General features: G+C 40.4%; 4 protein-coding genes across 4 annotated transcripts; 2 read left to right on the forward strand and 2 right to left on the reverse strand.

Moving 5' to 3' along the window:
* Positions 1-5,590: 5,590 nt before the first annotated feature.
* On the forward strand, positions 5,591-9,671 carry LOC127547724 (haptoglobin-like). The gene is made up of 5 exons (XM_051974698.1): positions 5,591-5,689; positions 6,852-6,937; positions 7,349-7,450; positions 8,151-8,216; positions 8,722-9,671. The coding sequence occupies exons 1-5, from the start codon at positions 5,685-5,687 to the stop codon at positions 9,495-9,497; spliced, it is 1,035 nt and encodes a 344-aa protein (XP_051830658.1). The 5' UTR covers positions 5,591-5,684; the 3' UTR covers positions 9,498-9,671.
* Positions 9,672-9,899: 228 nt separating this feature from the next.
* On the reverse strand, positions 9,900-15,948 carry TXNL4B (thioredoxin like 4B). Its single transcript, XM_051974699.1, has 4 exons — positions 15,649-15,948; positions 14,612-14,780; positions 14,258-14,409; positions 9,900-13,153 (listed from the first exon to the last, which is right to left on the reverse strand). The coding sequence occupies exons 2-4, from the start codon at positions 14,741-14,743 to the stop codon at positions 12,988-12,990; spliced, it is 450 nt and encodes a 149-aa protein (XP_051830659.1). The 5' UTR covers positions 14,744-14,780; positions 15,649-15,948; the 3' UTR covers positions 9,900-12,987.
* A 232-nt stretch (positions 15,949-16,180) lies between these two features.
* DHX38 (DEAH-box helicase 38) lies at positions 16,181-38,529 on the forward strand. Its single transcript, XM_051974693.1, is given in 28 exon segments — positions 16,181-16,365; positions 17,715-18,062; positions 18,461-18,648; positions 18,868-18,972; positions 19,193-19,343; positions 19,771-19,889; positions 20,255-20,331; positions 21,496-21,651; positions 22,881-23,042; positions 23,296-23,403; positions 23,742-23,854; positions 25,518-25,655; positions 26,522-26,708; positions 26,895-27,080; positions 27,515-27,655; positions 28,186-28,296; positions 28,390-28,506; positions 28,707-28,814; positions 29,185-29,297; positions 30,532-30,575; positions 30,578-30,739; positions 30,842-30,996; positions 31,280-31,435; positions 32,958-33,092; positions 33,303-33,428; positions 33,933-34,028; positions 34,902-35,023; positions 38,033-38,529. Coding segments are annotated over 27 exon segments (3,690 nt in total). The 5' UTR covers positions 16,181-16,365; positions 17,715-17,733; the 3' UTR covers positions 38,118-38,529.
* A 288-nt stretch (positions 38,530-38,817) lies between these two features.
* Positions 38,818-60,727, reverse strand: PMFBP1 (polyamine modulated factor 1 binding protein 1). The gene is made up of 16 exons (XM_051974697.1): positions 60,594-60,727; positions 52,270-52,404; positions 51,643-51,774; positions 50,712-50,840; positions 49,800-49,934; positions 49,369-49,428; positions 48,649-48,756; positions 47,771-47,908; positions 46,399-46,557; positions 45,296-45,463; positions 44,734-44,901; positions 44,524-44,586; positions 43,902-44,011; positions 43,417-43,491; positions 42,880-42,973; positions 38,818-42,267 (listed from the first exon to the last, which is right to left on the reverse strand). The coding sequence occupies exons 2-16, from the start codon at positions 52,366-52,368 to the stop codon at positions 42,196-42,198; spliced, it is 1,710 nt and encodes a 569-aa protein (XP_051830657.1). The 5' UTR covers positions 52,369-52,404; positions 60,594-60,727; the 3' UTR covers positions 38,818-42,195.
* Positions 60,728-61,035: the final 308 nt, after the last annotated feature.

A 61,035-nucleotide genomic window follows, 5' to 3' on the forward strand; every position in this document is an offset into this window, starting at 1 on the left:
ATATCTCCATTTCTTATCCCTTCACAAACATGCAAGATTTCAGAAAATGTGAAAATAAGAGAAAATACAATTTGCAAATACTGGCTCCAACATTCCCAGAATAATGGAATCTTAAAATTCTTGATCTCCAGTGATCGTAGAAGAGTGAGAAGATAATTAACTGGAAATCTATTTAATTTCCTCATTGGGACATATTGAAATTTTGACTATATAAATAGTTTGAATTCAGTTCTCTGCTTCATTTCTCCTGCCAAAATTGCCAAAAGCAATCTTGTGACATCCAAAGATCTCTTTTTCATTCTTATACTTCCAAGAAGTATTAATGTGGGGTTCTTGAACTTAAAAAAAAAAATGGATAATTTTATTTTAATGCAATTGGTTTCTTTTATATTTTATTTTATGCAAAATACATTTTTCTGAGAGAGGTTCCAAAGGCTTCCCCAGATTGTGACCTAAGGGGAACATGACATTAAAAATGGCCAAGAACCCTTAAAGCCTATAGCTACATTCAATTCTATTTCATATATTATTTTATTTTCCATACAGTCATAGATTTAGAGCCAGAAGGGACCTCTAAGACCACTGATTTCAATCCTCCATTTTACAGAGGGGAAAACTGAAGCCCAAGGAGATTAAATAAATGACTTGCCTGAGGTAATAGTGAATGGTGGGGTCAGATTTGAATTGAGTTCCTGAGGCTTAGTGCTCTGTACCATTCCCATTGCTTGGCTGCCTTTTGGGAGTTCATGAAAGGATGCTCTTCCCATGGATAACACTAACTCACATTACATCCTGATGAGCTAGGTTGTTATGTGCTTTGGTGGGGATCAGAGAGTTTCAGTCCCCTGCCCTCAGTCACACAGCTTGGACGCTTTGGAGCTGGGTCATATCCTGGGACTTCTTGGACTCAGCCTGGCCTTTGCTCTGTAAGCTTTGCTGCCTCTAAATAATGGGATAATGGAAAAAAATCAAATAGATCTGGAGATCAATCTTATCTCTGACACTCAGGACTCCAAGCAAGTCACTTGGCCTTCTCTGAACCTGTAAAATGGGCAATAATCGTTTCATTATCCATCTGAGGGGGCTCTTTGGGGAGCTCGCCTCCTACGTCTGAAGCACTGCAGAAACAATGTTCAGGTCACTCTTGGAGAGCTTTGTCAGGTGTCTTTGATAATTCCTCTTCTCAACCTTATTTAACCAAAGCCTTCTCTCTGCTTTTTTCTCTTTAGACTCTCTTGATTTTAGTCTCCTACTCTCTTTTCATTCCTGGATTTTTAGCTGCCCTGATACCTTGAATGTTCCTTGGATACTTAAAATTTAACATGGCAGCTTGGCTGTACCGTGGAGACAGTGCTGAACATGGGGTCAGGAAGGTGTGAGTTCAAATCCTGTCTAGAATACTTATTAGCTAGTTTCTGGACAAGAAAGAGAAAGTTTCTCTTTCTGCCTCAGTGTCCTCATCAATAAATAAGAAAGATAATATCTCTCAGGATTGTTGTGAGAATCAAATAAGCTTATTTGCTATAATAATGGATAGCTAACATTTATACAGCAGCTACTCTGTGTCAGGCACTGTACTAAGTGCTTCACAATTATTATCTCATTTGATCCTCAGAACAATCTTATTTTACAGATGAGGAAACAGAGACAAACAGAAGTTAAACTTGCTCAGGGTCACATAGCTAGGAAGTGTCTGAGGCTGGATTTGAACTCAGGTTTTCCTGACTCCAGACCTGGAACTCTATCCACTGCACCACCCAGCTGTCTCAGGATGTCTTAAAATTCTTAATGTAGTTTTAATCTTTGATTACTTCAGAAGTACAAGGGTTTCAAACTTAACCACACTCCCTACTAAACTGTCAATTATTTAAAAATAGCAATGTTATATTAAAATGTTATACATTACTCAAGCTGATTAAAAAAAAAAAACTTTCATCAGCTGCCACTTGATGACTGAAAGGATTGCATTTGTAATCCTAGGTTTAAGATTATCCAAAGAACAAGATTTTGATGTATACATCTTGGTTTTGACATGACTCCACAAGAAAATGTCTGCAAAAGACACTCCGAGAATGTTATCTACAAACTATGGAACATGAAATATCCTGTATTGTTAAAATTAAAATTAAAACTTTAACTCAAAGTTAATAAAACTGAATAAGTATAAAAGGAATTTAAATAAATTTTAAAGTGATGGTTCTGTCTATAGCATCTATACTTTTGAAATTATTAAAGCTTAAAATGACACTAAAACTTTTGGGACACCACATATCTATGAATGTATATATGTGTATATGAAATATATTAGGGCTTTGCAAACTTTGCATTGCTAGATAAATGGCTTTTATTGAGCTTCATCATTTTCCACATACATTTATTTACCCATTATTTATTTCCCTAAACCAGTCAATAGTTATGTCCTTTTTTTTTTTTTTTTTTTTTTTTTTTGATATTCCAGATTTATAATCTTGGGCTCATTTTAATTCTTGTCATCAATTTAATTTTTAAAACATAACTTTTTAGTGTTGTCTACAATTTTTTTAAACATCATCCAAATTTTCCTCTTTTTTGTTCCAAGAGTCATTAACAAATAATATTTTTAAAGATATAAAAAAAGATGGTAAAACTGATTAATATTTAAAAAAACATCTGAAATACGTATGATGTGTCATATTCATGGACCTACTCACTTTAGAAAGTTGTGGAGTGGAGTGTCTCATGGTATCTTTTCTTTGGAGCCATGCTTATTCTCTATTATTTTGCAACATTCACTTTTGCGGCTGCTTTTTCATTTATATTTGTTATAGTGATGTCCTTATCATCTATTTTCCAGGTAACGTGTCCTTGATCTATTCTTCTTTCCTTTTCCAAAGCCATCAATTTCATATGCCTAGATTACTGTACCAATCTTTGTAAGTACATTTGACTTCCGTCTCCCCATTTTGCTCCATTTTGTAAAAAAACAAAAACAAAAAAACAAAACTCCTAGAATAATCTTCCTCAAATTTTTTTTGTCTTTTCAATTATCTAATAGATAAAACCCATACTTGAATAAAATTCAAAATACTTCACCAGTTACTCTTCCACAGTAATGTAATTAGAATACTTGTTTATATCCCCATCCTCATGCCTTAATCTCCATGTTAAGTTTTCTTAGTTGTACTTACTCTTACTTTGATCCAAATCAATCATCCATCTATAAATTTATGACTTTCCTTTCAAAATCCAATTTCCTGAACTCAATTCTTTTTGGAAGTCCTCCTAATCATTGTCTTTGAAATGTCACAGCATAGATACTAGATGTAGAGTTATGTTAAGGGGCAGGTCAATTCTCAGAGAGCCTCCCCAGCTGTGGATCATAGCATCTGAAGGAGCTGCGGGGCAGCCTTTGCTGACACAGGTGTTGCGGACTGGGAATGAGATAAATTGGAGGCAGAGGGAAGAGGAGAGAGGTCAGACAATGCAATGGCTTCTCAGTCTCCTTGTATCATCCTCTCACAAGAGGAGATCTATTCTGTAGGTCTGGGGCCTCCAGCAGCCACTGTCAGGTGGCTCCTGTGTATTCCAACAGCTCTCCCATGTATTCCAGCAGAGTTAGGTTGGGGTTTAAATCCTGACTTTGATGTTTAGCTGTGTATAGTCTTGGGTAAGGCATTTAACCTCTCTCTCCACCTCAATTTCCTAATCTTTAAAATAGGTTAATTATTCCACTAACATATCTTAGCATAACTTTTCATGATTTTCAGTCAAGAGCAGTGATTTTTTTAGATTTTCTCTCCTTGACCTGTTTTCTAGGTCATGGTTTTTGATAATATACGTTTCCTTCTCTCTTTTTTTTTTTTTTAAAGTAGTTTAATAATTCTTGAGTAGTTTACCACTCTCTGTTCTGAAGCCTTCATTCTCCTTGAGTTTCTTTGCTTCCTAGGTATTCCTTCATTTCTCCCAGGGCAAGACAATTGCTCTTGTGGCTAGGACATTTCTTTTCTTTGAGGCTCCAGTCAGATTCGTTGCAGAGAGTTACTCTGTTCTTCTGATTTATACCTTAGATTTTTTTTTTTCTGCCTGAGGCATTTCTTTCTTATTTTATTCTTTGAATTCATAGCATGGCCTCCATTTCTGGATTAAAATGCTACTCCCATACAGCTGGAGGTTTGGGGGAGGCTCTGCTTGATTTGGCATTAGATGGTTAAGATTAAGCCTTGCCTTCTGCCAGATTGATCTGTCCTCTTGTCTCTTTCTATAGTTTGGGCCCAGGTTGCCTGGAGGCTGGGTTGGGTGCAGGCTAGCCCTTTCTCCTGCCGTGGATGGGGTCCTTGGGTTGCTGGTCTAACCAACTTCCCCTAATGGCTGAGGCCCTGGGTCCCTGCACCACTGTTCCTTCTCTCAGGGGGTCCTTAGGTCACCCTGTTTTCTACCAACACGAAGCACTAGGGTTGCTTATACTGGACATTGGTTGAGCCCTGTCTCCTGGGGTGGGGCCAAGCTGCTCACTTTGTACCTGTTTGTTTTATAGTTGTGTACTTTGCTTTCTATCTACCCTAGCATGTGTCTGCTCAGAACTTCTTGCAGAAAGATGGCAGTCCTTTTGTGTAGTCTTTGAAATCTCTTTGGTTTTATCTCTGTTCTGTTTGATGTACTTTTAGAGCTTGACTGGTGTTGCAGGGGATTGATGCTCTAGGTTGTATTTCTATGTTCAAATTTTGTAATCTATAAAATATTATCATGTGATACTACTACTACCATGTTTTCATATACCATTTCTAATATTTTAGTTTGCACTTGTGTTAAGTGTTCTGAAGATATGCAGATTTAGCCTCCCCAATTAGAGCATAATCCTGTCCTATGAATAGAAAATGTCTTTTTATTTTGAATTTTCACAATCCTTTATTGTGTATTGTTTAGCACAGAGGTTTTTGTTGTACTTTAAAAAAAATCGAATTTGTTAAAATGGAGAGTTGGACTGAAATTATTCTTTGGGAGTCCTAATCATAATACTAAAGGAGGAGAAAGTTCTTACTTCGATAAATTGAAGATTCAATCATCCCCTAGACCAGCATAGGATTTTTTTCACTGTTGCATTTGAATAAGATTGGGTCTAGCATTGTGCCTAGCCCAAACTTTCTCCTACAGAGCAATCCATAAAGTGACACTGAATAACTTCTTTCATTGCTTGCTGGGTCAATTGGTTTTAAGCAACAGAGATATCTATAAGAAGCAAATGAAATACATTTGACAGAAGTACTTTCTATAAGGCCTTACCTAAGGAAGAATGCAGGAGGTTACAAAGGATCAGTAATGATTGAGAAATCTCTAGTTTTAGAAATTACAGAAACAGATTGTATCTCAGAAAAGCTCTTCCTAATCTTTTCAAGAGCTGATTCCAAGAAAAATTCTGGCAGAGTCCTAGGGACATGAAGTTGCCAAGTCTATGAACTACCAGGAAAAATAAAAGGGGAAACTGAAATATGATGCAATTCCTTAGCTCCCCCTCAGGCTCTCCCCCTACTTCCCCCCACCGTGTTTGTGGTTTTGCTATTGGACAATGCCAATAGCCTCAATAAGGCCAAGGCCGTGTGGTCAGTGGAATTGCAAAACTGAAAAGGGGCTGGATGCACCAAGAGAGGGATAAAAGGATCACAGCCACCCCTTTCACATCACTCTTCTAGACACAACACAGCCCCAAGATGAGGTAAGTGTTTTTGTTCCCTTCTTTATTTCCCCCTTTTTTTCCCCTCATACTTTTTCCTGCTGAGGCACTAAGTATGGAAGGAGGAGAATTCAAATACGTTCTCCTCACCCCAGTGCAAACAGGGCAAATGAAGTATGTACTGAGTGAAGGGTTTGGTACTCCTCATCCAGTTCTTTCCTAGCAAATGTTTTCTGAGGCCATTGATGTCTTTCCCAAGTGAACAGTACAAGGAGAGGGTTCATTTGCCTGAGATCATTGGGTTTCCAGGAAATTTGTACTGATATATCTCCTTAAATTTGATTTAGATTCAGTTGGAACGTCTCTGTATGTTGGACTGTTAGGATGGGTATCTGAGGAATAGACAAGATAAGAGACATGGTTAAGTATCTCTCCTCAGTGACTGGAAAAGGAAATGACCCCTGCTTTGGGGATTTCTCTTCCATTTTCTCATCTATAAAATGTTGCATTAGATAAAGGTCTGGCTTCAGAGACAGGAAGATTTGGTTTCAGGTCCTTTCTTTGCTACATATTGGCTGTGTGATCACACTGGTTATGAAACTCTGAGCAAGTACTTCTCAGTGCTCTAGGGGACTCTGAGACTCAAGTTGTGGAGATTGCACCAATCTGTATTGGTGGAGCAGTTTCTTGTAACAATAAAATCATAGATTTGATTTTGGTGGTGTGTTGTGAAACTCAAGTGAGATGATATATGAAGTGACTTGTAAACTTAATTGGCAAATGCTGGTGATTTTTAAAAAATTATTCAGATGACTCATGTAGCCTTTAAAATTTTGTTTCCTGAATGCTGTCAGAAATTAGGACCTACCAACAGCAGTTATCGCTATTAGTAAGCCCTTTCTGTGGTAAGCTGGTTTGTAGCAAGTGGCAACGTGGGATCCAGGGAATCTTTTTTTCAAGAGGATCAGCTTCTCACCCAGTAGAATAGATGCTCCTTGAGGGTAGGATTGAAATAAAAAAACACATTTGTATCAGCAGTACCTAGCACATCTACAGCAGACAATTAATTGTTGAACTGAATTGGTCTTGAAAGCCTTGTTTTTCCTCTGTTTTGTGCTACGGGCCCATGTCTGTGTTTGGGAGTCAGCCTATCCCTTGGGGAAAGGAAGGACGTCATTGTCACTTTGCCTACTTTCTTCCACAGGATTCTGTATACTGTAGTTGCCCTCCTTCTCTGCGGACTGCTGTCTGTAGATGCCCAAAATGAAAACGATGTCATGGATATGGAAGGTAGGTGCACTTTGTGAGGGCTGGAGGGTCGTGAAGCACAGAAGCAAGATAGACGGCCACTGACCTGTGCCCCCTCCTTCATGGCACTTAACAGTGTGGCCTTGATAGAGCCGATGCTATTACAATTTCAGTGAATCTGCGGCCTTAGAACACTAATCTTCCTTTCAATGTCAAATCCCTTGCATTCTGGGGCAGGTCTGTCTCATCAATATCTTAATTTATACTTTCATGTAAAGTATTGGGGACCCTAGTATTTAATGGCTGCTTATTTTATACTTTTAGTTGGCAATGGGGCCTTTTCCCCATTTCTTCTTCTTTTCTGCTTTTGACTGAACAATGGGGACCTTTTTTTCTTCTGAGCTCTGGTGGGGATCCGATTTGGTGTCTTAACCTGATTCTCTTTTCTCACAGATGAGCTTTGTCCAAGACCTCCTTCTATTGAAAATGGCTATGCTGAGCAGGCTGTCCGCTACAAGTGTAATAAGTACTATACGCTGAAAAGTGATGGAGATGGTAAGCTTTGAATGCTCATTACTAGAAACACTCCTCCTTTAGAAGTGGGATTAAACTAGTGATCCACAGTTATATTCAAGTCCATGACTTCCATGAGGAATTATTTCTCCCATTGTAATCTTGAGGAAGTTAAATCTTCTATTTCTTCAAATAGGGATATTACCACCCATTCTGTCCCAAGGCTGTTGTGAGGATCTAATGAGGTCATGTATACAAAGTATCTTTGGGATAAAAGAAGAAATGTTTTAAATTTCTGTCCTAGATGAATGTATTTGGTTTTCTTTAGCAGAGATTCTTAATTTGGAGTCTGAGATTTTGATAACTACATTACAGTAGAATTTGTTTCCTTTTTAATCTCTATTTTTGAACAATGAATTTAAAAATGTTCTGAGAAAGAGCTCATACCTTCAGTAGATCACCTCGAAAGCAGGTCATGAGACAAACAGATGAAGAACCCTTGCTCTCTTATTAGACTGCAAAGTCTTTGAGGAATTATTTCATTTTGTATTCTCAGAACCTTTCACATAATAGGCATTAAGAAAGTTTGTTAAATGAATACATTCATCAGTGACTGAATCCTACCACAATTTTTTTTTCCAAATCTGAAGCTTTTCTATGCCCATTCCAGTTCTAGTAGCTGTTTCAGAATTTAATTGCTTGATTTCAATCTTTTTAAACACTTTTTGTTATCTTTCCTTAGGAATCTATATCTTAAATAAGGACAAACAGTGGGATATTGGTGAAAAACTACCTACATGTGAAGCAGGTAGGCACCAGAAATTATGGGGATAAAGCCAAAAATGTGGGAAGCAAATTGGGTGGAATGGATGAAAGACTAGGCCACACATTTGTTCCAATGCTGTATTTCATCTGCGATCTACTCAAGAGAAAGGGGAATTGAAGCTCTCAGAGAAACAAGGTCTATGTAGCCAAACTAAATACATAATTGAATAGTTTTCTGCTGATAAAAGTTGGGAAGCCCTTCTGGTTCTTCCACAAATTCTCCATCCTTTAGGTGGGAAGAGTGTGCCCTTAAGCTCAATTCTGACCAAGGTTACTATGAATTCTCTCTTCTACCCCAGGCAGAACTCTTTCAGATGAACCCCAAGGGACTATCCAAATGGATGATGAGTGCTATTTAAATAAGACAGTTGTTGGCTAGGGCTTGAACATCTTTCTTGTGCATATATTTTCATTATAATAGCATTTTAACCACAAATCGGGAATCTTTTTTATCTTTCTGCCTTTATTTTTCTCTTCTTTTCTATCAGTATGTGGAAAACCTGAGACACCAGCCAAGCCAGTACAGCGGATCATTGGGGGCTCACTAGATGCAAAGGGCAGCTTTCCCTGGCAAGGTCTCTTGGTTTCCCACAAAAATCTCAGCAGTGGAGCTACTTTGATTAGTGACCAGTGGCTGCTAACGACAGCGAAAAACATCTTTCTGAGTCACAACCAAACTACCAGTCTGGAAGACATCACCCCCACGTTGAAGCTCTTCCTGGGGAAGAAGCGTGTGGACATTGACCACGTGATTCTACATCCCGATTCCTCTATGGTGGACATTGCACTCATCAAACTTAAAAGTAAAGTACTTGTTAATGAGAAGGTGATGCCCATTTGCTTGCCTCAGAAAGACTATGTAGAAGTGGGGCGTGTAGGTTATGTGTCTGGTTGGGGGAGAAATAGCAATTTTGCTTTTACTGAACGTTTAAAGTACGTCATGTTGCCTGTGGCTGACAATGACAAATGCATAGAACACTATGAAGGCAGCACAGATCCAGAAAAGAAGAAACAAACGAGTCCTGTGGGAGTTCAGCCCATATTGAACCAACATACTTTCTGTGCCGGTATGACCCGATTTAGAGAGGATACGTGCTACGGTGATGCTGGCAGTGCCTTTGCCGTTCATGATGAGGCTGATGACACGTGGTACGCAGCAGGTATTCTGTCCTTTGACAAGAGCTGTGCAGTGGCTGAATATGGCGTTTACGTGAAAGTGCCCTCCATCCTGGACTGGATCCGAGAGACAATAGCCACCAACTAAACGGAAGGCAGGCTGAAATTCTGGTTTTGTCTGTTTGTACCAGCTGAAGGCATGGAATGAATTGTACAAGATAAGATTTCATGTAGGGCTAAGTAAGTTGGATGTCGCACAAAATATCTGTAAATTAGTGGGAGCTACTCTAAGTACAAATAATAAAGTGTTCTCTTGAATATACTCAGATGTGCTCTTCTTAAATCTTGGTCAATTAGGAATCTTTACATGTACAATTTGGGCAGCCTTTTAGGCTAGAATCCATTGGGGAAGCAAACAAAAAGTGAAAAATTATCCAACTGGCAGCACCACTGGCAAACAAGGATTCCCCTCATGACAAAACAGACTTTGGGTCAAAGCTCCACCATTACTGATAAAATGAATTTAACATAGACGGGGAAAAGGTTTCCATTTAGATTTGAGTTTTCAGCACTTTAATGAATACAAGGCAGCATGGTCTAATGGCAAAAAATATTAAAGGTTTAGCTTCCATTCCCAGACATCCGAGGAGCTAGCTATATAGCCTCAGATATGTTTATAAGTTTTTCTGTTCCTTAGTTTCTACATCTATAACTAAATTAAATAAGCATTTATCAAGTGCCTACTATGTATATATCAAGCCCTGGAAATATGAAGAGAAAAACGAAATAGTGCCCACTCTTCAAAGGACTTACATTCTACTTGGGGGAAATGACATATTCACAGATCACTTATTAATTGGAGGAATTGGGAAAGAAATCATATGGGAAATCTTGCATGGAAGATCATTGCAGGCATGGGAAATAGCTTGTTCAGAGGCACATAGATGATGGTGAATAGCCCTGTTTATCTGGAACAGAGATAAAAGTTGAATCATAGGAAGATGGCCTGGAAAGGTGGAGAGGAGTCAGCATTTTAAATGCCCAAGAGGAGTTTGTTTTCTACACTAGAAATAATATGGAATTACCAAATCATCTTCAACAGGGACCTATGCTTTAGAGGGGCTGGATGGGAAAAGGCAAAGACAAGAGGAGATACATAGGTGGCTATTAAAACAATCCACTTCAGAGGTGATGAAGATCTGTTCTCTGGCAGTATCTGAGTAGAGATAAGGGGATGGGTTAGAGAGATGTTTTAGAGTTAGTGATTTAGCAATTGATTGGATTGGGATTAGGAGGGAGGCATTATTGTCAGAGAGGGAATGGTTAAAGGTGATGTTCTAGCAAACAACTTATCAGATAGGTGGGAAGAGAATCAGGAAGTGAGCAATGTCACAAAACTCCAAGGAAGAGAGAAAGATGGAGATGGTAGAAAATATTAAATGTTCCAGTCAAGCAGGATAAGGATTAAGAGAAAGCCACTGGATGTAGCAATTAAAGAGATCACCAGCATGGAATAAATGCTTAACAAATGTTTGCTGACCCACTGGCAACCCTGAGATAATAGTTTCAGTCAAATGATGGATTAGAAAGCTCCATTACACAGGCTTGAGAAGTGAATAAAATGTGAGGAAGAATAGATGATGAATGTAGACAACTTCTTCTACGAGTTTGGTAATGTAGGGGAAAGAGCTATGACAATTTTAAAAATAATTTTATTAATATTTTATTTATTTACATATAAGTACAAATAAATATATTTATAAATAAAAATATTATAAATATATATTTTTAAAGTTTCATTTTATAACCTAACAATTTGATACTGATCCAAGTTCTCTTACACTCCAAATAGGTTGGAAGAAGAGAAAAAAATCTCATAACTTTCTTTCAGAAAGTTCTTATTTCTCTCTCTCTCTTAGTATTTAGGTAATGGACAGCACAACAGCACTACCTGTTCAATCCTACTGCCTCCTTCAAATTATACCCTTCTTTTTCAAATATAATTTCCTACCATAAATCATTATTTAGTCTCTACCAAGGCCCATTTTGTTTCCTTATTAAATTCCCTTTGTGTGTGTGTATATATATACATATATACACACACACACATACATACACTTATATATAAACGTATATGTACATATGTACACATATATGTATATGTACACACACATATATGTAGATATATGTATGTATGTTTATCTGATATTTTCACATCAGTTAATAAGTTTCAAGAACTTAGGGAATAATATAGCCAGCAAAAAATAATTACTTTATTTTATTGGCTAGCATCCATTCAGTATACAGAAAGATAATATTACAGATTTACTCTATTTAGACAGGAGGCACAATAGAAGTGGTCTTGGAACAAGGAAGATCAGAATTTGAAAATCAACTCTTATGCACACTGGTTGTGTGGCTCTGAGTCATTTAAATTTTCAATCTTCCAGGCAACACTTGAAGAACATGAGGGCAGAGAAAGTGACACCTGCACTGGGAGAGGGAATTTCCTTATTTTGGAGTTTCATTAACCAGTGAAATCACAGGTCCAGTCCCTTTTCCCCTAAGAAGCACACAATTAAGAAAGAACGATTTGTGGAAATTAGTACTCCAAAGATGCATTCCCAAAAATCCTCAAGAAAAATGTGACTAGAGTAATGAACCTTGTATAAATAAATGGGGGGATGGTTTTTCTTTAGATGGTATTATTACTGAAGCCTTGGAAGAATAGGAAATTCCAGAAGACTAGAAGTCAATAGAGTGAATTATCCAATGCTATTACTAATCTAATTCAGCTTCTTAGGTTTCCTTCTTTGGGCTACTTGGGGAGACACATTCTATGAAAGTTTCAAGCTTGGGCTTGAATCAGATGAGGTACAGAACAGTGGGAGTCTGAGCTATCCTAAGAACCACTTTTCATCCAGACAAGTACAAATAATAATTGCTACTTTATGCTTGAAACAAGAGCACTATTGCATAAATTCATAATGTTTTCAAGCTATTAAAATACTCAAAAGGTTCTAGAACAAAACTTGCCTATCACTGAACCTCATCTTCTCTTTTTTCCCCTTATCCTCCCAGGTAAGACTAGAAGATAGGATGAGATGGAAGCAACTATAGGAGTCTAGTTTCATTAGCTACTTAAAAAAAAGGGGGGGAGGCCAAGAACTACAGAGGAGGAGAAAGCCATTTACTGTTTTCATCCTTGATATAATAAGCATAATAATAAGCATAATTCAATCTGGTATTAATTAGCTCCATGTTAAAGAATAACCTACATTCATTTGGGGAAAAAGATAAATGGGGTCTACTGAGAGAGAAAGAGCAAGTTGGTAGAAGAGGGGTGGGATTAGAAATTAAGCCTGATTCCAAGACTGAAAGTATTTAGCACAATTTGCCAAATGTGTATAGATAGTAGAAAATTAGGGTCCAAGATATCCTCAAATATCAACAAATTTCAATATATCTCATAATCAATTGTCTGACACCATTTTAGAATTTGATGTAAAATTCAAACCTCTTCTCTCTGGTGTATGATCTCTTCAGTAAAACAGGATGATCATGTAACAATAGCTTATTTGGCTATATATATAGTTTCAACTGCATTTCTCTTTTCAATTTCAGTTCAAGTTGATGTTTTAAATGCCTTGATAAAGAAGGTCATATTTAGGAATGTTCTTGGGATCAATTGGACTTTGCACAATAAGTTTTCCCCGCATTGCTCCTCGATAGATTACTTCAACTAAATCTATGAAATCCTGTTTAGTTTTGAAACTTCCCACAAACTTTGTGTGATCTGGAGACCTACAGGAAAAAAGGTAAAAAAAGAAAGAACCCCATTTAGAAGTGCTTCAAACCATCTTATTGAAAACTTTCTGAAAATCTGAAATGACAAACTACTATCAGAGAGATTTTGTACATAGGAGGCTATCATATGGCTTTGAATATAATTTTTAGGGAGTTATCTTAACATAGCAGTTTTATATTTGAAAGATTTAACTCAAAGTCAAATGTAAAAAGGAATTAAAAAATTTTCTCAGTTACATTTCATTGTCAAAAGCACTATATCTAGAGCATGGGTAAGCAGACATGATCCATAATGACTTGGACCTATGCTTTTAAAATGCACAATAGCAACACAGAAAGACAAATAACTCAATTGTATCAACAGGCTATGATATTGACTATAAAAATCATTAACTGGAAATAAATGAAAAGATTTTGCATTTTGTACAAGAAGCTTTGGTATTAGTTTTGTGTTGAGGAAAGATATTTAAGTTATAAAATGAGGTATACTATACTCTTTTGCAAAACATAAGTTATTGATCCTAGAAGTTTAAAAATGTTTAACCAAATGTTTACCAAATATTTAAACATTTTAGGTTAAAGAATTCCTCAGTGGGAACTTTGAGGAGCTCACTAGCATCTGTTAGATTAAAACATTTAATAGTATTTTACAAATCGTTCTGTTACATTACTGAAATGTAGGAAATAGGTATTTACCAATAATATTTAAGAAAACTGCTGTTTCTCAGGAAAGTTTTTTCAAATTGTACCTTTTGATATTTTTAAGATACTGGGTTTTTTCCACTTTCCAGGGAAAATATATACTTTAACATATACTTTAATAAATATATAATAACTAAGTACACTTTTCATTATTATTATATTATTTCTCCGTGAAATGCTTAGCAAACAGCTAAGGCTTTCAGAAAAAAATTAATTTTTTAAAGAAATGAGCTAATTTAAAGAGAGAATATTAAGTGGGAAAAATATCAGTTCCCAGATTTAACTATTTCAAGATTGTCATGTGACAAAAATCATATTTCAAGCAAACAAGCAAATAAAACTGTTCGATAGTGCAAATTTCTAAGATTATATCAACAAAGTGATGTCAACTTCACTTACCCATAATCTACTTTCATATGCTGCCCATTGAAGAAAAAGACAGTTGATGGAATGTAACTGATGTCAAAATACTGGGTATAAATTGGTGTTTGGTCCACATCTACCAGATATATCATAGCCATTTTACTTAAGTCATGATAAGTCTTAGAAAGCTGTGGAATTGAAAAAAAAATAGACGTTATAATACAGGAAGAAGCTAATTGTTCTGTGTGATGTGTTTCTGAGTAGTATGTTAAGAAAACATTGGACCAAGAGTTAGGAAAAGTTTTGATTTTATGCACATTAGGCACATCATACGGCGCTACTTCATGACAACACACATAACCTAAAGAATCTTGTGTAAAACATACTTACGATGTCATCTATTTGTAGACAGACAGGGTCCTCATCTCTCCCAAACCTGAGAACCAGAACCTTTTCTGCAGTACTTTTGATTGCCTGGTCCACTTCTTTTTTAGAAGTAAGCTTGGGCAGCAAGAGGCTCATCCCGAACTGGGCCACACGGAGGCTCCCACCACCAGATCTGCAACAAAGCCGAAGGGTGGGTACTGAAGGACCCCGACGGCCCCGCTTGGTGACCGAAGAGTGTCTCCCATAACAGCCAGGCAGTACAAAGGCACACACCCTGTTCCCAAACCACGTCAAACCAACTCCTGCGAGTGACTGTAGTTTTAAATCCACATTGTTCAAAGCTCTGACAACTTCTCCTTGTCTCTTTCCTGAAGACAGAAGTTTTCAAAAATGCACAGGGCCATTTATAGAAATAAAAATAACCCATACTGATATAACTTAATCAAGTACTTTCCTGACCCCATAAGGCAATATAAGTAATTAACAGAAACAAAGGCGGTGGTGGAGTCAGTCAGTAAGCATTTATTAAGCACCTGCTGTATGCCAGTTCCAGTGCTAAGTACAGCCTTGGACCTTGGGCCAGCTGCCCTCGGCAGCTCTGGCCATGGCCTGGATGACCTTAGCTTCCCTCCGCGAGGGGCTCTGACTAGGGGCCACAAGAACCATTGCAAAACCCAGCAGAGGCAGGTGCGCCTCTCTTAATGCAGACGCATCAAACAACAGGTCATTAACTAGGGAGGTCCTGGCGTCATCTGTTGCCCACACCCCATTTCCTAGAGGTATCCTGCCGAGAACAAGGGGGCCCGGGGCCCCCTCAGAGCAGCCCGGCCACCAAATGGGCAATGATCGAGCCCACCAAGGTCATGCAGCCAATGGATACCATTCACCAATTAAGGGGGCTCAGCTGTCTCAGAGCAGGGAGCGGACCTTATAACATCATCCCGTTTCCTCCGTTTTCCCTTCCATTTTACAGGTGAAGGAAACTGAGACCCAAAGAATTAGACCAGACCTAGAGCCCCTAGAGAAGGCAACTTCCTCACCTCCACCCACGCCCTCCCGGTAAGTCAGCACAGGCGCTCAGCTCCCTCCGTGCATGTCAACACCAGCAGGGCTTCGTCGTAGCACCCCCCCAATCCGCCGTTGCTTAGCAACCCCTTAAAAGAGAAATTCTTGAGCGGAGATCATGGGTGAGGAAGCGGAAAAACGTTTTTGAAGCGCATGCGCGCAAAGCGGCTTCCACCTCGAGTTTCCGGGGGTCGGCGCGCGCTGCGCACTCAGGTTCCCGGTTCTCCCCGCAGCTCAACTGACGGAAGACACCAGCCGCTTCCTCTCCCTCTCACCCGACAGGAAATCTCCGAGCTTGGAATCACTTCCGGCTGCATTCACCAATCGTCGGCCCTCCAGTTCTGACGACAGCTCCCAGGGCTTCCTCGTCTTTGAATTCGGGAGCGAATGATTGGCTGTCAGGGAGAGTCGGAAGTCTCCGTGATTGGAGCGCAGAGAGAGGCCACTCTAGGGCTTCCTCTCTGTGGGGGTGAGCATGGCTCTGTTTCAGCTCTATGGTTTTTGGGCCGCTCTCGATGGTGCGGGTGGCCGGATAGAGCAGACGCCACGGGGCTTTGTGGGACGGGAATGGCCGCTTTCGAGACGTTCCTTTTGCCTGGGTTCTGAGGCGACGGATGTGGGACAAGTAGGGTAGCGGAACTGGCGTCTACATAGCGGGAGGGGAGCGGCCGCGAAAACCCCTGGGCGGTGTGGTGAGTGGCCGCTCTCTCTTCTCCCCAGGGTCGGCTCTGCAAGGGGCTGCGTACTGGGGCTCCCGGGTGCCGGCCCTGTCCCGGCCTGGGAAGTTCAGGGTGCCTTCCTCCAGGGCTAGTAGAACTTCCTTTGCCTTTCCGACGCTCCTTGCTTTCCTGAGGCGGCCGGCCTGGGAGGGAGAGGGATCGAATCAGGTCGGGTCCTGGCTCTGGACCTCCGGGGGTCTTCTCTATAAGAAGAGGGAGACTAGGGCCTCCCTCATACAGCGTCTCCCTCCCTTCCCACTTTGCAGTTTACTTTGTCTCGTCGGGACGTAGTCGTTTGCTTGTTGCTTCCTCGTTAGATTGTAAGCTCTCGGAGGGCAGGCCTGGTTTTTCCCTTATTTTGTACCCCCCAGTGCTCATCATATAGTAGGTGCTTAATAAATGCTTGCCGACTTTTGATTGACTTTGTGATCGCTTAATTAATGCTTGTTGACTACTTCTTGTGGGCTCTGGTTTAGTTTAGATTTTCCCTCTTTACTGCACATTGATGACACCCAACCCCGTACTCTGTTTTATTGAATTTATCGTTTCCTATAGACTTGAGATTAAAAAAAAAGAAAATTCCAGCGTCTGAAAAGGAACCTAAAGGTGTTCTGCTCAGATACCCTCATTTGACAGATGGGGAAACTGAGGTCCAGAAGGAGGATGAGACTCCTTGGCAGCCACACCGTAGGGGGCAGGTCATTTCGGATTCAGCACTCTCCCCAAGTGACCCGATTTTTGGTCTTTTGGTCAGGAGTGGTCTTTGAAGGTGCCCTTGTGCAGAGCTGTGTGCGTTAATAGGGGCCACACTGCAGACCCCGATTCCTTAAAGACTCCTCTGGGTAAAGGTGCAGAGTATCAATTCTCAGGCTCTCAGAAAGGATCCTATTTTAAAGCAAGTGTGGGAGGAGGAACAAGGAAGAGTTTTGTCTTTAGTTGTCTTGGAAGATTGCTGGAGCCTTTAATTCTAATAATTCATTTAAGTAAATTACAGCATTCTGTGACCATTCTTGTTCTGTGGATAACCATGTGTAGAGTAAAGGTCTGATGAAACAGGACCGTAGGTGGGGGTGCTCTTCTCCAGAACCACTGTTAGTTTTGCACTAGAAGGGTGGAGGATAGTCATCTTTTGGTTCCTGTGGGGAGGAGGTGTTCTGTTTATTTAAGAGACTTTCCCTTCATTTGGCCTCTCCTGGCTAAAGGACTATCTTTTGGGGCTCTTTTTATATGTGTGGGTCAAAAGTAGTTCTTTTGTATATTCATTTCTGAAGTTCATTTGTTTTCCCTCCTAACCTTTGTTGCCTGATAATTTGCTTTTTCAGAGAATTCCCTAAGCTTGTGATGGAAGACACCAGTGAGGATGGTGAGGCTTCCATTCATCGACTAGAAGGCATCGACCAAGAGACCCAGGTCGGCGGCCTTATTTGCAAGACCAAAAGTGCATCGAGTGAGCAGCATGTTTTCAAAGCCCCTGCGCCTCGTCCCTCATTGCTGGGGTTAGACCTGTTGGCTGCATTAAAACGGAGGGAGCGAGAGGAAAAGGATGATGGCGAAGACAAGAAGAAGTCTAGAGTTTCTTCCTACAAGGATTGGGAGGAAAGCAAGGATGATCAGAAGGATTCTGAGGAGGAAGGGAGTGACCAGGCCAGTCGAAGCAGCAGGAAAGACAGGTAAAATCAATTGCATGGTAGAACAAAAGGGGATGAACTTTTTAAAGGGTACATTAAAATAGCTTGGGTTTGTTTCTTAGTTTTTTTTTTTTTTTTTGGAAATTTCATGTCCTCCGCCAACAGTCCTTAAGTAATGATCACAAAACCTTAGGCATTCTCATATCAATGGGGAAGGGGAGAGACTTTTAAGAATAATTACTAACTTAAGATCAGGTGGAGACTTTAGTAGTTAAGATGAGAACTGAACTCCAAACTCTCCTGTCTTGGTTAGTGCTGTCTATAAGACTGTTCTTCTGAGGAGATAGCAGGCTAATGGGTAAAATGCTTGTTTGGAGCAACCAAGAGCTTTTAGGGACAAACAGCTTTTAGTAGCAAATTTGTGTCTCCTCTTGGTTCAGACATTATCGAGCTGCCCGCGTGGAGACACCATCCCATCCTGGTGGTGTAAGTGAAGAGTTTTGGGAGCGAAGCAGACAAAGAGAACGGGAAAGGCGAGAACATGGTGTTTATGCTTCTTCCAAAGAAGAAAAGGACCGGAAAAAGGAGAGAACTCGGGACCGAGACTATGACCGGAAGAGAGATAGAGGTAAAGACTTTGGTTACTAGTGAGTAGCAGGAAGGTCGGCCTTCCCTCAAGGGTAGGCAATAGGCAAGCCAGTGCTATACTCATAGATCAACAATTGTGAACCATTTATTAAGTGCCTATTGTGTACCGCTCACTGCTAGCCACTAGGGCTCCAGATAGTGTAAAACAATCCCTACTTTCAAGGAGTTTACATTATGACATGTACCCAACTTTTTGAAGATGAACGGGATAGGAGTCGGCACAGCAGCAGATCAGACCGAGATGGTGGTTCAGAGCGGAGCAGCAGGAGGAATGAGCCAGAGAGCCCAAGACATCGACCCAGGGGTAAGCTGGCCAGTTAGTATGTAAGAGTAGGTAACTCATAAGAGTCTCATCTCCTTTTGGTGGGTTTGAACTTTCTCATTGCTTGCTATCTGAGTATCTTCCAGATTTGGTGGTAATAGCATTTAGGTCCTCTATACTTTTTAACCTATATCTAAGTTCATGAGATGTGAAATTGAATAATTATTTACTTTTTTTTTTTTTTTTTAAACTTTGGTATTAGATGCAGCAACCCCTTCCCGTTCTAATTGGGAAGAAGAAGATAGTGCATATGGTAGCTCTCGACGTTCTCAGTGGGAATCACCCTCCCCGGTACTTTCTTATCGGGATTCTGAGAGGAGTCACCGGACTTCTTCCACTCGTGATAAAGAAAGGTAATATTCTGGGCCAAGTAGCCTAACTTCACTTGTTATTGTTGTTATTCATTTTTTTTTCTATTGTATTTGATGCTTTATGGCCACTTTTGGGGCTTTCCTAGCGAAGATACTGGAGTATTTTTGCTATTTCCTTCTATAGCTCATTTTTACAGATGAAGGTCACCCACCTAGTAAGTGTCTGAGATCACATTTGAACTCAGCTTCTTGATTCCATGTCTGGCATTCTATCCCCTGCTATCTAACTGTACAGCTTCACTTCAAGAATTGTTAGAAGAATGTTAGATTGTAATAGAATCATTAAAAATGATGAAGTCCAAAAAATCTGTCCTAGAAGGAAAAGATGATTGGAAGGGAAATGTAATAACATGAGTGATATTTTTTGTTTAAAGATGTTGGTTAATGTTATCAATTTTTTTCCCCCTAGGTCTGTGAGGAGCAAGTGCCCAGATGACACACCTCTACCTACCCCATCATACAAGTACAATGAATGGGCTGATGACAGAAGACACTTGGGGTCTACTCCTCGGCTTTCCAGAGGCCGAGGTAACTATGTATAATTGTGGTAGGGAATGGAAAGATAATAAGATTGAGCAAATGAGGGCCATGTTTCTAGAATAATAATCTGGGGCAGACATGTCATACATATAAACACTACCAAGTGTGGCTAGAACCAGAATAAAATGTAATTGAGAAATATTTAACAAAATAAAAATACAATAAACCAAATAATATTATATTTTAAAATTAAGCCAATATGCAGCCTATAGGAGTTCTTATGTACAGACTAGTAACCCTTATTTCTCTTTGAATTTGACCTCACAGCTCTGGGGTATCCTTTTGTCACAGCATGAGGACTTAAGAGAATGAGATGGAATACCATTTGTTGCTAATAGTTCATTATCTTTCAGGAAGGCGGGAAGATGGAGAAGACGGAATCTCCTTTGACACCGAAGAGGAGCGGCAACAGTGGGAAGATGACCAGAGGGTAAAAACTTTATTTCTGGTTCTTTTTTGTTGAAAGAAAGGTTTTGTATAAACTGGGTGAACAACTTTTTTGAATGATAGGACCAAATGAAATAATGTATACAAACTCTTTGTAAACCTTAAAATGTTATATAGATATTTGTTATCATTAGCTAAGATTAAAAGGAACAACTGCTTGCCTGTGGTATCTTTTGTTCTTAATGTCACTTGCATGTCTTAGGTTATCGTTTTTCTCTCCCCTTCCTAAAAGGCATTTCCTTGTATCACAAGGATGAAAAGAATTCAGCAAAACTATCTCACAGATTGGAAAAAAATCTACCCATTGATAGTATTCCATATATCCATAGTCCCTACTTTTGAAAAGAATCAGGGAAGTGTCTTAGCATACATATGCTTTTTTGGGGCTAAGCTTTGTCATAATTTTATGATGTTCAGTTTTTTCCAGTCTTGTAATTTCCATTTTGATTGAAGTCATTGTGAATATTGTTTCTTTGAATTTTGTTTTTTTTTTACTTTGTATCAATTTAGTCTTTCTTTGTTTTTCTGTGCTAATCACAATATTACTTACACCTCAGTAATATTTCATTATATCCATGTATTGCATCTTGTTTAGCCATTCCCTAATCCTTGGGTATCTCCTTTATTTCCAGTTCTTTGCTACTACAAAAAAAATTCTACTGTAAATAGATTGCTCTATATGGGGCTTTTTTGTCATTGACATCTTTGGACACATTCCTAGCAGTGAAATCTCTGGATCAATGGCTTCGAACATTTTAGTTACTTTCTTAAAATAATTTCAAGTTTTGGAAGTTATGAAATTCGCTGCTCATAGAACATCACTGGGCTAGTCCTGGAATAATGAGGTCAGACCCAGCTGCCTGTTTTTGTTGTGTGTTGGCGCCACCATGTGGTGTTTCTGTGAATTGCTCTTATACTTTATACTGCTGTGTTATAATGCTCTTTTCCTATATTTTTCACTTGACTAATTATAGTAGGACAAGAGCTTGATTGAGCATCATCTCCTAGAACATTACAGTGCACCCGTTAAACATTGTTGATATTTCACTAAATATCTGTACCTCTCTCCCTGATTCTGTGGTGTAATAACTGGCCTGTTCAAAGGCAGTATCTCTTGTAATACCTGTTTTTTCTTTTTAAATTGTAGCAAGCTGATCGGGACTGGTACATGATGGATGAGGGATATGATGAGTTTCATAACCCACTGGCTTATTCTTCAGAAGACTATGTGAAGAAACGAGAACAGCATCTCCACAAACAAAAACAAAAACGCATTTCAGCCCAGCGGAGACAAATCAATGAGGTAGGGATGGAAAAATTCAACTTAAAACCTACCAGTCAACCTCCAGTTTCATGATGACAGCTTATGGGTCATATAAATGGGCTATTTCTAGGTTATAGGGCCATCAACAGATTTTATTTTCATTATTCAAATAAGATTGATGATGTTACCTAAAGAATAGAGCCATGTGAGGTTAAAAAAAAAAAAACATACCATCATACTCAGTTGGAAGCTGCTGATGGGAAATTGACACAAAATTCTATTCTCTAACTCAGTTTAATCTCTGATTTAAGTAAGATTATTTATAACATGAAGGGATTGGATGAGATGATTTCTGATTATCTCTTCCAGCTCTCAGTTGGCAAAGCATGTACATTTTCTAGAGAAGCTTGTTGTGATTTGAATAACTAAAGATTTGGAATGGTTTGCTGATGCAAACTTGGAGTAAATGACTTAATTTTACAAGGAACTATGAGTCAGATTCTGCATCAGTTTGCTTCCTGTTTTTATCCCTTAGGTTTCATTTTGTAAATATGTTTATTGAAGTTTTGATGATTAGGTATAAGATGGAGGAGGTCATTATGGACTATTGTCAGACAGCAGTTGTTCTGAAAAGGATAATTTGAATTTTTTTTTTTGTTGTTGGACTTTACACTCAGTATGATTAAATAATACACCTTCACATCCTCCAGAACTATTGAAATCTTGGGCTTCATTAAGAGAAGCAAAGTTTTGATAATTCCTTTGTACTTTGCTCTTAACTAATGTATGCCACAGCTTAACAAAATCGATAAGCTAGGCAGTATCTGAAGGAGGGCAACTAGGATTGCGAGAAGTCTTGATTGTCTGAAGGATCTTGAGTATGGTTAGTCTGGAGAAGAAAGGATTCAGGGGAGAGAGGAGAGCTGTCTTTAAGTATTTGAAGGCTGGCATATTGGGAAGGGATAAGACTGCTTGTATTGGATTCCCAGAAGGCAATGAGTGGGCATCATTCAGAGGCTAATTTAGGCTTGCGAGCAAGATAATAAAGCTGGAGAATGGACTGCCTCAGGTTGGGGCTAGTGCTTCCTTCTTACATGCTGGATGACCACTTATCAGATATATTATAGTGGGGATACCCTGGGCTTATCCCTTCTAGGCCTTCCTTTTTGTGATTCTTTAATTCTGTTTAGGGTTCTGTCTGAATCAGCAAGATAACCTACATTTGACCATTTCTTTACTGATTTACTAACTGTTTTGGAATTCCACAGGATAATGAGCGCTGGGAAACTAACCGCATGCTGACCAGTGGTGTGGTCCATCGACTTGAAGTGGATGAAGATTTTGAGGAAGATAATGCAGCCAAGGTGCATCTGCTGGTGCACAATTTGGTGCCACCCTTTCTGGATGGGCGCATCGTTTTTACTAAACAAGTAAGGATTTTTCTGTATGGGGAGAGGAAATATGAGTAGTGGAACCAAAGATCATGTATCTCCAATGGCAGCTATTATAGTGTTTGTACAAAAGTTAGCATGCAGTTACTGTAGACAAGTGAATTTAGGGAAAAAAAAACAAACACCTTTTTAATAGTTCATTAAGGACACTTTGAAATGATTTGATTGTCTTTTATTGTTTGAACGATTTCATGACTGAAGAGGAATTTCTCTTTTTGATAATTTCCTATAGCCAGAGCCTGTTATTCCAGTTAAGGATGCTACTTCTGACTTGGCCATTATTGCTCGAAAAGGAAGCCAGACAGTACGCAAGCACAGGGAACAAAAGGAGCGTAAAAAGGTTGGTTTCATAGGATTGAGGAAATTACACGGTGAGCATTAGGTGCGATTGTTCTGGAGTTGTCCTTGGTCTTCACTGGGCCTCACAAGAAGTGTTCTTTTTGAGACCTGGCAAGAATCTTGTATGGGAAGACTGAATTGCCTTCCTTTCTCCTTTAGTTAACTTAACCCCAGTTGTATGTTAAGAGTCCCCAGGGGCTCAGGCACCTTAATTCTTTGTACTTAGGCCTTGGGATTCATTGATCCCCAATGTCTTTTGAATGTTATTTATCAAACGGGCAAATTATGAACATACTAGTAGTACTGATGGAATTGGCCCACTTTTCTTATATATTTTAGGCCCAGCACAAGCATTGGGAACTAGCTGGTACCAAATTGGGAGATATTATGGGCCTCAAGAAAGAAGAAGAACCAGATAAACCCTTGACAGAAGATGGCAAAGTAGACTACAGGTAAGAAGAGGTCCTTGATGTTAGAATGGTCCTTCCTTGAATTTGTCTTTCATTCATTCTTGGGAGGTTAGGGCCTTTCCAGGGAAATATTAACGTCTAATGTTTTCAAAATTCAAGGACCATTGATTCAGAAAGTAGGATATCACTTTGAACTTAAGATAAAAGGACTTTTGCTCTCTCCCTTGTTCCCCCACCTCCATATCAGTTCTTAGAAATTTAATTCAAGATTGTTAGTATTATCAAGGATGAAGTTTATAGGATCTTACCTAGTTTTGGACTATGATATGACCAGCTCTGTGCTGGTCTTTCTCAGTTAAGGAGATATCAGCCTTGGATATTTTTTTCTTCCTTTTCTCTACTTGATGCACTTAATCACACATTCTATTAATGACCTTGCAGTAATTAGTTGCATGATAAAAAAAATAGCCTTAGTTAACCTTATTTAGAGCCTAGAATTTCACATGTACAGTCCCCTCAAAAAGCACTATATCAAAGCTTGTATGAGCTGATGGATTGCTAAATTGAGGCTTCATCCATGTGAAGAAGATGGGTCACTACATTTCTTGCTGTTTCACTGGGATGTGAAGAAATAGGCTTTCCAGAGAAAAGTCTTAGATAGATTAAAACACACACACACACACACACACACACACACACAAAACTTTTGTCATATTGGTTTGGAGTTGAAGCCTTTTTCCAATCTGAGGAATGAAGTAGCATAGTTGAACCAAGTGGGAGGGTTCTTTAATTCTGATTCTTTATACTACTACCAGTTTCAGAGGTAGCTATGTTAGGTTATCCAAAAATGAACAGTTTATTTGCTTTATTTTTTGATCAGATTATTTTCATGCATGGGCAAATTCAATGAATTTGTCCAGTTAGTACATGTGATTTCCTCTGTTCCTTATTTGGTTTTATTTGATTTTGTGGGTAATAAGTTCTCAGAGACTTGTTCCCAAAATGATAATCCTTTTTCTTCAAGCCTGAGAGGCTGCTCTTTGCTATATTATTCTATGTAAATTTTATGATTTACTTCAATCAATCAACAATCTTTTAATTTTCTTTCTCCATCTCCCTTTCTTCCAACAATAACAAAAAAGGAATGAAAAACAATATCTTTGTAACAAATACATCTAGTCAAGCAAAACAAATTCCCATGATGACCATGTCCAAAAATTTGTCTCATTATGTGTCTTGAATCTTATCAGCTTTCTGTCAGGTAATGAGAATACAGTTCATCATTATGGGACCCATAATTGTGATTAGTTGTTGAATAGATGAGAATTTTTAAGTCTGTTGAAGTTATTTGTCTTTACAATGTTATTGTTAAGTGGTTCTGCTCACTTCACTTTAGATTGCTCTGAAACTGGACCCTTTGTAATTCATTAGCGCACACTCATATTGGATCACATTTGTAAGTCCTAATTGTTTAGCCTCTCCCTAATTGATGGCCACCCGCTATCCTCACAGTTCTTTGCGGTTACAGAAAGAGCTTTTATAAATGTTAGGACACCTGGGTCCTCCCCTTGGATCATAGCATTTCTCCAAGATTTAATTCTTTTCCTACACTGACCTGTTTGTTTATACCTGTAGAGGTATAAACTAAGCCAGAAGTCATCAGAGGAGGAGGCACGGGCTTCTGACTGCAGTTGTGTCTCTGTAGGACGGAGCAGAAATTCGCTAATCACATGAAAAAGAAGAGTGAAGCCAGCAGTGAGTTTGCCAAAAAGAAATCCATTCTGGAGCAGAGGCAGTACCTACCTATCTTTGCAGTGCAGCAGGAGCTGCTCACCATCGTCAGGTACCGCTGCTGCTACCTTGTGCCCCCTGTGCCCGCCAGGCTTGCCCTCTCTGCCCGCCAGGCTTGCACCTCCTCTGCCTGCTAGGCTTGTGTCTCCTCTGCATTCCGGGCTCGCGCCCCCTTTGCCTTCCTGCTTTGCCTGTTCTCACAGAAGTGGAAAAGGGAGAGGGCTCTTTCACGACCTCCTACTAGGTACCTGGCTGGTCCTGCACCCAAACCATCATTTTGGTGGTTCCTGTTGGTGTCCCAGTACAAGATCCACATTGTGCATGGGGCATTGGTATTTTTCTTTTGAGTTTTCCATTCATATGGAGCATATCCCTCCTTTTCATTATCACATCCAGAAAGGAGGAATTGGTGGGGTTTATGCTGTATTTTTCAGGCAAAAGTATACTCTGCTTTTTTAAAAATAGGTTTCTTTTTACTAATGTAAAAAGTGTACTAGTGTACACTTTCAAGTGTAGTTGAAAGAGATTAAGCTTTGGAGTCAGGGTGACCTAGGTTCAAGTCCTCCCATGCCTATCACAGTACTCTGGCCCTCTCTTGAAGACCAGAAATTGTAGAGAAAGCGACCTACATTGGTAGAGGGAGTTTCCTCACCTGGACTTTCCTGTACCAGGGAAAATCATAGATCTTGTCTCTGCCTACTTTTCCCTGAAAATCTCAATGAAACCCAGTTGTTGTTTTTACTTCAGTTCAGAGGCCTTGAATTTTTTTTTCCTTTTTTAACAAATGGCTTATTTCTGTACGAGGCTTCTTCCAAGCAACTTGGATTAGAAATGATGCCTCTGGGTTTTTCTTTCTTGAACCTTGGTTTTTTCCCTTCCAGTTAAGTTCATTAACCTTCTACCTCTTCTGCCTTCCAGAGACAACAGCATTGTGATAGTTGTGGGGGAGACAGGGAGTGGAAAGACCACTCAGCTAACTCAGTACTTACATGAAGATGGTTACACAGACTATGGCATGATTGGCTGCACTCAGCCCCGGCGTGTAGCTGCCATGTCAGTAGCCAAGAGAGTTAGTGAAGAGATGGGAGGAAGCCTTGGAGAAGAGGTAAGCAGATGCGAAGGGACAGTTGGGAAAATTTTTGAAGTATTTGGGTTCTTACCTTGGTGATTCATTATTGACCTACTGAGTCCTGCCTGAAGATGTCCTGGAGGCAGCCTTAGAATAGGAGGTCACTAGAAGATAAATCATGAGGCCAGCCAAAACTATGGGGTCATCTCTCTGCTTTCATAGGTGGGTTACGCCATCCGCTTTGAAGATTGTACTTCTGAAAACACTGTGATAAAATACATGACAGATGGGATCCTGCTTAGAGAGTCACTTCGAGAGGCCGACCTGGATCATTATAGTGCCATTATCATGGACGAAGCCCACGAGCGTTCGCTGAACACAGATGTGCTGTTTGGCTTGCTTCGAGAGGTGAGGCTTTCTGAGGGTGGGTAGGGGAGGGAGACAGACTTTCTCTTTACACTGTCCAGGTTTACTTGAGCTAGCAGCAAAGGAGGGTTGTTCTATTAGTCTGGAAGGGATTGGGAGTGCATTTTGGGAAAGATGAAGTGACTTTTTTTTTTTTTTAATATGGCCTGACTAGGGTACTTTGATGAAGATGACCTGACTTTGTGCCTCAGGCTTAGATTTTGTAGGTTCATCTATTGCTTCTGACTCCTGGCTCCTGCTCCACTACAGTATCTCATGATTTCTGGTGTCAGTCTTGAGACTAATGTATAATCTCGAGATCCAGTTAGAGCCTTGCTGGAGGGGATTGTGTTGCCTTACGGGAAGGATGGGGCCCATTGTCTCGGAGGACATGCAGCCTTTTTGTCCAGGCCCCCTGACAAATATTTCCCATTTAGGTAGTAGCTCGACGCTCTGACCTGAAGCTTATCGTCACTTCAGCCACTATGGATGCAGAGAAATTTGCTGCTTTCTTTGGCAATGTTCCCATCTTTCACATTCCTGGCCGAACCTTCCCTGTTGACATTCTCTTCAGCAAGGTACTGAGATCCTGGTTGTTTCTGTTAGCCTAAGTTATGAAGAAGAGAAAATTGGGGAATAATAGAGTAGGCATTCTGGGCACAGTGGTATTGGGCTGTTATTCTAGAGTTCATAGAGTGGATTGTTGGATTCATAGTAATTAATAAATCTTTATTAAGTTCCTACTATGTGTCAGGTATCATGCTAAGTGCTGGGCTTATAGAAAGTTTGGCTCTTGAGCGGCTCACAGTCTAAGAGACAAAAAGCAAATAACAGTGTGAAAACAAGCTGCCTAGATCAGAATTAATTAAAAGACAGAAGACAGTGGAATTAAGAGAGGTTGGGAAAGGCTGCCTGTAGGAGATAGGATTTTTGTTGGAATGTAATGGAAGGCAGGAGGCAGAGGTGAGATGGAAAGATCAGAGACCACCTGGTTCAGCTTGTCCTTTTTATAACAGCTGGGGGAAGGGAAGGTGCAGAGCTCTGTGCAAAAGTGGGGAAGTTGGCTTGTGGAGGAATCTGAGGGGACTGGAAAGATTTTATGTTTCAGACCCCTCAGGAGGATTACGTGGAAGCTGCAGTGAAGCAGTCGTTGCAGGTGCACCTCTCTGGGGCTCCCGGGGACATCCTCATCTTCATGCCTGGACAAGAGGACATTGAGGTGAGGGGTTCCTGCCTGACCTGCTGTCTGTAGCACTCCATAGTTCATGTGCTCAGCCTGTTTGTAATAGTCCAGGGTCTTTGTGTCCTTCAGGTGACTTCTGATCAGATCGTGGAACATCTGGAGGAACTGGAGAATGCTCCGGCCCTGGCTGTGCTTCCCATCTACTCCCAGCTGCCCTCTGATCTCCAGGCCAAGATCTTCCAAAAGGTATCTTGGCCAGAATCTCTTTGGGACCTGGTGCCTCTTTTCCTTTCTTTGCCCCATAGTGAAAAGAGCTAAATAAAGGCCTTAGTATTGTTTCTCCTGATGTCCAGAGGACATTATTGTTGCTTTGATGTGATGGATAGGGAAGTGCTTTTTGTTTCCATTTGAGGGACCAATTACTTTCCTTCCCTCCTGTGTCGTAGGCTCCAGATGGAGTCAGGAAATGTATTGTGGCCACCAACATTGCAGAAACTTCGCTGACTGTGGATGGCATCATGTTTGTTATTGATTCTGGCTACTGCAAACTAAAGGTGAGAGGTGAGCCCTCTGTGATTTCCCAGATGCCTTGATGTTTGGGCTGGAGGAATCCATTCAAGAGTTTGAGTTTCCTGGCCTTGGAGGATATTCAGGGTTTATGCCCTTGTAATCTGGGACATATAACTGAAGCTCCTTTGCTCCTGGCTGTTTATATCTCTCTGTTTGAAGTATCTAAACACTTCTAGCTCTGAGCATTCAATCTTGATTTCCTTTTCCATCATGATCTTAAAGTTTTTGTCTTCCTTCTTTCCACTCTTTTCTAAGGCTATTTCTACCTTTGTGATATCTTGCCCTTGCTGGTACTGCTTCCCTTTTTTCTTTTTGTTGTATCTTTAATGAGTGTTCTTATGCCTCATTTCTTAGGTCTTCAACCCCAGGATTGGGATGGATGCTCTGCAAATCTATCCCATTAGTCAAGCCAATGCTAACCAGCGATCTGGGAGAGCTGGGAGGACGGGCCCAGGTCAGTGCTTCAGGTAGGAGCCTGCTTGCAAATGTCCTGAATGTGGTGCTGCTGGGGTGTCTGGGGCTGCTTTTTTTTTTTTTTGCTCTGACCTGATGTGATAGAAATTGTGTTGGGCTTAGAAAAGAAGGATTTTCTGAGTTATAGCTTATCATCCCTGTTGAGAAGTAGGGTAGCTCTACTGGTGGTGAGAGGAAGAGACTGACCTCTCAGGTAGTTCTTCCATGGATAGCCGCACTACAGTAGGAGTGAAAGATGGATAGGATGGTCTGGGTTATAGCATAGTTGATGAATGATTGCATTACTTCAGAACTAATTTTAAAATTAATCTTACACACTTGGCTCTGTCATTGGAGTTTTTTTTATAAATTTTAAAAAATGAGAAAATGAAAATAATTAGGAGTTTTTCTTTTCTCTCAGATTAGTTTCTTTTTGACTTTTTTCTATTTTGGTTGATCATCTCTATTGTTTTAGCTGCTGTGACCTAGGAAGTTTTCTCTTGTTATCTTTGTTACTCAAAATGATTTATTTTGTAGTCTTTATTTTTCTTTTTCCTTTTTTTTAAAATAACTTTTTATTGACAGATAGTCTTTATTTTTCAAAAATATTTGCAAATCTTCACAATTTGGCTTCCACTTCTGCACAGATTCTTTATGCTCAGCTAGGACTAGGGGCTTTGGGTAGGACAGTCTCTCACTCTTAACTGTGTTTCCAGAGCTTTATGTGTATCTTTTGCCCTTCTGGCTTTTAAAAAAAAACAAAAAACAAACAAACCCTTGTGCCAATACTCTCTTTTCGTGTGCCTTGATAGAATCAGAATTTATCACCTTTTGTGATTAGGTGATAATTTGGATAGCAATTGGCATGGGGATCCTTTTAGCTGGACCTTGAGTCCCAAGCTTTCTAGCTTCTTATAATTGCCACAGTGGACATTTGAAGTTGACAGTGGGCAAGGATAGTGAATATGAGCTCTAAATATTTGAGTTCTCTGGTGTTAATTCATAAGTATTTTACCTTGTGTGTTTTCTGTCATCTTATGGACTCAGTTGTATTTTGTCTATGTCTGGCAGGTAATTTTAATAAAGATTTCGGAATGGGAGAAATTTATACTAATAGTTATTCTGAAGTAGTGTGAAATTATTCTGAAACTAATCTGAAATATACATGTGAGAAATTAAAAGAGATTAACCTAGCTGGTCCCACAATGGTGACAAAAATTTTTTATTTTCAACTTTATTTCTTTTCAGACTCTACACCCAGAGTGCTTATAAAAATGAGCTCTTGACCACAACAGTCCTGAGATTCAGAGAACTAATTTGGCTAATGTTGTGCTGCTGCTCAAATCTTTAGGGGTCCAGGACTTGCTTCAGTTCCATTTTATGGACCCACCCCCAGAAGACAACATGTTGAATTCCATGTACCAGCTCTGGATCCTAGGGGCTATGGATAACACAGGTAACAGTAGTTGGAACCTAAAAAGACAGGAAAAGTTATCTGTTCTCTTTTTTCTTTATCCTATATCCCTATCACACTGATGTCTGTGCTGCCTTTTCTTAGGTGGTCTTACATCCACTGGGCGCCTGATGGTGGAGTTCCCCCTGGACCCAGCCCTCTCTAAGATGCTGATTGTCTCCTGTGACATGGGTTGTAGCTCTGAGATTCTGCTGATTGTTTCCATGCTCTCAGTCCCAGCCATATTCTATAGACCTAAGGTAGGGAAGTTGTCTCTTATATTTAACTCCTAGAGGCCACTGAATTGGCAAATACTAGAGTAAGAATCATTTTTACACTCTCCTTCTTTTCCTATAAAACAAAGGGAATATCTTTGAGAAATTTTGTTCTATGTACACCCCAGCAGTTACTGTATCTTGTGGATAATTCGGGGGGGGGGGGGGAGTGGGGAGACAGAGTAGCTACTGACACTCAGAAGGGTGAGGTTGCAATCTGCCTGGACTTCCACTATATTGAAGGTCTCTGACTTAATTTTCTCCCCAGGGCCGAGAAGAGGAGAGTGATCAAATTCGGGAAAAATTTGCTGTCCCTGAGAGTGATCATTTGACGTACTTGAATGTATATCTACAATGGAAGAACAATAATTACTCCACTCTGTGGTGTAATGAACACTTCATCCATGCCAAGGCCATGAGAAAGGTGAGGTGCAAGGCTCAGGGCTCAGGTGAGCAGTACAGATCCAGGCCTTGGAGAGACACAGATAAAAATCTGACTGGCCCTGCTCCCAGGGACCTCGCTTTAAAGTGCAGGGATCTGGCATGTAAGCATAGATGTCTGATGCAAGGGTATGTTGGATGAGGAGAAAGGGGAGATCAGACCAAAAATAATTGGAATCAAGTGAAAGTACTGTTCTAACGGAGTTTGTAATTTGTCCTTGGGGGACCATCAGGTATTCTGTTTGGGTGATGCCGAAGATTTATCAGGAAGAACATTTTGTAGATATTCTCCTTGGGGGTTGTAACCTCATATTTAAAAACTAATAAATTTATGTCTCAAGTATATATGTAGAATAGTAGATTTGATAGATTTAACTAAAACACTTCTCAAATTTATCAATTGTTTCCCCCCACATTATAGCACTTTTTCAAGTAGATAGGAGAATATGAGTGGACCTTGCTTTTAATAATCCTTTTCTAGAAGGTGGAGAGCTTCTATTGAAGAGAAAGTGGATGTTTAGAAAGTAGTTGAAGATATGCAGATAAAACACAATAGGCCCTGTTTATAATTTTATAATGCAGGGATATGCTATAAGAATAGATGTCTAATGTAAGGGTGAGTGGGATGAGGAGAAAAGAGAGATCAAACAAGAAACAGCAGGGACATTTGACATGGAAGAGGACCCTTTCAGCCAGAGGGATCAGGTTCCTTAACTCTTTGTGCTTCAGATTATTATCAGTTTGGTCCAACCTGTTATGAAAAGAGTGGTTTCAGAAAACCAGGTTTCTTTAGGGCCTCCCAAGGAGGCTGGCCAGGGAGGAGAGGGAACTTAAGGGGTTTGTAATTATTGTTTTCAAATTTTCAAATATTTGAGGCATATAATTTGGAAGAGGTAACAGACTTAAAGGAGTTTTATTAATGTCTTTTGTTTTATCAGTTTATAATGTGACTTGATGTGACTCCACTCCCTAAAGAAAAACTTTTACTAAAGAAAAAAAAATCAAAACACATTGGAAATTTTAAATTGACATTCTTTACCCATAGTCTCCACCCCTCTCCCAAGACGACAGGACATTTAATCTTTTTTACTTGGTCCATGCTTGATTATCGTATTGAATCAGAGGTCAGTTGCCTTTTAGAGTTGTTGCTGTTGTCACAGTATTAGAGTTCTTGGTTTGGTTGGTTCTCCTGGTTCTTTCTTGTTCAGCCTTACTCTGCATGGCTTGGAGGGTAGAACCAGGACCAGTGGGTAAAAGTGAGAGGGAAATGGATTGTAGCCTAAAGTAGGGAAGAACTTGCTGGTAATTAGGACTTTCTAGAAGTAGGATGGGCTTCCTCTGGAGGTAGCAAGTTATGTATCTCTGGAGATGTTCCAGCAGAAGTCAGGGGACCCCTGGTTAGAGCACTTACAAATGGGTTTTCTGTTTTGGTGAGGGTTAGGCTGGATGAGCTCTGAGCTCCCTTTTAATTCGGCAGTTCCGTCTCACATGGTGTCTCCTGACAGGTTCGAGAGGTGCGGGCCCAGCTGAAGGATATCATGGTTCAGCAGCGGATGAGCTTGGCTTCCTGCGGCACCGACTGGGACATTGTCAGGAAGTGTGTCTGTGCAGCCTATTTCCACCAGGCAGCCAAACTAAAGGTGAGCTAAGAGTGCAGCAAGGGACACTCCTCAGACATTAGAGGATTCTCGTTTCCTTCCTTGTTTGATGTAGAGAAAAGGAGATTTCTTCTTTTTCCCATTTTGACCCTTTCCCATATGACTCTGTAATATGGACATGTTTTTCAGGGAGGGGATAATTATATTGGGCTGGGGAGGTCTCCTAAAGCACCTGATAAATGTCTCTCCTAGGGAATTGGAGAATATGTAAATATCCGGACAGGAATGCCTTGCCATTTGCATCCTACCAGCTCTCTCTTTGGAATGGGGTATACTCCAGATTACATTGTATATCATGAATTGGTCATGACTACAAAGGTAAGCCTGCCCTGTTGTGATCCCAGCTGTCTGCGCTGAATATGAAATCATTCATTGTCTTTGCTTGCTACAGAATTTTAGCTTGGGGAAGTTGTTTGTGATTTCAGTTTAATGGAGAAGACTTACTGAGTTTGTATCATAATGAAAAATTTTGAGGGAAGGTGGCAGGAGATGTTTTGTACAAAATTGTTGGTAACTCTATTGCCCTGGGAAAGCAGATCTTACCTAATTTCTTTTTTAAAGAATGTAGGCTCTTCTTTGTACCATGGCTTTTTTCTTTTTATTTGTCATCTTGGTTTGTGAAGAGAAGAAACTAGGACAAGTAGAAATATAATGATGTCTGGACCTTTTGCCTACCTGCTTTGGTTTCCCTGGGATGCTTCCTAGAATTGGTGATGTTTCTTTTGAGAGAAGATAGCTAACTAAGGGTTTGAGGGTCACTTGGGTCCTGGCTTAAGCTGCTTCCACCTCAGCATTCACCTTGATTTCTATATTTCTTTATAGGAGTACATGCAGTGTGTGACTGCTGTGGATGGGGAGTGGCTAGCAGAGTTGGGCCCCATGTTTTATAGCATTAAACATGCAGGCAAATCACGCCAGGTGAGTGATTTCTTTTTCCCACCAGGAGAAAATCTATTCAAGAACCTGTGACTGTTTCCTGTTGCATAGCTGATTAAATTCAAACTCATCAGCTTAGGATTTCCATAATCTCTTTTTTTGCTTTATTGTGTTCAACTTTATTTCCTTTTCCTCTCTATCCTGACCTGACCTTTCACTCCTAGCAGGCTGCCTCCTTCCTGTCCTTCCATGTGTTTATTCCTAGCTTCATGCTTTTGCTCATATTATTTTCCTTGCCTGGAATATCTTCTCCTTTCTTCTTTCTAACAGCCAAGTTGACTGTCCATCCTTCAGGACCCAGATCAAATCACTTCTCTCCAGAGACCTTTTTCTGACTACATCAGCCTACATTTATCTCTCCTTTCTCTGAATGCCTCCAAATAGTTAGGTTATACCCAGAGTGAACATTGGTTGGTTGTTGCTTTTTCTCATGTGGTCTTATTTCCCCAGCAGGATAAGGAGCATGTTAAGGTCAATGATAGATTTTCTTTTATAAGCTCTATAGGAAGGATATAAATAGCACCTAGACTGATGGCAGGCATCCAGTAAACAGACCTTTGTTGAAGAATAGACTACTTTGTAGTCTCTGAGTCAGTGTTGAGTCCTCTAGCTCTGATTTAGGGGAAATAAACATATAGCAACCTCAGAAAATGAAGAGGAAGGACAGAAAGAGAAAGAATGTGTGTCCCTCTTTGTAGAGTTCATTGTTAGTGGAAGGAACAATCCTGCGAATTTATTTGATTCTGGGCCTCTACTTAAAATGTCCCATAGTGACAAGTTGGCTAGGATGTGTTAAGATATATTTTGTCAGATGATCTCCATTTAAATCAGTCTCTGTCTCCTTTTCTTCTGTAGGAGAACCGCCGTCGGGCCAAAGAGGAAGCATCTGCTATGGAAGAGGAGATGGCATTGGCTGAAGAGCAGTTACGAGCGCGACGACAGGAGCAGGAAAAGCGTAACCCCTTGGGTAGTGTGAGGTGAGCAGGGCCTGGGGAAGGAGGCAGAAGTGGGGTTCATACCCGGCCAGTGAATGCTTTGTGAGAGCTTATCATTGGTTATTCTCCTTTTCCTGTTCTGTTATTGTGGACTTATAAGTTCCTGTAGAAAATGGACATGGATTCAGTTCTTCACAGGGAATGGAAGGGAGGCTGGGTCAGTGGTCATGTGGACAATGGGAGGAGTTCTTACTAAACCTAGATGGAAGGAAATGACTCATTACAATAAAGAGCACAACTTCCCACTGCTGACCCTTGTGTCGTAGTCTTCATCATGTTTGTCCAGACACATTAAGAAGACATGGATCATCTGTCCCAGGATGACATGCAGTGCACCAAATTTGCCAAATCTTCCAGTCTGGACTTAAAGGAAAAGTGCTATGAAATCACAAGGCGGCTCGTAGTGAAAGGTGGTCATAAGCACATGTCCATTTCTCCCAGTTTAAGAGTCATACACCAAGATCTTTCAGTGTGACTATCAGGCAAGAAGAAATTGGCCTTCTTTTATAAGCAGAAGGCTTTGTTCCATTAGCAGAACTGGGGAGGCTGGGATGCTCAATTTGTATTTTTGTCCCTTTTAAGAAAATTCCCTGGGAGTGCAATGTTTTTCATTGGTGTGAAAAGAATGTTTCTGAAAGTAAGGGAAGCCTGGGCAGTCAAATAAGCAAAGCTCAAATGATATCCTTGATTATTCCAAACTTCATTAAAGGAATGAGAAATGAAATTGAAAAAGAGCCCAGTATATGCCAGGCACTGGACTCAGCACGTTATGGTAATTGTCTCATTTGATTTTTACAACATCCCTGGGAGGTCAGTGCAGTTTTGATTCCTTTGTTACCCTTGAGGAAACAGGCAAGCAGAGATAAAATGACTTCGTAAAGGTCACATGTCTAGTGTTCAAACTGGAATTGAACTTAGGGCTTCTGATTGTGGGCCCACTACTCCATACTTTTATTTGGCTGCTTCTGCCTTTAAATTTTATCATGTTTAGTTAATATTTTTTGGTTTCCTAGTTCTAAGGGAATTTCCAGAGTAATACACATTATTCTGGTTCTTGAGGAGTTTACAGGCTTGGTGTTTATGAATTGGCTCACAGATGCCACATTGCCAAATTCTCGAAAGAACATGGTCATGGCCCTGTTTGTTCTTTGGGAGAGTCTTGTGGACTCCCACCATCCTCAGGGCAAGAGACAGGATTTTTTTGTTTGTTTGTTTTGTTTTGTTTTGTTTTTTGCTGAGGCAATTGGAGTTAAGTGACTTGCCCGGGGTCACACAGCTAGGAAGTATTAAGCATCTGAGACTAGATTTGAACTCAGGTCCTCCTGACTTCAGGGCTGATGCTCTATCTACTGCACTACCTAGCTGTCCCAAGAAACATTTTAAAGAATGTTTTCTGAACCTCATGAAGCAGCTTCTGTTACTGTTTATTTCTTCCCACTTCTGGATAGTTGCTCGAACTCAGCATGTCCTGTTTCTAAAAACAATTTGATTCATGGTGACTGTGCTAGTGAAGGAGCCGGAGGTTGTGCCATCCAAGGTTTATTGGAAAGCATTGTGATGAGGGGGGAAGGAGTGAGGCAGGATATGAGAGATTTGGAGGTTCGGAAGGGCTTCTGTGTTTCTAGATGATGCATTAAGCTCAATGCTGACTAGAAGTCACGGAAAGGTGGCATTCTTGGTAAGCTGACCCAAAGGTGATAGTCGTCTGCTCATGGGAACTCTTGAGAGGAGGTAAGATGGCCACAAAGAGGCTGCAGAGATCCCTGCCCCCACTGAGGTTTTGGAAAGAGTGACTACTTTTCTGCAATGTGAGATTCTTAAGTCAGAAAGGAAACTTGGGAGCTGCCTAATTTTTTTTTTTAACATAATTTTTTTTATTATAGCTTTTTATTTACAAAACATATACATGGATAATTTTTTCAACACTGACTCTTGCAAAACCTTCTGTTCTAAATTTTCCCCTCCTCCCCCCGCCCCCTCCCCAGATGACAGGTAGTCCAATACATATTAAATATATTAAAATATATGTTAAATCCAATATATGTATACATATTTATACAGTTATCTTGATGCACAATTGCATCCAGAAAGAATATAAAAAACCTAAGAAGGAAAACATAAATGCAAGCAAATAATAACAGAAGGAATGAAAATGCTATGTTGTGATCCACACTCAGTTCCCATGGTTCTCTCTCTGGGTGTAGATGGCTCTCTTTATCACTGAACAAGTGGAACTGGTTTGAATCATCTCATTGTTGAAGAGAGTCATGTCCATCAGAACTGATTATCGTATAGCCTTGTTGAGAACCATTTTTTTCCCACACCCCCTCCAACATTCGTCATTATCTTTTCCTTTTATCTTACCCAATCTAGAGATATGTAGTGGTATCTCAGAATTGTCTTAATTTGCATTTCTCTGATCAATAGTGATTTAGAGCACCTTTTCATATGACTAGAATTAGTTTCAATTTCTTCATCTGAAAATTGTCTTTTCATATTTTTTGACCATTTATCAGTTGAAGAATAGCTTGATTTCTTATATATTTGAGTCACTTCTCTATATATTTTGGAAATGAGACCTATATTAGAACCTTTGGATGTAAAGATGCTTTCCCAGTTTATTGGAAAGCTGCCTGATTTCCAGGGAGCTAGTGGTTTCCCCTATTGCTGATGATTTCTTTTGTCATGGAGAGACAGAGACTTCTAACTTCAGTCTGACACCCTTTCTTTTTGGCCTCAGGTTCCTCATCTGTAATATGAGTAGGTTGGGCTAAATGCCCTCAGGTGCCATAGAGCAGACGACCCAAATCCATATTCCCAACCAAAAAAAGAACCAAGGAATAATAAGGAAACTTGTCACAGACATTTTATTCCTTAGAGGATCCCAAAGTACAGGTGGGAAAGAGAACTATAATCCAAGGCTTCTCTGGGTTTCTTGGGTTGGGGTGAACGTCCTCAGTTTCCTGGCCAACTCTGCCTTCTGTCTCCTAGGTCTGTTAAGATCTACACGCCTGGGCGGAAGGAGCAAGGGGAGCCTGCTAGTCCTCGCCGGACCCCAGCCCGCTTTGGACTCTGAGCCAGCGCTGGATCTGTGGGAGGCCTCTAGTATCCAGGAGCCAATGCTAGCTTCCTCGCAGACCTGGTGGTGGCTGTGAATGAAACTTGTATAGACTGGTGGTTCTTGCTGAGACCCAAGATTGGAAAGCACGGTTGTCTTTTGGTGGCTTAATGACACTTTTTCATCGACCTCTTTCCTCTGGCATGTTGGCAGGGTGATTCCTTCAGGGATGAGGAACCTCGGTCCCATGAGGGGCCGGAACCCATCTTGTCTGAGAAGGGAGGGACACTGCAATGCTCGGTGTATAAATGTATCTTTGCTTTGTGTCTTGTTTTTTAATCTTTGTGTAAAGCAGCAAAATGGATCTGGTGGGAATTGTAACTTGTTTACAACCCAGGAATTTGGAAATAATTTTGTTTCTAAAACTTTACTGTGTTTCTGGCTATTCCTTTGTCTTATGCTGCCCTTCAGCATCACTTTAAAGTTGGATTGGATTGCTCACATCTTTTCTTTTTATTTTTCCACAAATCCCTTGGTAGTCTTGGCTTCCTTTCTTTTTTCCCAGAAAATACCATACCTTTTCCTATGGAGCATGCTGTATAGCTCCCCACAGAAAGGACCCTTGAGCTGGATTAGGATTAGTGAAGCTATGGTTAGCCAGCTTTGCTTTAGGTTTAGTTGGCCATGACAAAGCATTGACTGTGCAATCATTAATGGGGTGTGTGGTGAGCAAGAAGAAATGTCTATCAGAAGAGTGGCTGTTTTAGCAAGTCCTTCATCTCCATTACTCCCAGTTATTGGCCATTTCTGCTTCTAGACAGTTTGATTCTATTGGCTAAGTATTGCTTTATTGATTTTCTGAGAAAAGAGTTTCCTCTGTCCCCCAATTAAAGAGGCTCTTAGTTTTGCTGAGATGTTTTTTTTTTTTTGTGTGTGTGTGTGTGTTCAGTCTTTTCACCTGCCTGGTTACATCCCTCTTAGATGTTCCCAAGACAGTGGGGTTTTTTTGGGCATTTTTTCTTAAATGAATTTTATGTTAGGAATGAATTAATGGCCTTTGTCTTATTCGACAAAGGCCAATGTTGAACTATTCCCAAATGATCTATAACAAATAAACTATTTGTTATTCTCAAACAGGCGAAGTCCCTGGAAATTCTATTTCAGAAACTTGGTTTTCTTTTTGTTGAAGCTGTGATCCCTATTTTGTGATTGGAGTTGGAGGTCTGGCTCATACTGAGCATCAACTAGGAATGTTTGTAGGATGATCAAAGCAAATTCTGGAGTGGAATTTTGATATCCAACCTGTTCCCAGGGTAGTTTCCTAAATTGACCTTGGTGGGAGAGCTGGAAGGATCTAGGTGGGAATGATAATCAGAGGCAACAGAGCTGAGGCCACTGGACTGGTAATTGGGAAACCTGAGTTCTCTCTAACCTTGTCTATGCCATTTCTATAACCCTAGATCAGTTAACGTTCCTCAGCTGTTTCATCTGTAAAATGAGGTGGACAAAATGATCTCAGAAGTCTTTCATTTTTGACTTTAATGTCACCCCCTTTTAGAAGGAAAGAATTAAGTTGAATCATTTGAATATAGTGTGGAAACTCACCCATCCATTTCAATCATGTCTGACACTTCTTGGTCCCATTTTTGGAAGTTTTCTTGGGAAAGATAGTGGAGTACTTTGCCATTTCCTTCTCCAGCTCATTTTACAAATGAGGACAACTGAGGCAAACAGAATGAAGTGGCTTGCCTTGGGTCACACGGCTAATGAGTATCTGAGGTCACATTTGAACTCAGGAAGATGAGTCTTCCCAACTCGGTGCCACCTAGCTGCCTTGAAAATGAGGTGGCTTTTTTTGCTTTCAGGGTTCTGCCAGACAGGTCAACATTCTTATCGTGAGGCATTGCCTATTTAATCTGCAGATAGCCATTGATGTAGTTACATTTTTCTTGAATATTCCTGCCTAATGTTGAGTTTGTGGACACAGTGAAGGCTTTTAGTTTAAAAAAATAAGGCTAATTATTGGAGCATTTTATGTTTGATATGTAAGTACTAAGCTCCATAGATTACTTCACAGGTTCTCTGCTCATGCAAGCAGCTTCCTTTTCCTACTCTTACTGACTAGAGAAGGCACAAAAGTCACTTAAATATTTTACAAAGGACCTGGGATTTAAAGACATTTTGAATAGTGAGGGCAGCTGGGATCCTTAATCATGTGGAAAATCTGATCTTTTTGGGGATTGAGAAGATCAAAATTCCTAGTGAAAGACCCCCTTTTCACTCCTTTAACTTTTTCTGTTCTTTCTCCCTACAAACCAACGCAAATGCCTCATTTAATCTTAGTTTTATGTCTGTGATTCCTGGTGAACAATTTCATTCAGTCAAATACTTTAAAAAATTTTGTTGAGTTTGTTTTGGCATAAGACTTCCCAATAACCTTCTACAAAGTAGGGTTTTTTAGCCATTAGAACGGAGGGTTATGTGCTTTAACCACTTTACCTTTATTCGCTATACTTTACTTTGCTACTTAATAGATTTGTAGACAGGCAACACTTGGTGAACTCTTCTAGAAACTCCAATTTTCCTGTTTTGGGGAAACAGTTTCTACACTTAACATTTCTGTGTGTCCCTCTTGTAGCCAAAGCCTCCCAGTACTGGTTTTGCTCTCAAGAGACAGTGCATTGAGTCTTCAGATTTGTGTGTGTCTCCCATAGTTTACAAATGGCTTTTTTTTTTGCAGTTTGAACTCACTACTGGTTAAAAAGGAAAGAGGATTCCTGAAGACTGAATAACTGAAGAGTCTGAATATTGTGACTGCTTTCAACATACTGACAACCAGGTGTTTTGTATTTGCAGAGGTAGTAGTAGCCCATTACAAGAAGCTGAAAATGCAACCGTCCAAATCTTTTGTTGAATTATATTTTCAGAGTAGGATCTATCATTCTTTAGAGGTTTCCTGAATAGAATGTGTCTTATACTCAAGCAACTTCTGTGGTCTGTCATTTGGCTCATTGGAAGCTTTGTTGATCAGCTTATAACAAATTTATGACAATGAGTAAAATTCAGTCCCTTCCCATATAACTATCACCATAAAGAATGTATCAATGTGTGGGTTTGATACTGTAGAGCCAGAAAAAGGTTTTTTTTTTTTTTTGGGGGGGGGGAGTTATTGAGTAGCAAATATATGTCTCACATAGCTCCTTTTTCCCATCTCTTCATTCTTTCCTACTTTCACTTCCCTTCCCTCCCAAGAAGTTCTCCCAAATCATCTTAAATTGAACACAAAAAGAGTTAAATGTTAAGTATTGAGAAGTGAGAGCAAGCATTTGGTTCAAAGAACATTTTTCTACTTGGTGATTCACTATGGAAAGCATGGCATTAACTATTTTTCCCCGGGTCCTGCAGATTAGGAATGTGATTTCTAGCACTCTAGTCAATGTAATGCAGTTTCAACTTCAATAAAATAATTTGGATGTCCTGTGGATTTTATTATGAGGTTTTGTGTAGGAGAAAAATATGGTTAAAAGAAAAAAAGGATAATTGGGGATTGAGGAGAAGGTAGTTAATGTGTTTTCTGCTTTCATCTTGAAAAATTTGCATTAGGGTTCACTATTGTTCCTCACATTTTTCATTTTTTGTTGGACACCCCTCCCCCCCTTTTTCCTTTTCAAAGTTTAAAGATTCTTATATCTTTAGATCCTTTAAACTCTGAATGATTTTCTGTTGAATTAAAAAAAAAAAAAACCCAGAGGTTTGCTTTGGGAGTTATCTATGAGTGTGGTAAAATATTTGTCAATATAAATGAAAGAAACCTATCATTACTTTGCCCAGGATCAGAGTGAGTTAGGGCTGAGGGAATGGCTAAAGTGAGCCCTGAAATGGGCAGAAGGATCTGGAGTCTCATTGACACTTCTTCTGTATGAAAGACTTTTATTACAAATCTCAGTCTGATAGATGCTAATAGGATCTAAGGCTTGCTCTTCTGTGGCTCTGTGTGGACAAAGCTGAAAAGCATTTAGGAGCATAGGCAAAATAGGGTTCTTGCCATAGCAGGTCCTCAGTGGGAGTTGATTAGATAAGTCATGAGGCTGCAAACTCAGTTCTCTCCTGAGCACTGTGACATGAGATGATATTCAATGCAAGGAATTGTAATATCATATTGAGGAACCTAGGAGGAAGCAGAAAATGAAAATTTTGACTTGAGAAGAAAATCACAAGTTTTGAGGCAACTGGAAATCTCAAGAGATGATTTCAAGAATGGCATCTTCCCTCTGATTTTACTCTGCAGTAGGGAAGAATGATGGAAAATTTAAAGGTAGCAGAAAAATACAATTGTAGAGTCATGATTGTTTTTTCCTCAAGAAAGATTAGGAAAAACCCATTGATTGAGGAAATCTGATCTTGTGCCTTGGCAGTGGGGTCTTAGCTAGGCTTCTCTGGTGTTTAAGGGCCTCTTAAACATTTATATTTCTAAATAAGAGTATAAGAAAATAATATAGCACCTAAGTTACATGTGAGTTAGAATTTGTGTGTGTGTTTAGCTGGCTATGAACATTCCTCTCTCCTGTGAGGTATCCTTGATTTCCTACCTTTCTCCCTTCCCCCCAGTGGCTGGCTGCCCTTCTCTGGTGGTCAAACTGCTACTTGGTGAGCAGCACTGTGCATAGGCATTGATTCCAGCTCAAGTGATATGGCTGCCATCATTCTTTAGGGAAGCACCTCCAGTTTCCTTCCATTATTTTAGTCTCCTTTTGGCCAAGGCCTGGAAAATTCTCCTTACCATCAGATGCTCATTTTTTTGACGCCTATGATCTATTTCTTTCCTCAGCTTCTTGTTTTCATGCTGCAAATGGACCATCACGTTGTGGAGATGGCTGTGGGGAAGGAAGAGAGTGTACCAACAGTGAGGGATCAGTATGGAACACAAAGGCATCTGGGACAGATGGAGAGAGGTGCCGTTTTTAGAATGATGGAATTTTGAAAGCTGGAAGGGGAATTCAGATATCACTGAGTCTCCCTTGATAAAGAATATGGAATAGGCCCAGAGGGAAAGGATCTGTGTGAAATCATGCATCCAGGGGAGCAGCAGAGTCAGAATTGCACCAATCCTCTGATACTCTTCAGTCTAGGATCCAACTTTGTGTTTCCTTCCTTGAAATGTGGGCCGAGGGTGGGGAAGAAGAATCCCTTTGGGCTTCTTGTTAGGTTTGAATGAGAGAAGTGTCCAAGTTCTTTGTGGATCCCCTTGTCTGCCTCAGGGTAATGAATAAGGAAAGGGTATAGACAGATTCAGTCTTCATAAACTAGGGTAACTTACTCCTTTTCATCAGTCAGTTGGCAAATGCATTTGACCTGCTCTTGGATTGTGGATCCTAATAGCTCAGTGTTGTCTCTGTAATTAAATTCACAAGCGAAAATAATAATCCAGTCTCCCCACCCTGTCTCACCCCCTTTTCTTATCTTAGACCAAAATACCATAGCTGTGTAAGATTCAAGTTTTGTGGCTGGGAAGGCTGAGTGCTTAGTTCTATATTGGCAAGAAAGAATCCTGACCCCTTCAGCTTATTCCAAGGGTTTTCATGACAGAATCAGAGAAGTTTTGATGAAATAAAAAGAAGTGCCTTTGGGCCTAATTCTATACCAGTTGAATGCTCCAGATCACTCTGATCTAATCCTTCTCAAACTTAGTATGGGCTGGAACTGAGGGGCAGGGATTATACAGTGTTTTCATGGATACATTTGGGTCCGTGTGGAATGCCCCAGGGCAGTGAGGCTGAGCTCAAGGATTATCTTCCTCCTTACTTTTGTTCTTTCACCCAATGATGTACATTAGATGCCACCATTTCTCTCTCCTGTTGAAGTGTCCAGGTGTCCTTGTGAGCATGCCCCAGGCTGTTCCGAAGGGCTTCCACCTGGGACAAGTAATAGGCCATATGGAAAGGCAGAAAGTGGGAAAGAGGCAGGGGAGTGGCCCCCGCTCACTCCTAAAGCTCAGGTGAGATCTATTCTCTCCCAAGGAGGAGACTAACTTTGTGCCCTACTATTTTTGTCTGAGGGCAGATCCTTAGATTTATTTCCACTAAATTGTTGTTCTACCAGGAACAGTTATGGTTGGGAAGAAGGTGGATAGGAAAAGAGGAGCTTGGCTCTTAAATGCCCAGAAGAAAATTCTCCAGCACATTCTTCCCTAAACCCCTTTTGGATTCTCGTTCTAACCAACCCTCCTCTCCCCCTCCCCCCCCCCCCCCCCCCGGTTTGGGAGTTGCTTAAGTTGTATGTTGTTCTTTGGTGTGTAAAGTGAACCTCAAATCCCAACACTCATCCTGTGTCCATGGACCCAGGAAAGAACCACATATATGGGATGTTAGAAGTGAGGTTAGAATGGGGACCAAGAGAACCTGCAGGTGGAGAGAGGCTCATGTACCTCACAGCTAGTTGTTATATATCTGTGCTTTAAGATGGAGATTTCATCCTGTAGAAAGTCTTTCTATCAAGAAAAATCAGATGACAGTTAGAGTCTGACACCATGAACATCCCAAATCTCTTCAGTTCCCAGAGAAGACACTTCTTACTGAGCCTGGCCCCAGGGTAGGGGGCATTAGGAAACCTTGGCCCAAGGAGGCTGGCCTGTTACCCTTTTCTCTTCTTCCCGTAGGTTCTCCTTGAGGGAGGCCATTTCCACCTTAAAGATCACAAGCTGCTCATCTTTGGCTGCCAAGAACTGGAGGTCACTCTCGTGTGTCTTCTGCCAGAAGGCCAACTGATAGTTCATATCTTCGATCTGCTGAATGAAGGCTTCAACCTACGCAAGGAAGCGGAGTCCAGCGTGTGAGACAGGCCTTGGCCCGGGAGCATTCCCTGCCCAGTGGGGGGGGGAGGGGGGCGGTGCTCCATTCACTCTGGGAAGCAAGAAGGGTTAGGTCCAGTTGTTCAGGAAGAAAGCGTGGTAGAAGGCAGTGGTCACCTGAGGCCTAGGCCCTCAAGGGGCTCTGCAAACCAGCCCACAGACCCAGGGAGGGGAGAGGGGTGGACGAAGCTTGTAACTTGAGGTGCCAGGCCGTCCTGGGGCCTCTTGGGTTGGGGGAGCTCGGGAAAGCTACCGGTCTGAGCTGCACAGCCCAGGCTTGCCCCACCAGGCCGGGGAGGCGGGCCAGGCAGGACTAGGCTGGTTTTGGGAGGCAGACCGGAGCTCTTACCTCTTCCTCACTCTGCTGGTGGAAGTCCTGGAGTTTCTTCAACTCCCCATTGAGCTTTTTCATGCGATTCTTATAAGCACATGTCTCCTCCTCCAGCTGAGACTTCTTCTTCTGGGTCTGCTGTAACTCTTGGCGAAGCATGACTGCCTCCAGGTTGGCCTGATAGAGCTTTGGAGCAGAGGCCAATAAGTTGTGGTGAGACCAGCTGCAGCAGCCAACCTCCCCCCCTTAGGTTAAGGGTGAAGGACATGAGGAAAGCGTCCCCAAGAGATCCTGGACAGCATCTCATTGGAGGTTGCTTCCTTTTGGAAGGTTCTGCTTTTCTCTAGTGACAAGACCTCTAGCTAGTGCTTTTCTAGGTGGGTTAGGAAAGAGAAAGGGAGAAAGTTAACATTTTTGTTTATTTTTGGAAAAATTTGTTAGTTTTTTTCAATTAGCAATCATTTTTTTTTTCTTCCTTTCATTTTCTCTCCCCCTACTTAAAACAGATAAATCAAACAAGATAAAGACCCCCTCAAAATAAATATGCATAGTTAGGGGAAACAAATTCTCACATTGGCCCAATTTCAAATGGTGGGTCTCTTTTTGTACCAGTGAACCAGTGTAGCTGAGAAAGTTAGCTGAGAGTTATCTCTACAGATCAATACTCAGCAATAGAAAGGAATTGCCAAGAGTATTAAAAACCAACTTTTAGTTTTTTTTTTTTTTTTTTTTTTTGCTCTCAAGTTCTCTCTTTTTCTAATCATAATTGATTAGTTATACACCTTTAAGGCAATTCATCTTTATCCATTTTCCCCTTTATTTCAAGTCCATCTACACTTGGCCCTTGGTCCTCCCTGGGGCAGGATTAAGAGCAGCCAGGTGTTGGCTTTTCCTTCCTGCCTTGATGGTGGTGGTACTGTGGGAAGGGAGTATGAGAAAATCTCCTCTCCTTTGAGGTGCCACATGATTTGGCTTCCAGGTTTTGTTGAATATTTTGGTCATAGCCAGATGCATGGCAATCCCTGCCCCTTGCTCTTCCATTAGTCCCTATCCTCTGAATCTCATGCTCTAAGCTTCTGAGAAGTGTTTCTGTACAAGGGGATAGGAGGTTATTTCCTAACCTTCTCCAAAGCCTCCTTCAGATTGTCTTGATAAGCATCTGATGACTTTTGAGGTGGCTCCGGAAGGGAGGGAGTATCTTTGAGCTCATTCTTTTGATCCTGTTTTTCAGGCTTTTGCTGATCCTTTTCTTGTTTCAGAGGTTCTTTCTGGCACATCACCTTGAAGAAGGGAACACCATCATCCATTTTCCAACTCTCACCACTAAGTACTTTTAGAGGTCTTGGGTTGGATACTCTTGTGAAATCTATTGTGGCTTGTTTTTAAGCTCTATTGATGGCTAATTTTCTTTGGGATTATGTTTCCCATTTTTAGGAGTTTGGGGCTTGGTACATGATATGTTCAAAGGAGTCTTTCATGAGTACTCTGGATTAAGTATGAAGGTACAGCCTTGTGTACTTAACATAACTTCCTAGAACTGCTGCTTTCTAGGATGATTTTTCTTAGTGTTAGAAATAACAAGAATGTATTCCCTAAAGTCAGACTTAATAGGAAAACTTTACACCCAGGCCTTAGAGCAAGCTATGTAATATGTTATTTAGAGAAATGTGCTTCATTTGGAATTGGAAGATCTATTATTTGCACTTACCTCATAGGATTGTTGTGAAGATCCAATGAAATACACACATACAGTACTTTATAAATGCTTGACACTGTTATGATGTTAAAAGTTTGGTTGGCTAAGCCTTTACCCTATCTTTGTATGAATAGGAAGGAAACCTAACCATGGGTATTGTATGCTTGGCTCTCCATCTGCATTACATCTGCATATATACACCCCACCCATACACACACACACACATCCATACACATACACACACACACACATCTATTGTCTTTCAATGCTGTATTCCCTTTTATCCATTGCAGTGGATAAAATGAAATTTTGGATTTATAGCACCTATTCTTGTGGAACCTCAAGATATTTTATCTTAAGAATTACTGTGTTGAGAAACAAGACGAATATTGTCTAACTTGTTAATACAAATAGCTGTAGGATAAGAATTCCTAATATTAAATTATTTGGTCTTCTGTCAAGAAAAATGTTTTCTCCAGAGAAGCTAAGGAATATGGATTCAGAGGAAATGAAGGGATCCCTAAAAAGTCTGGAGGTTAATGCTAAGAGCTTGAGAAATTGACAAGATTGAAAAATTCCAACATAAAGGTGAAATACAAAAAAGATATAGTTATGAGGACAGACACACTGGAAGCCAAAGTAGAAGTCAATGAGAAATATGTTAGAGGTGCTATCATGTTCTAAAGTGACCAGAGAAATCAGGATTCATTTCACTTCCATAATGGAGGAGAGTCAGAGCTTCTCTGTGATTTACCTGGGGAATGATTCCCCAACATCCAGTTCTTTGCAAGGCTCACCTCATTTTCCTTCACCTCGGTCGCCTTCTCAGCAGTCTCGAGTTTGTTTGCAGTTGAATCCAATTGCTTTGTACAATGTTTCAGTGCATCCCGGAGGATCTCGTTCTCCTCCTCTAGTTTACCCACTTTCTCCTTCTCCTACTCCCTCATTGATCAAATGAGATAATATATGTAAAGTACATTGCAACTCTTAAAGCATTATAAATGTGACCTGTTTACTAGTATTGTGATTTTAAAAGCAAAGTGCATACTTGCTACTCTTCTCTATAATTCTTCCTTTTCTCCTGTGATACCTTGACCCTTTTCTCTAGCTTCATTGACTATCTTTTAATTCTTCTAAAAAATTTCTCTCTTGCAAATAAAAATGGGGCAAGTTTAGTTGGAAAAGAAATGATCTTGGTTTTCCTTTTCCTTTCTTCCTCATTTTAGAAATTAGGGTTGGTAACTATCTACTTCCACTCTTATCCATTTCCCCTTTGACTTCCATGTTTAAAAACAACCAGCAAATAATTAGCCATTGCCACATGTAACTAAAATAGGGTTAGGAAAGGCCATGATTGGGAATTGGCTTGGGGAATTCTACTAAAGTAGTCGATCAATTATCAATATTAAAACCCTCCCTATATAAAGAAAGAAGCTGACTATCTTTGAGTCATTAATTGAGATGTATAAGTGAAACCCTGAATTGACAAGTGACTAGATAGGGGTGAATGATGACCAAGAAGCCTAGAAAGGAGCTTGGTCATAGGATTTGAGGTATTACTTATTTACTGGGTAGTGGTACATCTATGACAAAGGATGGGTGACCTTCAATATACAATCATTGCTCAGAGCTGTTCCTCTTTCCCACCATTTGTGGTGCTCTTGGATCTGCTCACCTTTTCTACCTGCTCTTGGATCTTTTCAACAGCACAAAGCTTTCTTGAAGGTGAATCACATTGCTGAGTCTCAGCCTCAGGTTCATTTAATTTGTCCTTTTTTGACTCCTTATTGAAGGAAAAAAGAATCCAGACATCAGGAATATCTGCCACCCCACATGTTCACACCTATCGCTCAGACACACAGTTTCATACTTCGTCTTGTGATGTGTGCCTGTTCTCATCAATCTCTCTCCTCTTCTATAAACTCTTATAAAGAAAATGGGAGTGAGTTTGCACACTGTCTTGATATATTTTTTTTTTGCTCACTTTTTCACTTACAAACTAAGGAGGGTAGGTAGCCAGCCTACTGCCCTCCACTGTCACACATTTCTCCTTTGGTTTTCAGTTCTCAACCAATCAGCTAGTTAACTAACCTCATATAGGAGGTGGGAAGAGGTGCCAAGGTGCAGGTGATTTGGGACTCTTATGAAATGTATGTTTTTAAAAGTGCTCAAAATGGAGAAAGAAGTGAACTTCGCTTCAATAAATGTGACATGAAAGTAAAGTGGGTTTGGTAGGAAGATAGACAGGTTTGGATGTTGATTGGGAAGGATTTTCGATATAGCCTCTTACTGGGGAATGAAATCTGTGTGAAAAAGGATGGATATCTAGATTATAGAATGACAATCCAGGACTGTCCATTTCCCCCACCATTTTGCTGCTCTTCACTCTACTTACCTTTTCTGCCGGCTGAAGGCTCTTCTTCTCAGCTGAACTGTGTCTTCTTGTAGGTGAGTCCTGTTGCAACGAATAATATCATATATCTTATCCCTGAGACTCTGGCTGTCCTCCTTGGGCTCATGGAAGCTGTCCTTCTGCTTGCCCCATACATCAGTAATTATTTGTCACCTTAAGTGCTTACTCCTAGCACCCTGGGGCACGATCCCACACTTCATTCATCCTGTGCTTTGTGGCCTTTTCTCATCAAGATCCTTCCTACAAATTCTTGCAATGAAAATTATGTGAGTTTGGGTGGAAAACAGCCTGTCATGTCTTTCTTTTTGCTCACTGTCTCCATCAAATAATAGGAATAAGGGTAGAATATAGGAAATAGAATTAGAATTAGAAATAGGAATAATTTAGGTGGGCTGCTCTTGGCTCTAGCTCACCCTTTCTGCCTGCTGTTGGATGGTCTTCTCAGCAGAACTATGTCGTCTTGTGGGTGGTTCCCATTGTGATGGATAACAGTGCATCTTCTGGATACTCTGCTTGTAATCTTCGGGCTCACAGCATCGATCCTTCTCCTACTTGTCATTGAAGAAAAGCTCCGGATAGTCAAGAATTACCTTCCACCTAAAACAGCCCATCCCCAACACCCCGAGTCCTACACACTGTCCTGTAATGTCTTGACCTATTCTCCTCCATCTCCTTGGCTGCTTCTACTATTCTCTTATAAAGCAAATGGGAGTGAGTTTGGTTGAAAAACTGTCTTGACTTTCTTTCCCCTTATGTACATAATAGGAATGAGTGTAGGGAATTCCTTGCCTCCTATTCCCCCCATTTCTCCTTTGATTTTCAGCTCTAAAACAACTAAGCAACTAACCAGTTAGCCAATCTCAAGTAGGAGATGGGAAAAGGTCATGTCAAGACCCAGGTAATTTGGGGCTCCATATATAATCTTTATTATTATTATTATTTGCTGAGGCAATTGGGGTTAAGTGACTTGCCCAGGGTCACATAGCCAGGAAATGTTAAGTGTCTGAGGCCAGATTTGAACTCAGCTTCTCCTGACTTCAGGGCTGGTGCTCTGTAACCTTTATTATTAAAAGTCTCTCCTACATGGAGAAAACATTACCTTTGCCTTGGTGAATATGACTAAAGTCAGATTTCATTCACTTTGGTAGGACAGATAGAGATGAATGGTGACCAAGAAGCTTAAGAGTGAGCTTAGTCATATATTTGAGGCTGGTTACACATTGCTGAGAGATACCTCTGTGACAAAGGATAGGTATCTAGTTTGCAGAATGACTCTCTAAACATAGCTGCTTCCCCACCATTAAAGTGTTTTTGGATCTGCTCACCTTTTCTGCCTGCTGTTGGAGCATCTTCTCAGGAGTGCTGAGTCTTCTTGTAGAGTCCCATTGTGATGAATAACAGTGTGACTTACACTGTACAATCTGGTTCTCATCCTCGTCATCATATGATTTGTCCTATTCCTCATTTAAAAATAAAGTCACATACTTCAGGAATTAACTGCCACCTAAGTTGCTCACACCCATGGCTCTGAGCCACAGCCTCATACTTCAACCTTCTTGGCCTATTCTCATCAATCTCTTTGACCACTACAAACTCTGACATAGAAAACTGAATAGTGTTTATTTGGAAAAGTTTCTCAACTTTTTTTTTTTCTTTTCTAATTTTTTGGCTGAGCAATTGGGGTTAAGTGATTTGCCCAGGATCACACACAGCTAGGAAGTGTTAAGTGTTCTGAGGTCAGATTTGAACTCAGGACTTCCTGACAGGGCTGGTACTCCATCTACTGTGTCACCTAGCTGCCCCTTTAACTTTCTTTAAAAAATTTTTTATTTCCTTATTCACTTTGTAGAAAACAGGGTTTGGTAGTCTTCTGCCCTCCACTCCCCCTGATTTCTATTTGGGATTCCAGATCTAAAACAACCAGCAATCAACAAGTTAGTCAGCCTCAAACAATAAGTGGGAAAAGATGGTGCAAAGCACCAGGGCCCTGGGAGTTACTATGCTCTGTATTTTAAAGCACTCTTCTTATAGGGTAAAAATATTGACATCACTCAGTGTGTGTGACATGAAAACGAAACGTGGTTTTAGTAGAATAAGTAAGGTTGGAAACATGAGATTGGTGTCAAAGGATTTTAGGTATTTGCCACTTACTGAAGAATGATAGCTCTGTGACAAAGGAAAGATGTCTAGATTACAGAATGAATTTTCTGAGCTCTCCCATTTCCCCACTATTTTGATGCTCTTGGCTCTGCTCACCTTTTCTGCTTGCTGAAGGATCTTCTCAGCACAACTGTGTCCTCTTGTAGGTGAGTCCTGTTGTGATGGATAACAGTGCCTCTTATCTCTGAGACTCAGGGTGTCCTCCTCGGGCTCATAAAATCTGTCCACCTGCTCATCATTGAAGAACAAAGCCTCAGACACATCAGGCATTAGTTGCCATTTTGAATGCTCATCCCTAACACCTGAGGCTCAATCCCACACTTAGACTTCTTGGCCTGTTCTTATTAATCTATTTGACTTCTCTAAACTCTTTAATAAATAACTGGAGTGAGTTTATAAAACTGTTGTGACTTTTGTTTAACTTTCTCATTCTTATTATAGGAACAAGTATAGGTAGCCTCCTGCCCTCCACACCCACCGGTTTCTATTTTGATTTCCAGATCCAAACAGCAATCAAGAAGTTAGCCAAACTCAAATAGGAAGTAAAAAGGCGTGTAAAGCTCCAGGTGGTTTTATGCTTTTTGATTTGGATTTGTTATTTTATAATTCTCTAGATTGTAAAAGTCTTGATCTTTGTCAACATGACAGGTGGTCTAGATTACAGAATAGCTGTTCAGATCTGTTCCCTGTTTCTGCAATTGAGTTGCTCTTGGGTCTGCTCACCTTTTCTGCCTGCTGAAGGGTCTTCTCAACAGTACTGAGACTTCTAGAAGATGACTCCCGTGGCAGTAGATAATGTTGTATCTTATCCCAGAAATTCATGCTGTCATTTTTGGACCCATAGTAACTATCCTCCTCCTACTTGTCATTGAAGAACAAAGCCTCAGACATCAGAAATTATCCACTACCTAAAATGCTCACCCCCTCCCCCCGCCCCCAGCACCCTGAGGCACAGTCCCACACTTCATTCTGTGATGTGTTTGCCCTTTTTTTTTTTTTTTTTTTTTTAAAACGAAGTCTTGCAAAGAAAGTGGAAGTGAGTTTGGTTGGAAAACTGACTCTTGAAGACTTTTTCTAATTTCCTCATCCCTGTGGAGCAGTGGGAATAGGCAGCCTCATGGTCTCCACTCCCACTCATTTTCTCCTTTGGTTGTCAGCTCTAATACAACTAGGTAACCAACTAGGTAGGTTGAAAGAGCAAGTATGAAAAGCTGGTGCAAAAGTCCAGGTGAAAATACTGACCATTGCCTTAGTGAGTGTGACACAGAAGTAATATCTGGCATTGGTGGAGAGATAAGTCAGGTTGGATGTTCACCAGGAAAGGTAGGAGGGAGCTTGGTCGTAGGATTTTAGATTTAGTCACTAACTGGGGAACAACAGGTGTATGACAGGATTGTCTAGATTTCATGACGATTCAGAGTTTTCCTTCCCCTTTCTCCACCATTTTGGTGTTCTTGGCTCTGCTCACCTTTTCTGCCTTCTGAAGGATCATCTTTTCAGCAAGACTAAGTCTTCTTGTAGATGAGTCCCGTTCCAATGGATAGCATTGACTCTTATCTCTGAGAATCAAGCTGTCATCCTCAGACTCAGAGGATATATTTTCCTATTCATCATGGAAAAACAAAGTCCCAGACAGCAGCACTTACCTGCCAGCTAAAATTTTCACCTCCCCCCAATATCTTGAGCTACAGAGCCCCATACTTGATTCTGTGACTTCCTTGGCCTGTTCTCATTAGTCTCTTTGGTTTCTTGTACAAACTCTTACAAAGAAAATGGGAGGGCGTTTAGCCAGAAAATTGACTGTTTTTCTTTTTCCAAAATCCTTACATAAAGAGTTGAAGGAAAGAAAGTAGGTAGTAAGCCTCCTTTTCTCCTTTGATATTCAGTTCCTAACCATGTAACTAACAGGTAATGAACCTCAAATAGGAAGTAGGAAAAGATGTGGCAAACATCCAGGTGATCTGGCACTCTTATTTTAGAGCTCTGTATTTTAAAACACTCTCCCTGCATGGTAAAGGTACTCACCATTGCCTCAGGGAGAGTGACATGGAAGCAAAACCTGGATTTGGGAAGAGGATAAATTAGGTTGGATGATGACCAGGAAGCCTATGAGACTGGTCACAGGATTTTAGGTGTTAATTACTCACAGAAGAATGATAGCTCTGTGATAAAGGATAGATGTCTAAATTACAGAATAAGTGTTTAGAGCTTTGTCCTTTCCCAACTATTGTGGGGCTTTTGGCTCTACTTACCCTTTCTGCCTCCATAAGAATCTTCTTCTCAGCAGAACTGAGTTTTCTGGAAAATAAGTCCTGTGGCAATGGATAATATTGTGTCTTATCCCTGAGAATCAGTTTGTCCTCCTTGGCCACATAGGTTGATATCCCAGATATCAGGAATTACCCACTACCTAAAATGGTCACCCCCAGCACCCTGAGGCACAGTCCCACACTTCATTCTGTGATGTGTTTGCCCTTTTCTTACCAGGTCTTGCAAAGAAAGTGGAAGTGAGTTTGGTTGGAAAACTGACTGCCTTGATTTTTTCTAATTTCCTCATCCCTGTGGAGCAGTGGGAATAGGCAGCCTCATGGCCTTTACTCCCACCAAGCTCTAATACAACTAGGAAACCAACTAGGTAGCCCAGTTGAAAGAGCAAGTATGAAAAGCTAGTGCAAAAGTCCAGGTACTTGTTACTATATTTGGGTCTGACATTCTCCTGACATTGTGAAAACATTGACCATTGGCGCCTCAGTGAGTGAGACACAGAGGTAATATGTAGTGGGGAGACAAGTCAGGTTGGATGCTCACCAGGAAAGGTAGGAGGGAGCTTAGTATAGGATTTTAGGTTTAAGTCACTGACTGGGTAATGACAGGTGTATGATGGGATGGGTGTCTAGATTACAGAGTGACTGTTCAGAGCTTTCTCCTTTTTACCCCCATTTTGGTGATCATCTTTTTTGTCTGCTCACCTTTTTTGCCTGCTGAAGGATTTTCTTCTCAGCAGCACTAAGTTTTCTTGTAGATGAGTCCCGTTCCAATAGATAGTATTGCATTTTATTTCTGAGAATCAGGTTGTCATCCTCGGGCTCATTGGATCTATCCTTCTCCTACTCATCATGGAATAACAAAGTCCCAGACATTCCAAGTTACCTGCCAGCTTAAATTCTCACCCTCCCAATATCCTGAGCTATAGCCCCAAAACTTCATTCTACGACTTTTTGACTTATTCTCTTTTTAATAATTTTTTATTTCTTTTTTCTGGTTATACATATATTAACTTTTTTTTTTTTTTTTAAATACACATTTTTAATGAGTTATGTTGGGAGAGAAAAATAAAGTGAAAAACCATGAGAGAAAAAAAACAGAAAAAAGAAGTGAATGTAGTATGTATTGATTTACATTCAATATCCGTAGTTCTTTTTATGGATGCAGATGGAGTTTTCTCTCTAAAGTTTGTTGGAATTGGCTTGAATCATTAAAGCACTGAGAAGAATCAAGTCTTTCATAGTTGATCATCACACAATCTTGCTGTTACTATGTACAATGTAGTCCTGGTTCTGCTTGTTTTGCTCAGTATCAGTTCATGTAAATCTTTTCCAGGCCTTTCTAAAATCATCCTGTTCATCATTTTTTTTTTTTTTTAACAAAACAATGATAATCCATTACCTTCATATGCCACAACTTAATCATTACCCACTTGATGGGCATCTACTCATTTTCCAATTCTTTGCTACCTTAAAGAGAGCTGCTACAAAACTTTTTGCATTTTTACCCTCTATTATGATTTCCTTGGGATACAGACCCAGTAACAACACTGTTGTGTCAAAGGCATGCAGAGTTTTATAGCTCTTTGGGCATAGTTCCAGATTGCTCTTCAGAATGGTTGGATCATTTCACAGCTCCCCCAACAAATGCATTAGAGTGACTTTTTAACTTATTCTCATCAGTTTCTTTGATCTTTGTACCAACTCTTGCAAAGAAAATGGGAGGGGGTTTAGCAGAAAATTGACTATTTTTCCAAAATCCTTACATATAGAGTTGAGGAAGGAAAAGTAGGTAGTTAGCCTCCTTTTCTCCACTCCCACCCATTTCTCCTTTGGTATTCAATTCTTAAACAAGTAACCAATAGGTAATGGAACCTGAAATAAGAAGCAAAACCTGGATTTGGGAAGAGGATAAGTGAAGGTTGGATGATGACCAGGAAGCCTATGAGAGAGCCTGGTCATAGGATTTTAGGTGTTAACTACTTACTGGAGAATGATATTCTCTATGACAAAGGATAGATGTCTAGATTACAGAATGAGTGTTTAGAGCTTTGCCCTTTCTCCCCACCATTGTGGTGCTTTTGGCTCTACTTACCTTTTTTGTATGCTTAAAAATCTTCTTCTCAGCAATACTGAATTTTCTGGAAATTAAGTCCTGTAGCAATGAATAATATTGTGTCTTATCCCTGAGAATGAAGTTGTCTCATCCTTGGCCATATAGGAATTATCCTTCTCTTACTTGTCATTGAAGAACAAAGCCCCAGACATCAGGAATTGCCCACTATCTAAAATGCTCAACCTCCTCCCCCCCAACACCCTGAGGCACAGTCCCACACTTCATTCTGTGATGTGTTTGCCCTTTTCTTACCAGGTCTTGCAAAGAAAGTGGAAGTGAGTTTGGTTGGAAAACTGACTGCCTTGACTTTTTCTAATTTCCTCATCCCTGTGGAGCAGTGGGAATAGGCAGCCTCATGGCCTCCACTCCCACTCATTTTCTCCTTTGGTTGTCAGCTCTAATACAACTAGGTAACCAACTAGGTAGCCAAGTTGAAAGAGCAAATATGAAAAGCTGGTGCAAAAGTCCAGGTGAAAAAACTGACCATTGTGCCTCAGTGAGTATGACACAGAAGTAATATCTGGCATTGGTGAAGAGATAAGTCAGGTTTGGCTGTTCACCAGGAAAGGTAGGAGGGAGCTTGGTCATAGGATTTTAGGTTTAAGCAACTGACTGGGGAATGTCAAGTGTATGATGGGATGGGTGTCTAGATTAAAGAGTGACTGTTCAGAGCTTTGTCCTTTTTATCCCCATTTTGGTGATCTTAGGTCTGCTCACCTTTTCTGGCTGCTGAAGCATCATCTTCTCAGGAGCACTAAGTGTTCTTGTACATGAGTCCTGTTGCACTGGATAATATTCGTGCTTTTTCGATCTGTCCCCCTATTCATCATTCAAGAAACAAAATTCCAGATGACAGTTAACTTACGGCTTCAGTGCTCACCATCAAAGCCCTGAGCCATAGTCCCACCCTTCATCCTGTAATTTAAGTAAGATTTGATAATGACCGAGAAGGCTATGAGTGAGCTTGGTCATAGGATTTTTAGGTATTAACTGCTGAAGAATGATAGCTCTGTGATAAAGGACAAATGTCCAGATTACAGAATGAGTGTTCATAGCTTTCCCCTTTGCTCACCACTTTGGTGCTCACCTTTTCTATTTGCTGAAGGATGATTTTCTCAGTAGCACTAAGTCTTCTTGTAGATGAGCCCCGTTGCAATGAATAGTATTGTATCTTATCCCTGACAATAAGGTTGTCATCCTCGGACTCAGAGGATCGGTCTTCCTCCTACTCATCATGGAAGAACAAAGTCCCAGATATTCAGGACTTACCTGCAAGTTGAAATTCTTACTCCTCCCCGCCCCCCCCCCCCCCCCCCCCCATACCCTGAGCCATAGTCCTAAACTTCATCCTGTGATTTCTTAGCCTGTTCTTACCAGTCTTTCTGATCTCTGGTACAAACACTAAAAAAAGAACTGGGAGTAAGTGGTTGAAAAAGTGACTCTTCACTTTTCCCAAATTTCTTCCTTTACCAAAGAATGGCCAGAGTAGGTAGCCTCATGTCCTTCACTTGCATCCAGTTCTCTCTTGTTTTTCAGCTCTAAAATAACCACGTAATAGATAGCTAATCTCAAAGAAGTGGAAAAATGGTGGTTCAAAGGTCCAGGTGATTTAATGCTCCTGTTTTAGGACTTTTTTATTTTCAAAGCCTTTCCTACCTTTTGAAAGGATTGACCATTTCCCTCAGTGAGAATGACATGGAAGCGAAACTCACATTTGGTAGGAAAATAAGTAATGTTGGGTGATAAGCAGAAAGCCAAGGAGTGAGCTTGGTCATAAAATATTAGGTGTTAGCTACTTAATAAGAATGATAATTCTGTAATAAAGGATAATTGCCTAGATTATAAAATGACTGTTCAAGCTATGCCCTTTCCCACTATTGTGGTGCTCTTTGCTCACCTTTTCTGCCTCTACAAGGGTCTTCTTCTCAGGTACACTAAGTCTTCTTGTGGATAAGTCCTGTTGCAATGGGGAATTGTGTCAAATCTCTGAGAATCAGGTTGTCATCTTTAGAGTCTTAGGATCTATCCTTCTACTCATTATGGAAGAACAAAGTCCCAGACATCAGCTGTTACCTGTCAGCTAAAATCCTTCCTTCCTTCCTTCATCTCTAAATACCCTGAGCTATAGTGCCATATTCTGTGACTTTTTGCCCTATTCTCATCAATCTGTTTTGACCTTTTCTACAAACACTTGCAAAGAAAATGGGAGTAAGTTTGACTGAGAAATGAACTGTTTTGAGTTTCTTTTTCCAAATTTCCTTACTCATTGAAGAGCAGTGAAAGTAGGTACTTCTCATGCCTTTCATCCTTACCTATTTCTCCTTTGGTTTTCAGTTCTAAAACGACTGTTTTAGTAATGAACTAGGTAACTAAACTCAAGGAAGAAGTATGAAAAGCTGGTGTGAAGGTCCCGATGGTTGCGTTTTCCTATATATGGACTCTCACACTCTTCTTACATGGTGAAAATATTGACCATTTCCCTCAATGGGTGTGACGTGGAAATAGTACTTGGCATTGGTGGGAGATAGGAAAGATTGTTTCCTGTTTATCAAGAAAAGTAGAAGTGAGTTTGGTCATAGGATTTTAGGTTTTAGCCACTGATTGGGGAATGATAGCTGTATAATAGGATGGTATCTAGAATATATAAGAACTGTTCAGAGCTTTACCCTCCCCCCATTGGCTTATCACCCAACATTACTTATTTTCCTACCAAATGTGAGTTTCGCTTCCATGTCATTCTCACTGAGGGCAATGGTCAATCCTTTCAAAAGGTAGGAAAGGCTTTGAAAATAAAAAAGTCCTAAAACAGGAGCATTAAATCACCTGGACCTTTGAACCACCATTTTTCCACTTCTTCTTTGAGATTAGCTATCTATTACGTGGTTATTTTAGAGCTGAAAAACAAGAGAGAACTGGATGCAAGTGAAGGACATGAGGCTACCTACTCTGGCCATTCTTTGGTAAAGGAAGAAATTTGGGAAAAGTGAAGAGTCACTTCAGGTTTTAGCCACTGATTGGGGAATGATAGCTGTATAATAGGATGGTATCTAGAATATATAAGAACTGTTCAAAGCTTTACCCTCCCCCTCCATTGCAACAGGACTTATCCACAAGAAGACTTAGTGTACCTGAGAAGAAGACCCTTGTAGAGGCAGAAAAGGTGAGCAAAGAGCACCACAATAGTGGGAAAGGGCATAGCTTGAACAGTCATTTTATAATGCTCTTGGGTCTGCTCACCTTTTCTGCCTGCTGGAGGATCTTCTTCTCAGCAGCACTAAGTTTTCTTATAGATGAGCCCCGTCGAAATGAAGAGGATGGAGTCTTATCCTTGACAATGAGGTGGTCATCTTCGGATTCAGAGGATTGGTCCTCCTCCTACTCATCATGGAAGAACAAAGTAGACATCAGAACTTATTGTCAGCTAAAATTCTTACCCTCAATATCCTGAGCTATAGTCCTACACTTCCATCCTGTGACTTTTGGGCCTGTTTTCATCAATCTCTTTGATCTTTGGTACAAACACTAGCAAAAATGAGTGGTTGGAAAAGCGACTTCACTTTTCCAAAATTTCTTCCTTTACCAAAGAATGGCCAGAATGCCCTTTATTTCTACCCATTTCTCTTTTGATCTTCAGCTCTAAAATAACTAAGTAACTAAGCTACCTTTGAAAGTATTTACCATTGTCCTCAGTGAGAGTGACATGGAAGTGAAACTCACATTTGGTAGGAGGATCAGTGATGTTGGATGATGAACAGAAAGCCAAGGAGTGAGCTTGGTCATAAGATATTGGGTATTAATTACTTAATAGAAGATCTTAGCTCTGTGATAAAGGATAATTGCCTCAGTTACAGAATGACTGTTCAGAGCTGTGCTCTTTCCCCACTATTGTGGTGTTCTTTGCTCACCTTTTCAGTTTGTGGAAGGCTCCTCTTCTTAGGTGCACTAAGTCTTCTTATTGATGAGTCCTGTTGCAATGGAGAATTGTGTCTTATCCCTGAAAATCAGGTTGTCATCCTTAAGAGTCTTAGGATCTATCCTTTTCCTACTCATCATGGAAGAACTAAGTCCCAGACATCAGCTGTTACCTGTCAGCTAAAATTCTCCATTCCTTCTCCCTAATACCCTGAACCATAGTCCCACACCTTTATTTTGTGACTTTTTGGCCTATTCTCCTGAATTTCTTTGATCTTTTCTACAGACACTTGCAAAGAAAATGGGAGTGGGTTTGGCTGAGACATGGACTGTTTTGACTTTTTCCAAACTTCCCAACTTATTGAGATTAGGTACCTTCATGCCTTCCACCCTCACCCATTTCTCCTTCAGTTCTAAGACAATTAAGTAACCAACTAAGTAGCTAAACTCAAAGAGGAAGTATGAAAAGCTGGTATGATGGTCCAAGTGGTTGGGTATATTTGGGCTCTCACTCTCTCCCTACATGGTGAAAATATTGATCACTGCCTCAGTAGGTGTGACATGGAAGTAAAACTTGGCATTGGTGGGAGATAAATAAGAGGTTGGTTATTCACTAGGAAATGTAGGAAGGAGCTTTCTCATAAGATTTTAGGATTTAGCCACTGATTGGGGAATGACAGATGTATGACAGATTACAGAAGACTGTTCAGAGCTTTCTACTTTCCCCACCATTTTGTGCTCTTGGGTTAGCTCACCTTTTCTGCCTGCTGAAGGGTCCTCCTCTCAGGAGCACTAAATTTTCTTGATGATGAGCGCCGTAGATAGGGACAGCATGAGGTCTTATCCCTGACAATCACTTTGTCATCCTCAGAGTCAGAGGATCGGTCTTCCTCCTACTCAGAATGGAAGAACAAAGTCCCAGACACCACCAGTTACCTGCCAGCTAAAATTCTCACACCCCTCCCCCCCTAATACCCTGAGCCATGGTCCTATACTTTATCCTCTGACTTCTTGACCTGTTTTCATCAGTTTCTTTATCTTTTGTACAAACTCTTGCAAAAAAAAAATGGAAATGAGTTTGATTGGAAAAGTGACTTCATTTTCTTTTTCAAAATTTCTCCCTTCACCAATGAGTAGTGAGAGTTAGGTATCCTTATGTGGTCTTCACTTCTACCAGCTCTAAAATAATCAAGGAAT

The sequence above is a fragment of the Antechinus flavipes genome, chromosome 2 (genome assembly GCF_016432865.1).
Source record: "Antechinus flavipes isolate AdamAnt ecotype Samford, QLD, Australia chromosome 2, AdamAnt_v2, whole genome shotgun sequence".
Lineage (NCBI taxonomy): Eukaryota > Metazoa > Chordata > Mammalia > Dasyuromorphia > Dasyuridae > Antechinus > Antechinus flavipes.

Bases quoted from the DNA above. Each gene is read 5' to 3' on its own strand.
- LOC127547724 (XM_051974698.1), top strand. The intron at 7,451-8,150 runs GTAAGCTTTGAA...ATCTTTCCTTAG, and splicing joins GCTGAAAAGTGATGGAGATG to GAATCTATATCTTAAATAAG. The intron at 8,217-8,721 runs GTAGGCACCAGA...CTTTTCTATCAG, and splicing joins ACTACCTACATGTGAAGCAG to TATGTGGAAAACCTGAGACA.
- TXNL4B (XM_051974699.1), bottom strand. From the start codon at position 14,743: ATGAGCCTCTTGCTGCCCAAGCTTACTTCTAAAAAAGAAGTGGACCAG. The intron at 14,410-14,611 runs GTAAGTATGTTT...TCAATTCCACAG, and splicing joins GTCTACAAATAGATGACATC to CTTTCTAAGACTTATCATGA. The intron at 13,154-14,257 runs GTAAGTGAAGTT...TTTTTCCTGTAG, and splicing joins CATATGAAAGTAGATTATGG to GTCTCCAGATCACACAAAGT.
- PMFBP1 (XM_051974697.1), bottom strand. From the start codon at position 52,368: ATGAATTTCTGGGATAAGATACAACATTATCTACTGCCACGGGAGTCA. The intron at 48,757-49,368 runs GTAAGTAGAGTG...TCCTTCAATAAG, and splicing joins GCCTTCAGCCGGCAGAAAAG to GAGTCAAAAAAGGACAAATT. The intron at 45,464-46,398 runs GTTAGGAAATAA...TCTGCTCCAAAG, and splicing joins TGAAGGAGGCTTTGGAGAAG to CTCTATCAGGCCAACCTGGA.